At 36.5% G+C, this 72,089-nt stretch overlaps 2 protein-coding genes across 2 annotated transcripts; one reads left to right on the top strand and one right to left on the bottom strand.

Annotated features, from left to right (window-relative positions):
* Positions 1–30,293: 30,293 nt before the first annotated feature.
* On the top strand, positions 30,294–31,091 carry LOC111918063 (glutathione S-transferase T3-like). Its single transcript, XM_023913728.2, has one exon. It carries the CDS (start codon positions 30,294–30,296, stop codon positions 31,089–31,091), a length of 798 nt encoding a protein of 265 aa, XP_023769496.2.
* A 404-nt stretch (positions 31,092–31,495) lies between these two features.
* LOC111918026 (UDP-glycosyltransferase 88B1) lies at positions 31,496–33,144 on the bottom strand. Its single transcript, XM_023913681.3, has one exon. It carries the CDS (start codon positions 33,104–33,106, stop codon positions 31,691–31,693), a length of 1,416 nt encoding a protein of 471 aa, XP_023769449.1. The 5' UTR covers positions 33,107–33,144; the 3' UTR covers positions 31,496–31,690.
* Between the last annotated feature and the right edge of the window lie 38,945 nt (positions 33,145–72,089).

The following is a 72,089-nucleotide window of genomic DNA, read 5'->3' as shown; positions in this document are numbered from 1 at the left end:
CAGGCTCAAATCCACCACTCTGAGATTATCTAATCTTTTTCACATGTGACTTGACATATTGACTTAATATCTAAATCACATCACTCATGAGTTCCACAAAGCACAAAGCAAGCAACATCCGTGCAGAGGAGCCGACTGGCACTAAAATGTAATAAAATCAGACAAATCCTCATACGAAATCCTCGATCTTCAACTCCCCGTACCACGGGTTCACCTTCGCCCTGCTCCCACTCTCCCCATAGTGGCTAACCATTCCTCGCGTTGACCCGCTAAACACTGCACCCACTCATGAAACTTCCACCAACCTTGTATCACTCGTGTATGCTAGCCATACATAACACTGGATCCTATAGATAATCGAATACCTGATCCTACCCTAAGCCCTTCATTAAACAAGAACATGAAACAAGTCCAAACCAAACATTCTCAGGCTATAGAATCTTAGTTATGTACAACTATGATGCATACACTAAGTAACTACAATAAAGATGTCAATTTCATATAAAAAAGAATCCTAGGCTATTAGGCATCATATAATCAAGCAATTCTATCATGCAATTCCTGATGATCCCTAGCCTATTACTAGCATGCTGTTATAACATAACATAACATAATTTCAAATAATTGTGTTGTATTTTAGGGTCAACTTACTAGCTCTGGGTGATCGTACACATCACATCTTCCTTGATTATTTTGAAAACCATTTGAAAATTGTTTTAAAAACCTTTTTCCTTAGTTTGAGACTGGATTCACACAAGTGTTCCTCCAATTCACTCAAACCAAGAGTTTGATACCAACTTGTAACATCCATATAAATTAATAAAATTTTAACTTTTCAAGACAACCCTTTTTCTAAAGAAGTGTTTACAAAAACCATTGTTCCTAAAACATTATTTAAAATCTGAATCGCTTTCAACATGGTTTTCAAAACATTCACATTATCAGAGTTTCCCAGAAATCATAAGTCCAAAAACATGAGGATGTGTACGGTCACACCTTCACCTCCCCACAACATAAGTTTGGCTTGCCCTCGGGGCCCACAACTTATGTATGGCTTGCTCCCTGTACCGATCAGTCATCAAACTGAAATATCAATGTTCAGCCTTAATAAGCTTTGTGCTTACGATTTGATATTTACGGTTTCAGGTACTTTTGGTTCAAAAGGGAAGGGCTCGGCGTGATTGCACAGCATCCCCAAGAGTTTTCGGCATTGACAATTAATGATATTACTCTGATGTTTAAATAATATATTCACTTGGATTGGTTTTAGAACAACTTGTTGTATGATTATTGTTTTAAAAACAAAAATTTTACCTTGGATTTTCGGGCACACTCTTGGGTATGATTGAACTCAAACTGAGGAATTAATGAAAGTAAGTTTCTAAAAAGATTTTTTTTTCTAAATAAAATAAGTTTTTGAAAATATTTTTATAAAGAAAAAGGGGTGTGATGCGTGCAAATAGCCAAACTCAAGTAAGTGATTCCACAATACCCATACATGTTGATATAATATATTATATGAATGCTTACATGCTAGGATGAGGCTAGGAACACTTTTAGGAATTGCATGATAGATTGGCCTGATATATGATGCCTTGTAGCCTAGGAGAATTGGATGCTATTTTAGATTTGGAATTTGTATTGGTAGAACTGATTGCTAAGTGTATGCTTTAAAAATTGTATACAATTAGGATCATATAGCCCTAGAATGAATGATTTGGCCTTATTTCTTGTTCCTTGTTTGGTTGTGATCTTAAGATAGAGTCTTTTATTCGACAGTCTATTTGATCCTGTATGATGTATAATTTGCATGCATAAGGCAACCGACAGTGAGATTGGATATTCCTAGCATAGTTAGTAGTAAGTAAGCTTGGGGATGTCCTTTGTTTGTTCTGTGTCATGGAGTGTTACTGCATGAATGTTGCTTGCTTTGTGCTTTGTGGAACTCTTAGTGATGTGAGTTAACTATTAAGTGAATATATCAAGTCACATGTTGCAAAGGTTAAATAATCTCAGAGTGACGGATTTGACTCTATTGCACAACTCTCGTTTGAGTCTAACCATTGTAGGGTCAAGTCTACTACTCAAAGGATTATCTAGGCTTTATGGAATGTGATTATATTCATGAAATAGTTAAGTGAAACTATTAAGAGTTATTCAGCAGCTGATGGCAGAGTGAGGTCGAAAACCTAGGAGATCCTAGGATGTGTTGTAATGGGTTGGCTTGTGTTCTTTAGCGATGGGTATTTGTTTGAGAACGGGAGTAAAAGAATGGATAGGATTAATGTGGATAGGAGTAGTTGCTTAGAGGATCCGAGATGATTCTTGAGGAAAGTATGGATATGTGTGGGAAGTAGTATTAGGCCTATTGAACAGGAAGCACAAGATCCATACTCGACTCGAGGAAAATTGAGGGGATTCTAAGGAACTAGTTAAGGAAGATGACATGGTTTGGCACCATGATTCGTTCTAGTGTATTTCCGCCATTATCGGTTTATCGGGTATGGTTGTTCAGGCTAAGGATGGGTCTAGTGATTGTTTGGGCCTTAGTAGCCACGTTTGTTTGGTTTCAATGGTGTAGACCCGTGAGAAATAGTTGATTCCGAGGTTTGGAGGGCCTTGTTCAAGTAGTGACAGTTGATTCGTGGGACTCAAGAAGCAAGCGATTGTGATGAATGGATCAAGGATTACAGCAAGAGGTTAAGTGATTGGTAGATAGATTGGGATGTTACTATCATCGACAGGGGTTATGTACATCCATCTTTCCACGTTCAGAGGAAAGAGAGAGTAGACATGTGATTTTCAGAGTTGGGATGTAGTCCCGACATGAGTCTAGAAGATTGTGGTTTTTCTTTGTTGATAGGTTTGGAAACACAGGAATGCACAAAAGAGTTTTTGTGGTAGTTCATTTGTTTCTAGATGGAGAATCAGTGTCATGAATAGACATGATTATTGTTTGTGCATCTACATAGGATTCTGATGTTAGAGACGATTACGATTGGGAGGTTTTTGAGGTCTCCATCTGAGATTTAAAATAACTTTGAGTTTACTTGGTCTTTATCTGGAATACCAACTTATGTTGTAGTTCGACCCCTAAGTGGGGGAGAACTGACTATTTTGCTTGAAGGATCGTCGCTATGTTCGAGTTTATGATTTCAGAAGAACGGGTCTCAGGGATTTGCGGTTTGGGTATGATAAACTTTATTTCTGGATTTAGTCAAGACAGAGGTGCATATCATGTTATCATCAGATGTATGTGTTCATGAATGCAGGAGTCGTCTTCACGGCAAGAAAATTTTGGATAAGAAGATTGTTATAGCTAGTGGTTACTCTCGGAATGTCGCTAAATAGATCAAGATGCATTTGGGATGCTCAGGTTGAGCATCGAGTTCTGAGGGATTCCTCAACTCGTTGTATAGAATGTTATCCCTGTTCTAGGGTGGGTAGTTACTGATCGGTAATCAGCTTCAGAGTTTAGTATTTTTTGTTTTACAAGGGTTTTGTTCAGTAGTGCACTGGGTTACTGGGTTAGTTTTCAATACATTCTCAATCGTTGGTTGGTTCAATTTATAACACCCCCTTTTTCAAGTAATTTCAAATACATTCCTTGGGTTTTAATTATGTCATTTTTTGGTTCTTGGATTGGAAAGAAGTGGCCATGGGAAGCCCTAGTGGAAAAATGGTAATTTTGGGAGCATAAGTAGTACGTTGGGCGTACATGTGAGTACGCTAAGCGTACTATCGCACGCCCGAGTACGCTGGGTGTACACATATGTACGATGGGCGTACGTGTGTCCGGGTAAAAACCCTAATTTTTAGAGTTAGTGGAGTATTTAAGCATCTTTATGGACCATTTACTCCCATCTCTCCAGCCTCCAAGTCCTTGAGTCATTTTGGGCAAACCCTAACTCCATAAGTGTGTGTTTTGAGCTAAGAGTGTGTTCCTTGTGGGTTTGAAGAAGAAGGAGTTGCATCAAGGTGATTAAAGATTGAAGCAAGCTAATAGATCTTGGATCATCACTTCATTAAGAAGCTCCAGAAGGTGAAAAGTTTCCACTTTTATGCTTGGTTTGTGTGGATCTCATCTTGGTAGATTTATGGTGCTCTTTTGTCCCAAAAGTCCCATTGTTATGCATGCTTCATTTTGGATGTTTTGGGTTGTCTTTTCAGACCCTAGGTTGGGTTCTAAGACATAAAAATGAGGTACCTTTACCTAGTTTGGCTCCATGTTCCTTGTGGGAGGTCTTAATGGATTAAGACCATGTATTAAGGACTTTTTGGTCGTCTAAAGTCTTAAAGTTTGAGACTTTATGATTTGGGAGTACTTTTGAACCATGGATCTGAAGTTTTGGACTTAAGTGCTTAAGCCATTAAGCACCTAACAAGGTTTTGGGGTCTGCAAGGGTACGCCCCATGTAGGAAGAAGTACGCCCCGCATACTTGGTCAGTGTCCCCGTATGCGGGCAATGTGAGGCTCACGTATGCCCCGTGTACCTTCGGTGTCCGCCCAGCGTACGCCATTTGTTGGGTTTTCGCTTTTGGGCTTTGTTTTGGGCCATCTTTTAGGCTTAAATTCTTGGGGCCCTAATGGACTATCTGAGTAGGTGTGTTTTGGGCTAATCAGATAATTGAACCTTAGGATAAGGCCCAATAAGGAGTTTGGGACCAATTTGGAAAATTGGCCCAATTATGGGCCTTGAGGTAATTTGGGCAATTCGGATAAAGAATTGGGCTTAGGTCTTTGCCTAATTAGGGAAAGGGTAAAATGGACATTTACCCTAAGTATGGATCATTAGTCAAGGATTGTAATCTAATTGTTAATTGGATGTTTGTTTTGTTGTGATAGTTCGAGATTTTCGTGAGCCAACAGTCGGAGATTTTCAGTGTGGTTCGGCATTGTGAGGTGAGTTTTCCTCACTGCACTTTTAGGTCGAAGGTATGAAGGCTGGCCCATTGGTTTGATATCCTGCTATATATGTTGATATGCTGAGTATGAAATAGATAGGCATGATATGTTAGTTTCCGATACGATAGCCTGGTAGATCTGTAGGACTACCTGTGTTTCTGGATGTATGATTATCTATATATGTTGTTGTCTATTATTTGTTGACATGTTGGGTTGGGTTGAGGTTGTACTGCTTTTTGTTGTAGCCAACAAACCCTAGAGCATTCCATATATGAGCCGAGGGTCGGGTGGGGCATGCCAAACTCATACTGAGGGCTTAATAACATTCTAGATACTAGTTGAGGACCGATCAGTATGCTAGATTCGTAGTGAGTTCCCCAAAATGCGACATACCAAAACACACAAGTGTCATGGGCTACCCCCATGGTCTTTCTTCGTAGTGCCTAAGGCCAAATCCCGATCTTAAATATAGGTGCCAGGGGCCAATTCCTGGTCTTTCATACAACTGCCAAGGGCTAGATCTTGGTCTTTCGTGTAATTGCCAGGGGACAGATCCAGTTCTTTCGTGCAAGCATCACAGAGACAACTAGTATTCCACATAACAAGTAGTGAGCCGACATTGGTGTCTTCGACCCATGGATATAGTGAGAAAACTCACCTCACAATCTAAAAGAATAGATGCACTGATCACTGCTCTAAAAGCTATCTCTACCGGTCACCTATACAATTAGCAGGTACCCAAATCTAAAACAATAAATCAAATTACCCAAAATGCCGTTAGGTCAAACTTTGTCAACCCTGGTCAAAGTCAAAGTCAACAGGTAAGATCCAAAAGTCAATATTTATTCCCAGCGGAGTATGCCCTACGTACCAAGAGAGTATGCCTAACATACTCTGATGTTGACCAAAAGCGGGGCCCAACTATAGTGGAACTTTCCCGAAGGAAATCTTTTATCTTCTTGCTTCTCCTTTTGCAGTTTGGTCATCTTCCGATCCGAGCAGATCAGGGCTCTAAGCCAAGTACTTGCGCTGTGTACCAATATATATTATCGTTACAAAAAATGACTTTCCTGTTCAACTTTCTATTGCGTCTATCTAAGGTGACCGCGTACGCGCAACGTACTACCAGGTACGCCCAACGTACACAACCCAGTCCCAAAACTCCACTAAGAGCTTATTCCATTAAGCCCTTACGTCTAAAACTCAGATCCAAGCCCAAAACGATGTCCTAAGTCATAAAGTTTCCAACTTTATGACTTTGCATGGCTATAATGTGCTTAATGTCCAAACCCTAAGTTCTTAACCCAATAAGACATCACGACTCGTGTATGGAAGGGATAGAAGGGCCAATATAACATTTTTATGGTTCATAATAGCTCCATAATGGATAATGTTTCCAATTTTATCCATTAGAATAGCCCCCAACAAACAAGATCTAGTCGTTAACTCTTAAAGGGACCCAAAAGTGCATCTTTTTCAACTTAATCCATTAAGTACAAGTCTCCAAACTTCAGATCTGAATCAAAATGATGTTTAGATGGATAAAGTTTCCAACTTTATCTATAGCATGTTCACAAACTTTCAAGATCTAAACTTTATGCACTTAAATTGACCAAAAGCTCATAACACCCAAAACTAGCTAGATCTAACAATTCCATCATCAAGATTCCAACTTTATACCTATAGAAGAAAGATCAATGTGAATAAAGTCTGGATCTACAAGCTCCAATGCAACAAACACTTCTTAAATGAGTTCCTTCTTCTCCAAGGTGAACCAAGAACACTCCAAAGCACTTAAAAACACCTTGTTTTTTGCTCACAAGGCCCAATCTAGGGTTAGGGTTACAAGAGAGGGTGTGAAGAGGTGGAGGCTGAGAATATAATGGGTTTGGGGGAGTTAAGGAGCTTAAATATGGCTCAAAACATGAAAATAGGGTTTGGGCACTGATCGTGTACGCCCAATATACTCAATTCACGCCGAACGTACTAGGGATGCCCTAGTACGCCCAGCGTACGCGGCTCAACCCAAAACCATCCTAACTTCAAACGGTCATAACTTCTTCGTTTCAACTCCGATTTTGACGATCTTTATATCCACAGAAAGATGTTGAGAAGCTATACAACCCTATTTACTCTCCTTTGCCTTAAAACTTACTGAACTTAAATCCAAAATTCATAAAAGACTCGAACTATCACTTTACGGTTATACCATTGGGCTCCAAAGCACCAACCAAACTCTCAGGTCACCTAATCTACATTACTCACATCCAAATGGGCCTAAATTTCTCGTTCCCCAAGGACCGAGGCCTTATGATAACTGATATTCGGGTCACGACCCCGAATTATGAAATGATTCAAAACAGTGTGTTATAATTTTTTTTGATAGAAATCAAATAATTAGACTTTATATACCACCTTCCTCTATTTCGAAGTGATATATTATTTTGGCAAATACATACAAACTAGGGTTTGGACTATCCGCGCGTTGCTGCGGAAGCTCCGGTATGTTAAAAAACACAGTTTGACACCATATATACAACGAAGACGATTAAATCATATAAAGTGGATCACAAAAATATCATAATAAAACATGGATACAAACAATTGACTTGAAAGTGTATTTTTAAGAAATTAATAAAAAAAAGATTATTAAAAAATTGTATAAGGGGCCAAAATGTAACTTTAAAATATAGTAAGGGACCAAATTATAAAGTATAAAATACTAATAATTTAACTTTAAAATTATAAAGGTTAAAATTGTTAAATAAAAATTAATTAAGGAGAAAGAATATAAATATATATAAATTTTAAAATTATAAGGATAAAAATTGTTATATCAAAATTAGTTTAGGTTACAAAATATAAAAACAAATAAAAGTAAAGGGAAGAAAATAAAAAAAGAATTGAAAGTATGAAATCATTTGCTTACGTGGATGAACAATGAATCCTCTCACATACCAATTTTGGTAATCTACCCTAATAAATAAAAATGATTTTGCCACATGTCCTTCTTTCATTCAACTTGATACATGTTATTTTGTCATAATTTAGAGATATATTTATTTTCCACTTGTCATCTATTTTATTTTCCATTTCTAATATATTATTAATTTAGTTTCCATAAATTAAACCTACCATAATGATATTAATTTCAAATTTTAAATTTTAAATTTAATTTCAACTTCAAATAAATTTACAGTTTAAACCTTTGTGTTTAATATATATATATATATATATATATATATATATATATATATATATATATATATATATATATTTTATAATTAACCTGTTTAGTATACTGGTCTAATAACTAAACAATAATTTTAATTTATTTATTTTTTACATGTTTTTTTCTCATAATTTTTATTTATTTCAAATTTTAAATTCAAATAAACTTCTCATTTAATCATGGGAAATCTCCAGAATAGTCCTAAAATTTTAGTCCAATTTATGAAAAAGTCCCAAACTAATTTTTGTTTATAGAAAAGCACAGAATACCGGCTAAAACTTCGAAAAAACCCTTTTTAGCCGGTTCGTAGATTTAGCCGGTATTCTGTCTTTTTTCGTTAGTTTGTTCAAAATATTAGGACTTTTCTGAAAATTATCCGATAACCAAAATATTGGGACTTTTTTTGAAAATTACTATGGAATTAATGGATATTATTATTAACAAATCATTTATAAACATAAAAATTATTTTTTATTATAAACAAAGGAAATACATTTGTTGCTAATTTCTAGGAATGGAATGGTCGACTATGTACTTCTCAATTGTTTGTTGACCACTTCAAAGTCTCTATGTTCTTCCTATGTATAGTTGTGGATGACATAGTGAGAAGTACTCTATTAGGCAGTGTTGTAAAACTCGCCGAGTTGGCCGATAACTCCTCTGAGTACTCGCTACTCGGCCCCTTACCGAGACGAGTTATAGAATCCCGAGTACTCCCCGATTGGTCCCTTACTGAACTAAGCAATGTTGTAAAACTCGGTCAACTCGGTGATTAATATGTATAATATACTTAATGATTTATTATTTAACACAAAAACATGTGCTTATTACTACATATATATCTTAAATTTTCAGTAATTACTCTCAAAGTGAGACCATTATGTGTTTTTTAGTTTTTGTGTATTCACACTTATCTAATTTTGTTATATATTTCAATCAACTGATGATTTTAACTTATGATTTTGACATATATAATTTTCCTAAAAATATTTATACATGAATTACAAAATCTGAGTACTTCCCGAGTAATCCCGAGTACTCCCGAGTACTCGCTACTCGGTAGTCGGCCGAACAGGTACCGAGTAACGAGTTCTACAACCTTGCTATTAGGCGTGACCAATACAAGAGTTGATAATATTTATTAATACACAATCAATAAGTGTCTACTTGCTATTAGGCGTGATGCTATATGATCATGTGTTATTAGAAAATATCATTACATGAACATATAGATCTTTCATTATGTTCTTAAACCTAACTACCACCTAACCTCCAAACATTACCCGGTAACAACCATGAAATTACACACATCTATAGAGAGTGAAAAGTAAACTTTGAATGACAATTTAAATAGATAATCACCCTTCACTTGGTTCCATATAAATTATCATTGACGGTTCACTTTTCACATTTTATAGATGTGTGTTAGCCAATGGTTGTTAACATGTAAGGTATGAATGTTGGTTGGTAGTTAGGTTAAACAACATAAGAGGAACACCAACATTAGAGGAATGCTAACTAACTTCATCTCACCATCATACCCACAACAATGCACAGGAAGAACATATAGAGTTTAAGTGGTCAGGAAACAATAGAGGAGTACTTAGACGACCAATATTTTGGTTATTATGTAATTTATAAATGATTTGTTAATAATAATATTCATTAATTTTATGGTAATTTTCAAAAAAGACCCAATATTTTCGTTATTATGTAATTTTTGGAAAAGTCCCAAAATTTTGAGCAAACTAACGAAAAAGGACAGAATACCGGCAAAATCTGCGAAACCGGCCGAAAAGGGTTTTTTCAAAGTTTTAACCGGTATTCTGTGCTTTTCTGTAATTAAAATTTATTTTAGGACTTTTTCATAAATTGGACTAAAATTTTAGGACTTTTCTGGAGATTTCCCTTTAATCATTCCTATTTAACATTTTGTTTTAACCAACCCGTATAATTATACGGGTCTTACAACTAGTTAATATATATAATAAGGTTATTTATCATAATATAATAAAATTATGTATTAGTTATTGTGAATATCTTTTTATTATTTCTCCTTTAACTATTTTTATTTATTTTTTTGTTATTTTTTTTACTAACTAATCTAATTTATTGTATAAAATAATAATAAATATTTTATAGGTTTTATTATTTTTATAAATATATAAGTTATAAAGTAATAACAATATCAAATACTGTGTGTGTATAAATCAATGAATTAGACGATAAGAGGTTATATACTATTTTATGTAATGTTTTAAAAATCGGCTTTTTTGTTGAATCTGTCTACTGATCGGTTTCTAATTAAACCGTCAGTCTACATCTAACAGTAGTGTGTGTTGGCCTTCACGTTGTATATACTATGCATAATCTGATCGATCGAGCTATTTAATTTTCTTTGGAAGTGAACATTTTTTAATTGTCTAGCTAAAATCTAATTATCTAAGTCTAATAAACCGGTTCAAATAGTTTTTTATTGCGTGGTATCATCACACAGGTTCAACCCAATTTTTAAAGATACCGTCGAATTCATTCCGATCTAGAACTTAGCATAAAACCAATCATTGTTGAACCGCTTTCCGGTTCGAACCCATTTTAGTAAAAAATATAATCGATCAAAGAGAATTTATAAAAATAAGTTTTTCTTCCATATATATTGGTAACTGTAAATATCTAACTATTAGCCGATAAGATTCACACGTCTTGTCCACAACCACAAAATTGTAACAAAAATGCTGCTAAAATAACATAATTTCATGAAAGAAAGTTTTCATTTGTTTAAGATCTATGCTATAAGTTTTTTTTTTTTTTTTTTTTTTTTTTTTTTTTTTTTTTGTTAATTTTTTTTAACTCATATAACCCCACTTATATCATTATGAGAATATAAATATATTAATAATAAATCTTTTACTAAGTTATATGAATTAGAACTCTCCTGCATCTTATCATACATCAACCTTCTATTACTTAATATCGAAAAGTATATAAAAAAATTCATTTGAATCTTTGTTTATGATTATGCTATACTTTTTTAATTAGGCTCGTATAATATAACTTCGATCATTATGAGAATATACATATGTTAGTAATAAATCTTTTACTAAAATATGTGAATTAGAAGTCTCCTGCATTTTATGACACATAAACCTTTAATTATATAATATCGAAAAGTATATAAAAATATGCATTAAAGTTATAAAAAGCACAGAAACATACGAAGTAATAAAAACCCAAACATAAATCGATGCCAGTGAAGTACCATGCATGAACATAGAGAAAACAAACATAATATATTGGTTCAAGCATCAGGAGATTATGTGTCCAAATGTTCCCTTTTGATCCTCCATACCATGTCTTCATGCTTCTTGTGGTTCCATGTATTACATTACTTTATAGGAGTTATCAATCATACGTATGATCATATAATAATGCATTCTATTATAGGACATTTTTTTATTATGTTAATGATATTGCAATCAATCGCATATGGCCTTTTAAAAACGGTGATCAAAACATGTTCCAACATGTCAAGCATTGTTCACAATTAATGGCATATAATCTTAATATAGAAAAATAAGTGATCAAGAGAACATGTTCCGACATGCCAAGCATCTATTACAAATGTTTAAGCAACCTATTTTTTCATTAGATGAGGTATCAAGTAGATCGACCAAATCTATATGTGTGTCCGTGAATAATCATTTGAGATGAATACTTTATTGGGTGTAAGTGTAAACGTATATATAAAATACATATATTTTTACTTTTACGTTTTTGGATGTTCTACAGTTGACAAACAAGTTTTTAATGTTAGATGCATTGTCAAATGATGTACTAAAAATATTATTTATTTAGGGATAATCACAAAAAATACCATTTTTTAATGTGACACTTAACGTTTTCACCACCATCTCTTTCGAAACTTACTAGTTTCTTCAAACTACATTAAATATAGACTCGGCTATTTAATGTCTTATTTTCGCCAATCGCCACCTTCAATATCACAATTTTGTTTAAACAATCTAAAATTTTAAATTTCGGAATTCCTTATGGTGATTATTTCTCATTCCGAATTACCCAAAAACCTGCCCGCATTTATTGCTATATTTCGGAATATGATATGATCTACTACCTAAGGATATTTCTTAAAATGATTTGGAGGATGAGACTAGAGAAATTGATGAAGAAGAAAGTATTTTGGTATTTGACTTTGATTTGAGAGGAATATATAGTCTAATTGAAGAACAAAGGATTGCTTTTGATGAAATTATTCACTAATTTTTCTTAAGATTAGGTGATGGTGACGAAACTTTAGCAGAAAAATGATCTTGTAACGCTCCCTGCAACAATGGTTGTTGATACTGATAGTACAGTAAATGGTTTGAATGTCTTTATGCGATATGTTGTTGGTGATTTTAGTTTTTCAACATATTTTAGTGCAATTATTATTAATAATGAGATAAGCTGAACTTTATTTACTAACCAAACTTGGAGGTGCAGGATGAACATTTGGTGTGATAAATGTGAACTTGATAATATGGAGGTCCGGAAGCAACGCCCCTGGATGCAAGGTTTTAAGGGACTGCAGCCCTTGGCGAGGTCTTGGGGCAGCGCCCCTAGCGGGTTCCAAGGGGCAGAGCCCCAAAACCTAAATATATTTTTACTTCGGGTACGACTCCAACCATGCAATTTCCAGCCAAAACCCATTGATGACCTCATGATGATGAAGGTATCGGTTGTGTCAAATAACTATTATGTTTTGGCGTCATTTTTGGTTTAACCTATTTTAACCACTTTTGCCTCTAGTATAAGAAATTTTCTCTGGTTTCAGAAAAAGTGTTGGACATTCATATACTCGAAATTATATATAATAATTTCTCTCTCTCTCTCTCTCTCTCTCTCTCTCTCTCAAGAACACATCAAAGCAAGGTATTATGTGTTTTCAATTCGAATTAGGTTTGTATTTCAAAATGGTTTATTCTTAGATTTTCACTTCTGAATTTGTGTACTCCAGGCACAAGGGACGAATTACAAATTTCATATAGTGTTTGATAAACACGATCCTTGAATCTATCCAAGTCTAATTTAATTCTTATTCTGATCCCTTATTTTTCTAACATATGTTTTCCTAAATGTATACACAAATTTAGTAAACTATTCTCCTTATTTGAATAGAGCAATTATAATAACCAAAAATATATTTGTTGATGAAATCATTGATATTCAAACAAGGAAATTTCCACAAGAGCAAGTAGAGTAAAATAGTTTTGATGAAACTCTTGATCAAAATAATCAAGCTCGTTATGAAGATCTGTTGCATTCTTTAACTCCTAATGGTATGTACACTACAAAGACTTGTTTTGAAATACACTTAACCTTTTATTCTTTTGAGAAATGTGAATCCAATTGAGGGATTATGTAACAACAAGAGACTCTTTTGTATGGATTTTAACAAGAACGCCATGTAATACATATAGGGATAAAATTTAGAGATTATGTCGGAAAAGAAAGTGTTTTCCAAAGAATTCCTTTGTAACCAACTGTAGATGACAAATACACAATGTCATTCAAAAGAACTAAACTTCCCAATAGAGTGCACTTTGCAATGACTATTTATAAGGTATAAGGCTAAACATTAGATTATGTAGGTGTGTACCTTAAATAATCTGTTTTCTCCCATGACCAATTGTATGTAGTCTTATACTAGACTAGGAAAATTAAGGATGCCAAAGTTTTTATAAGGAAAAATTCTTCTATTGGAACATAAAAAAAGGAAAAATATTGTGTATCAAGAAGTATTAGAACATGCAAACAACACTCACATGTATAAATTCGTTAACAAAAAGTTTCATTTTTTTTTGTCATTGTTTACAAGTCTTTAAAGAGCAAGTGTTTATAGTAACCTTTGTTAGCGAGTCATTATTGTTATTATTATTGCTATTATATGTTGTTATAGTTGTTCTTATATGAGTCCATAGTTCTCCCTATTGTATTGGCCCATGCTGATGTATTCTATATATAATCATAAAATTAGTGGGAGATCGTTTTTGATGGGAAATATTGTAATTTCATGGTATCAGAGCAAAAGTTCATCTCCCTAGATTCATGCAAACCCTAGCTGACGGCTTCCTTATCGCCGACTGATCTATCGCTCTCCTCGATTCTTTTGCTTTCTTCGTCTACTTCTATCGATCACCATGTCTATTCCAACTTTTTCTGTTAAACCTTCTTCAACCATTAACATTAAACACATAGTTCCACTTTTGCTTGATCTCGACTAGATGAACTATGACATCTTGCGAGAATTATTTGAAATACACTTTATCGGTTGTGGTGTTGATCACCATCTGCATCCTCCTCCTCAAAACATTGTTGAGAAATCTAATAAAGAGAAGGAGAAAACAACAACATAAACAATGACCGCCAAAATTGCATGGACTCGTACAGATTCTATTCTTAGATCTTGGATGTATGGTACTCTATCCACCCCTCTTCTTCATATGATATTCAAGAAGCCAACAATTGCTTATGATGTTTGGATAAGCCTGGAAAAGGTTTTTCGAGATAACAAAGCATCTAAGATCATCCAGTTGGATCGTGAACTTCGTAATATATCCATTGGTAACTTCACTATTAACAAAATATAATAACCGGATCAAATATTTAGCTGATTGTCTCGAAACACATGGATTCCAAAGTCTTTGAATCAAATCTAGTTGCATACATGCTTAATGGACTCTCCTCTAAATTTTGGTATGTTGCTATTAACATTCATCACCGGGACCCATTACCGTCTTTTTGGGATGTTAGGTCCATCCTTGTTTGTGAAGAACAACAAATGTTACGGGATGAACAACGTGATTATTCTCACTCTGATAATGCATCTTTATAGACCTCCGTTGCCATTGAAACCACCAAAACCAACAGCAAAAGTCACTGTGTTAGTTTCCGAAGAGGGCGCGGTGGTCGTCATGATAGAGGTGGTCAGGGTGGCGGACGAAATAGGGGTCAACAAAACTTCAATAGCGGTGGCAACAATTTCCATGGTGGATAGCAGCAGCGACGTGGGGGAGGAGGCAATGCATCATGGGCTTATGGTTGGTTCCAGTTCCAACAGCCGATCCAACCAACAACACACGTGTTGGGGTGCAAACTGCAAAGTCACTCTTGGATGTTATTTGTGTTTACCCTCTTGTATTGTGTAACAAGTTGTCTTTCCTATAAATCGGAAGTGACTGACACTCATTTATGTAAGGAAGAACTTTGATAGCATTAGATTTGGTGATTCTTCATTTTTATTTGATATTCGTGTTTTAGAGAGTTTTTGGATTCTAGAAATCGAATTGTTCATTGATTCTATTTATAATTCTATTTTTTCACTAGAATTTCAAGTGATTTTTGCTTTCTCTCTCTCTAGAAAACCCATTCAAAATCACTTTCTCTCTCTAGAAAAACTCAAGATCTTATCAATTGATCAAAGATGGTGTAGTTGTCTTATGATTCTTGGTTTGTAATCATTCAAGATGTCAAATACAAAGTAAGCGAAAATTAATTCTATGGATTATTGTTGAAAGGTGGCTTGATTTCATGGGATACTATGGTTTCTTATGGAGGTTTGAAGGATGATCATGAAAGATTGATTTTTCAACCACTTTCGAAGATTGGATGCTTGGTTGAAATCTCCTTGATCATGGTATCTTGGAGTGAAAATCAAAAGGAAGGAGAAGAAATATATTTGTTTAATAAGAAATACATTTCTCTAATTGAAAACCCAAGTGATCTTCATGCTCTTAAGTATGTTGAAGTTCAAGACTATGGAGTTAATGTGATGTTATTGACAGTCTTGAAGTTCATGACAAGAAAATTCAACTTGATTCTCATGAAGATGAAAAAGTTTTTTGCTCAATTGGAGTTCAAACTAAGATATTTTGTGTTCTTTTGATTCATTTCAAGGAATGATTCCTTATCGAAAGTAGTTAATCCAAGAAATTCACAAATATCAAACTCCAAAAGATATGATCAGAACTTGTCAAGTTGAAGTTGTGGAAAATGGGTTTGTTCATGAATTTAAATCTTCAAGATGCAAGAAGATGAAAAAGAACAAGAAGAAGATTAAACGTAAAAACAAATGAGTTTATTCACAAAAATCATCAAATGTTGTTGTGAAGCCGAAATCCATGAAGCAAATTTGGGTTCCAAAGTAACAATCATCAAGTGTTGCATTGAATTTGAAGTCAAAACCCAAATTGTTGATGGTTCTTATGAAGATGTTCTTAGATCGTTGAAGAACACGAAGAACGAGTTGTACAACACGCTGATGGGTTTTGAGCATTCTAACACTCCTATGGTGTACATGCAACCCTATAAACATTGGATCTATGTTTTCTCTATTATACATGCAAATATTCAATATTCCAAGGTTTCATCCTAACTAGCACAATATGAAGCAACTATACTACAATAATCTAGTAGAATGACATACCTTTTGATGGACCTTGAAGTCTTGAGCCTTTAAGAGCTTAGCCCCAATAGTGTGGAAGCCTCAAGTGGAATCACAAATCACCAAAACACCTTGGAAAACTTGAGAGAATAGAATGCACACTAGAAATCAGCTCACTCTTGTATCCTCACACACTAGTGTCATTTCATGTGTCAAAGACCTCTTTATATAGTATGGAGGATTAGGGTTACATTCATGTAAACCCTAATATCCATCACCTTTCATTTGTATAGGATCCATGAACTAAAACTGCATGGACTATCCATGCAAGTTTAGCCCAACCTAAATGAACTTCGCCCATCCTATATATAAGAGTCCATATTTAATTAGTTCCCTTTTGATCACTAAATTAATTCTAAATTAATTCTTGATCAATACTAATTAAATAATATGATTCCATATTAATATATTAGAACTTATAATATATTAATATAAATCATAAACATGCTATTCTCAAAAGACTATCCATATAAATTGTTCCGGTGAAGTGCAACCCAATTGGACCATGCTACTCTCGGGTCGAATACATACCGATAATAGTTATGGGGTTAGACATCTAATCCAACACACGCATCGTGGGTGGTACAATGTTCAAATTGGAGATTTTCTCGTCCCAACAAAAGAATCAAGATCTTCAAAATTTGATCCGTTTGTTGCAAATGGAACTCAGATAGTCAAAAAGGTATCCTAAATTCTCAAATGGATTCCAAAATGTTCATGAATTCAGTTCGTGTTTTGTGTTTTTCATTTTTTATCGCTTTGTCTCATTGGATCAAATCCATTTAAAATCCCATTGATTGATCCAATTATTTTTGGTTATATCAAAATCCAAAAAATCAAATTCAAATTCAATTTTTTTTCTGTTCATTCACATTTACTATTCATTCGATCCACACATCTTAGCCGAATCATTTTTTCGATGTTGTTCATCCTACTCATTTGAGCCCAAAATTTAATCCAATCACGTTCGTTATGCTAAACCCAAAAGGGTAAACTGATACTCTTCAGTTCGATAATTCATCCTTGTTCGTTCTTCATTCTCGATCTTTTATTCTTGATAGAGCCAAAGATAAAAGACAAAAGTTTGAATGAATGTGTTGATTTGGTATGATTTCGATTTCTGGAAACCGAAGGTTTGGGAATCGAATTCGATTTAAGATCGATAGTCAACTGAGACAAAAGGAATTGTATGTTGATTTTTCTTTTCAAGTTCTAATGTCGATGTTTTAAAAGCAAAGGCTTGGGTCGACTGTAATTCTTTCGATATCGTTTGGTTTGAAAGTCAAACGAGTTTCTGTAAGTCAAAATCGAAATCATTTTTTGGAATCGAAATCGATTTTAATATTTTAATGGTGATTCGATTTGGAATTATTATGTTGATGTTGATTTCGGAAGGGTTGTGATTTTGATTTGACTAATCGTTTTCAAAGGTTGATACCGAGTCTTGAAATCAAAGGATTGAGTAACAAAAAGAGAATTTGACTGATCGTGTTCGGAAGGGTCGATATCGATTATTTCTGTTCGATTTCGAAGGAGTGATATTGAATACGAAGGTGTACTATCGTTGATGTCGATAGTCAAAATGGAATGGGTTTGACTAAATGTCGATGGATGTAAGGTTGATTTCAAAGGGTGAATGTTTGGAATTCTATTCGATTTACTGACAACTGATTTGATAAAGTTGATTATCGCATATATGGAGGCTAATAACGAAGTGAACAGTTGTAGAATTCAATCTTAAGAAATGAGGTCAATGGCGATTATTTAAAAGCGAAGGTTTGGAGTTGATGTCGTTTTTAAGTAAGGTTCGATTGATGATGGTTGAAGTCTTTGAGAATCGTATCGTTGAATTGAAAAGCGAAGACTTGAGTATTGAAATTGAAGGGTTGCGGAAGGATAAACTTGTTTTTGCTACATCTTCAAAAGACAATTGTTTTAAAACATTAACAAAGAAAGTCATAACTCAAACATTAACATAATATGCAACATCTATCCACTGGACACTCTCAATCCACTACCTAGCAGCATGCTCCTGCGCAGTAGGCTGCAACAACTCGTTGGGGGGACGTTGCATAAAAAAACAATATATAAAGGTTAATCGTAAGTTATTTATGTCATATCAACTTATAAATTATAAGGTGGACTAAACTATATACATTAGTAACATCGAGAATATGTTCACAATCATGTGCATGCAAATGCCTCATCCTAGGGTATGCAACTGCCGCGGGGAGAACACCTGGTATAGGGGAATCAACAACACTACTGTTTGGAAATGTCTCGAAGATCCAAATCTACAAAATTAAGATGAAAAACAACTTACCAAGTTAACAAATTTACAATACTTTTTGTTTAAAAACTCTTATTAAACATAGTGTACATACCTTAAATCCATTGACAAATCCCTAAAGAGTATATGTGTGTCTACTGTCGATTCTTGCCGTATTTGGGTTCAAATGATCCTCAATCCTAACAAACACTGTACGCGGTTTTTTGTAAGTGAAATCCCATATCAATCTGCCCCATGGGTACCTATGTCAAAAAATTACACTTAATAAGTATATGTCTCATTTTGATATAATGTGGGTAAAAACTGTTATGCCGATTAAACTTTTGTAAATTAGAGATGAGTGTCATATGTTCATTAGTAACTGGCTGTTGCGGGTATTTCCCCAAAAATCCTTGCTTTAGCATATACACCAAGGAGACTCTCACCACGTCTTCATTGCTTAATTGACGAAGTGAGTTATTGAACACGTTCGTTAGGTCATCCATAGTCACCGAACGTGAAAGCGACATAAATGGAAACACACGTTCTCTGAATGCTGGAAAACCAGAACTGGGATGGAAATAATCCCCGAACCGCAAGTCGGTGACCAAACATAATGATTTTCTGTTAAAGCAAACCAGATAGTCGCCAACTGGAAATAGAAGCTCTTCTAGGTTAGCTGGATCAAAAGTAGTAACTTCCTTGCACATAAGATAGTGGCATAGTAAAGGGTGACATTTGACACCCATCGACATGTTCACGTAATCTGAAAGGTCTAGTATGCTCAAGAGTCATCTTAAAGTGATATTGCTAATTAACATATGATACTAATGGGTCACACTAATAACAACTTGATACAATTGATTATTTATTAGAAATTGGTTTTAATAAATATTCAAAAAACTCTTATAATTAAATTGGAAATTATTTATTTCTAGGAAATAATAATCTTCATTAGCAAGTAACATTATATATAATTCATATGGTATGAATTAATAAGTCATGCACAACATTTTGGACTAGATAAATTCTTTTGTCTTTTACAAAAAAGTTAAAGTTTATATTTTATAAACATGGTTTATAAAATATAAGCTTTTCTCTTCTTCCTTTTATTATTTTTATAAAATAAGAATCAAATGACAAGAGTATGGATTTCATGTTTGTTTAAACAAAAGTAATAAGAAGCATGAGAGACATGTAAGCTTTAGGGACATGCTTGTCTAAAGTGGAAGGACCTAATGGTTAAAGACTTCACTTTCAGACAATATAAATATGATGCTTCCATTCTTGAATTAGGTGCTTCATTCTTGCTTCCCAAAAATTGTAACCTTCTTAGAGGGGGTTAAGCTCTCTCTTTTCTTCATATCTTCTTGAAGATTACTTGAATTTTCATGCCCTCTTTAAGTTCATATTGGTTATGAACTTAAAGCTTAAAGATTTAAGAGTTTATGGACTAGCATCTACATCAAGTTGAATCATTGTTGGTGTCTCAAAGTGTAACACTCTAAATTTTCAAATAAAATTTTCATTTTTAAAACCACATAAAACACAATCTCACATTTCACAAACCATAAATGTATACGTTGTTCAAAACACAAGTCAACAAAATGTTTGATAATATCCCAAAATCCTCAAAACATAATCTCAAGCTGGTGTGTACAATCAAGCCGACGCCTTCCCGCGACCCTGAGAGGTACCTGAAACACATTTCACACAACACTATAAGCACGAACCTTAGTGAGTTCCCCAAAATACCTTACACAAATAATTAGCCTCTCATGACTATAGCTCGATAAGGACTCTCCGGTCATGTGTCTCAGTGAAGACCCTTCGGTCTCACAACTCGGGTTGGACCCTCCAATTCGGTATCTTAGTGAGCACCCTCCGGTCTCACAACTCGGTTTCGACCCTCCGATCCTAACTCAATAAGGCACAGAATAATATACATCATAAATCACAAAGAAAAAATACATGAGATCACCTAACTCAGTATAAGCACATAAGACCCTCCGGTCACACAGTATTACCACTCAGGTAAGTATAGTGAGAAGACTCACCTCGTACGTAAGCAAGTAGGTCTCGTACTCAACGATCGGTCCAGACTCTGCCTACATATCATAATCATCTCCAATTAACACTTTATAACAACAACTCAAAAGATGTTAAGCTAACCCTTTTTCTAACTCTCGGAAAGGGTGAAAGACCATTTACCCCTCCATGGTCTCCATAATCCATAACTTGACCAAACCCTAAAAGTCAACAGAATCAACACACGAGTCAACAGTCCATGTTGACCCAACTCATCGAGTGCATCTATGCGACTCGTCGAGTTCCTTCGTTTCTTCTGAAAAATCGGGAAAATCCAACTCAACTCGTCAAGTTGTCTTACCAACTCACCGAGTTTGTAATGCGTCCAGACTATCGGGGAAAACCCTAACTAACTCGTCGAGTCCCTTCAGTCCATTCTCTCATTCAGATGTTTTTAAGCAGAACTAAGGCCCCAGACTCTAGATCTAGCCTTCTAAAGCTGAAATACCATTTAAAGCTGCAAGATTTACGTCCATGCATGGCATATAGGGCTAAGTTTGCCAACCCATAGCTCAATAAAGGGTTTAATGCATGAAAGTTGGCCAATAGCTTGATAAAGCTTGAATCTTTAGGCCCAAGGGACCTCATACTGTCCAGATCTGAAGTCTCATCTTCAAGGCATGCTCAAACAACTAAAGGACTCAAATAGAAGATGGAAATGGTCATAAACTCCCTAGTGAAGAGATTTAACAAACAAATGGTCAAGGTGATAGCTTTTTACCTCCAAATGGCAGCTAACACTGAAAGAATACTGGATCCAAGGGCTCTTTCTCGTTCCAAGCCTTTTGTTCCTCAAACTCCTTCCAAGAATGCACTAAAACATACAATCTTAGTCTCTTTCTCTCTCTCTCTCTCTCTCTCTCTCCCTCTCTCTCTCTCTCTCTCACATACACACATATGGTAATAACTCGATTAAGGTTTCTATCAGTGTGTTAAGGTGATGAGGGTGGCGGAGTAAAGGGCTTGAGGTCCTTTAAATAGGGTGCAAACCCTGAAAGTTAGGGTTTTCACACTCAGCTCCTACTCGTCGATTTGGGTCTCCTGAACTTGTCGAGTAGACTCTAAAAATCACGCGACCATCTCAATCTCTACTCGGCGAGTTGGGGCCTCCAACTCGTCGAGTTTCCCTGACAAAACGAATATAATTTAATTAAATATCATACATAGGAATCATGATGTTACACAAAGGTTCCACATTCTTCATCAACTTCCAGACCTCCCAAGAGGACCCAAAGAACTACAAAGGTTGTCATTTCGTCACCTCTTCTTTGGTTGGTGTTTAAATCTTTCTACAACTTACAAGATGATCCTTAGTGGATATAAAATGTTATGTTATGTTCGAAATTTTAAGTCTTTCATTGCCATATTTTTAAAGTTTATGAAACTATTTTCAACTAAAACCCAACATAATCACCAAAACATGATTGTCTAAACATCGTTGCACAAACTGGTCGATTTTGTAAGCGCGCCATGATTTCACGCCCAAGTTTAGGTCTACAGGTTGTAGTAACTACCGCTGCGTATGTTTTATCGTGCTACAATCAAAAGAATTACTCCCTCCGTCCCAATATTATTGTCCACAAACAAAAAACACACAGATTAAGAAAAACATTAATTACCACAAACTTTATATAATAAAATGACAGTTTTGTCCTTACTTTGCATTTAATGTTCTATTAAATGTTTAGTTGGTTAAGTAATGATGAGGGGGTATTTTGGTAAAAATGTTATTTATTTTTAGAAGTTGACTATTATTTTGGGACAAATCAAAAAATGAAAGACGGACTATAATTTTGGGACGGAGGGAGTATTATTTATGGATTTTTATATGTATGCTCCGAAGCGGAATTATGATTTTTTATTGTATTCCGGAATTAGGGTTTTTGATTGTATTCAGAAATTAGGGTTGTTGATTGTATTCAGAAATTAGGGTTGTTGATTGTATTTCAGAATTAGGATTTGTGTATTATGTTCCGGAATCCAGAAATCGAGTACGGTATTCTGGACCATAAAGTCCGGACCCAATTCATTGTATTCCGGGCATGATTTTCGGATTCCAGACACGTTCTGGACTAGCAAAAATTAGGGTTTTTTATTACGAGGTATCATGTAGTATAAATGTATAAGTCTATGTAATCTTATAATTTCCCTAACAAGATTAAAATTCATAGAAAACCCTATAGTACCTATATAATTGCGTAAACTAATTTTTTTTAACGTATAATAAAAAAATAAATGCATTTAATTAGAAACAAATTTGAAACTTACAAATAAAAAACTGCATTTCTTCACTATCGAAAGACATTTTCAGTTGTAGAGGCGTCCGAAATGGGATGTTGAAGTGCAGGCCGAAACAAAGGATGTCGAGTTGTAGTCCGAAACAGGTTAAATGATATTTATAGCAGAACCAGATTACCAAGTCGGAATTATCTACCTGTTTCACAAAATTTATAATCGGATTTGAAACAATCCATTCCGAACCAAGTTGTCATTTTGCCAAAAACAAATATTATTTTTAAAAAAACCAACCAAAAAATGATTAGATTACTTAATTTCCCTGCTTTTAGTTTAAATTCAAGTTATAAACCAAATTGCCACCCTTTTAAATTTATCACACAAATCTATAGGAAAATAATTGATTTTTTTTTTCTTTGCTAAAATGATCTAATATATCCATAAAATGATATAAGTTTTGATAAAATAACAATAATAATCAGCCAAATATTATGGTCGAAAACCGTGGAAGCCAACATGATGAGATTCATGTAGGGTAGAACATGGAGGTGGGAGACACGCACCTAGGCCTCACGTGAATGAATAATTCAGCTAATTCTGAAGGGAACTCGTGGTGGGCCTGTTTCTGGGCTAACTAATTGCATACAATTTACTCCATACGGGCCTACGATTGGTGCTTATTTGACGTTTTTTTTTTAATCGATAATGATTTATTTTTCTTATTTAAAGTTTGATATGATATGGGACAAAATTGCAAAAATGGTCCCGTGATTTCTTATTTTATGTGGTTATGGTTCAAATATTTGAAAAGTTGCAGATCTGGTCCTTTTCAACAAGTTTTATTGTGATTTTGGTCCCTCATCCGTTAAGTTTAACTGGTTGGTTGTTAACTTTTTTAAAATGTCAATTTTACTCTCATGGATCATTTTCGCCGTTTTGTTTTTTACCATACCATAAAGACCATTTTTGCATACATTCTTTTTTATTTTATTGAAGTATTATATACTAATAAATACTATTTTTAATATATAATATTATATATTAATAAATATTGTTTTATTGGACTATTAATTTATTATAGTTGATCTTTTTTTAAAATTTTTTTTGTTAGAGTAATTCTTTTTTATTGAGTCATTATATATCAATACATATAGTTTTTAATATATAATATTTATATCATAATAAATATTATATTATTGGACTATTAATATCTTTTAGTTAATATTTAAAAAGAAATTAAATTATTTTTATTGGATTATTTCTTTTATTTATTATTTTCTTCATATACTAAATATTGTTTTATTGGATTACTAATTTATTTTAGTTAATTCTTTTTATAAAAAAAATTATCAAAGTAATTATTTTTTATTAAATTATTATATATCAATACATATAGTTTTTAATATATAATATTTATATCATAATAAATATTATATTATTGGATTATTATTATCTTTTAGTTAATTTTTGTAATTTTTTTAAACTATTTTTTATTAGATTATTACTTTTAATTTATTATTTTCTTCATATACTAAATATTATTTTATCGGATTATAATAATAGTTGTTGTTAATTTTATTGGTTCCACCACAAAGTCATGGGAAACGCAAAAATTGTCGTCTCTCATCATCAAAATCGTTAGGATCGCTGTCAAACACTTTCATTTCATCTAGTTTATAATGAGAAACCATTGGGAAAATACCACCACCACTTATAAATGTTATCGGGGTTTGTTGCACATTATGTGAGATATGAAGGATTCCAGTGGATTATGAAGAGGTTGTCGCAAGTGGCTACCAACAACGCTGGGTGGAATAGAGTATGCTATCTATTGAACTTCCGATGAAGGTGTTTGGAGGCGATTCTGCTAATTTTTGACGATGATAAGCGGCACTTTTACATATTTCGCCGACTTTGTGGTGAAACTAATAAAATTAAAAATAATTAATAGTACACATCTATACTAATAAATAAAACTTATTTTCTGCCACATGTCATGTCCTCATTGATTTGGACACATGACATTTTAATAGATTTTTAGAATTTATTTATTTCCACATGTAATTTTCTGATTTGTTCACATATCATAACTTATTTCGGTTATAATATTGAGAGAAATAAATGCTTCCTTGAAAAAGAATTGATATATTTATAATGAAATAAATGTCATAATTAATGAGAGCTCTAAAAATGATATTGATATTAAATTTAATGTTTAAATATTTATATTAAATTTGTATTTTTAATAAACCCGTGTAGTACACGGGTCTTACACCTAGTTCAAAATAAAATAATAATCCAATAAGATAATATTTATTATATCAAAAAATAATAAATTAAAAGTAATATTTCAATAAATTAATAATTCAAAAAAACAAATTAGAAAAATTAATAATCCAATAATGTATTGTTTATTATAATGTATATACTATATATTAAAAATAATATTTGTTGATATATAATAATCTAATAAAAAAGAATAGCTCCAACAAAAAGAAATTATAAAAAGAATGAACTAAAAGAAAGTAATAATCCAATAAAACAATGTTTTGTAATATGTAATAATCACATTATTAATATTTATTATGATATAAATATTATATATTAAAAACTATATGTACTGATATATAATAATTCAATAAAAAATAAATACTTCGACAAAAAAATTAAAAAAAATAATTAACTAAAATAAATTAAAAATCCAATAAAACAATATTTAGTATATGAAGAAAATAATAAATTAAAAGTAATAATACAATAAAAAATAATTAAAAATTACAAAAATTAACTAAAAAATTAATAATCCAATAATATAATATTTATTATGATATAAATATTGTATATTAAAAACTATATGTATTGATATATAATAATTTAATAAAAAAGAATTACTCAAACAACCTTTTTTTTTTTAAAAAATCAACTAAAAAAATTAATAATCCAATACAAAAATATTTATTAATATATAATATTATATATTAAAAATAATATCTATTAATATATAATACTTCATTAAAATAAAAAAGAATGTATGCAAAAATGGTCCTTATAGTATACTAAAAGACAAAACTGTGAAAATGATCATTGGAGGTAAAACTGTCATTTTAAGGAATTTAACGGATGAGGTACTAAAACCATAACAAAACTTGTTGAAAAGGACCAAATCTGCAACTTTTCAAACGTTTCGACCGTAACCACATAAAATGAGAAACAACAGGGACCATTTTTGCAGTTTTGTCTGATATGTGATTACACCATTTCCTTGAGCATGAACCATGGATGATAAAAGAAAACCCTATGTTTCTCAATAGGATCCGCATACCTTTCTTAAAAACCGGTGTTGGTTAACATATTAGTCTCCCTCTTCAACTCTATGATAAAATCGCCTTAACTTTACTCGCCGCAAGCATGACAAAACTTTGGAAGTTGATTTGTATAGTACCAGTACTATGTGTGAAAATGGTATCAGTACGTTTGTTCAGGGGCGGAACACAAGCATTATAAATAGGGGGCCGAAATTAAAACTTCAAGACCAAACCATATAGACAAAAAATAGCTCATAATAATGACCTATCAGAATTTAAAACAACAAAACTATTAACAAAATATTGTTCCGTCACATTTATGACATTTTCATCCACAAGGGTTTTCAGGTCCTTGAATAAAATTAACACATTCTTTTTAAATAACTGGTAATAGTTCATTGTTTTTTCATATTAGATATGTATTATACTAGCAATTAATAAATAAAAATATATAATATAAGAAACTATATTTTTATAAAATACGAGTATAATCGTTTTTGACTTTTAGTGTTTACATATGGATTTTCATATGTTATGATTTTTATTAATTCCACATCTACTAATATATAAAATATATAAGTATATTAGTGTTTACATATGGATTTTGCATATTATGATTCTACAAAATATAATAAATTAAAAATAAATGTTATCTTTATCAGTAAATTAAATTTGTCATCCTAGACTGTATTACTGTATCCCAATCTTACACTCCACCGTCAATTTATTCTGAATAAAGAAAAACAAAGTAAAAGTCTAAAGAGTTAAAAGAGAGAAACGTGAGGAGAAAAAAAAATACCAATTCACCATTACAGAGAGGATCGAGAGGTCAAGAGGGTATGGAAGAGGATTCACTATTTTGTCGGCACCAAGAAGAGCACACGACGGAGAAAAGAAAGAGGCGGAGAAGCTACAGTCAGTGGTCCGGCAAGTGGCGACAGACATCGGTGTGGGAGATGCGGTTGGGCGGCGGCGGCGATGTTATTCCGGTGAGATTTTGACGTTTTCTGGCGTCATAATATCTTGTACTTTATTGTTTTCTTAAACTCAAATCTTTGAGTTAAGAATTTTGTATCTCATATAAGATATTTTTCTTTTCTTTTATAGAGTTGAAGAGGTTTATTAGCTTAATTAGTTTCCTAATATCATACTGTTTCTTCTCTCTTGATTTTATCAATGATTTTTTTGATTTAATCAGTGATTTTCGGATGATTTTATGGGTTAATAACCAAAATTTGTAACTTATACTACATATAAAACTGAAAAGTGAGCCCAAAACAAAGGGGGCCAAATTAGCAAATAGCAAAATATAATGATTATTGGATTCATTCATAAAAAGAACCTTCTGTATATTATGAGGCTAAAAACCGGGGAGGCCATGGCCCCCTTGGCCTCTATTAGCGTCCGCCACTGTGTCTGTTTATGCTCAAATTCTTATTGAGATGTCGACCATATCTTTGCAATTTAACTATTTTATTTTATTTCTGATCATTGCGGTTTAATTATTTTATTTTATTTCGTAAACAAATATCATTATTGTTTCTGAAAAGTGCAAAGTGAGACCAGTTTTCAAAAATGGTCTCTATCGTTTTCAATAAATAGCATTGTTTTAGTCTAATTTTCATAAATGTTGCATACGTCCATGTGGTTTCAAAAAATGACTTGTATGGTGCTTTTTTATAACATTAGTACATTACGTCTAATTGTCATTGTCCCCGTTACTTAAAAAAAAAAAAAAAAAGAACTATATGCTCTTGTTAAAATTTCAGAAATGGTCCTTGTGTTTTTCAAAAAACGACAAGTTAATCATTTTTTAACCACTACTATCATCACCGCTTTCAGCCACCGCCAACACCACCACCACCTCTAGCCACTGCCATTACCACCATCATCGCCTTCAACATGCACCAACACCACTTTCAGTAATATCACCTTCGACCAATTACCAATAGCACCACTACCATCATCGCCTTCGGTCAATGTCGCAACCAATATCGCTTTCAACCACCATCATTGCCACCAATATGCACACTAAGATCGCTTTCAACCACCATCATCGCCACTAACATGCACTAGTACCACCTTTAGCAACCACCACCATCACCCCTCGCCTTTAGCCACAACCAGCTCCGCCATCATCACCTTCAACCATCGCCACCACCACCATCGCATTCTACCACTGCCATCACCACCATTTCCGCCTTCAACATGCAACAACACTACCTTCAACAACCATCACCACAGTCATTGCCTTTAGCAACCTCCGCCTCCGCCACATTCAACCATTGCCATGACTAGCATCACCGCCTTCAACATACAGTAGCATCACCTTCAGCAACCTCCCTCATCATCACCACCTTCAACAACTACCACCACCACCACCGCCGCCGCCTTTAACCAGTGCCACCACCATCATCTCCTTCAGTTACTGCCACCATCATCATCACCACCTTCGTTCACCATTCATAAGGGTAGAATATGAAAGAGTAAAGGGATAATGATATGTTGATTTTTATGTAAGAATAGATTTATCATTTCAATTTTCAGGCGTTAACAAATGACAGTTGCAACGTTTTGAAATTAAATGTCCATATTTGAAGCATTTTTGAGAGTTTTCATCGCCTTGCCATTTTCGAAAACCATGGGACCATGTTTTTTTTTAAATTTTTTGTCTTTTATTTTAAACTAAAATCTATAAATTTAAAACCTACGCAAGTAGCTTTTAAGGGTTTTTGCCTTTTTGGATTATGATATTTTTATCTAATTTATACTTTCAAAAGCTAATACTTTTTTTTCGTAAAACTTCCAGCTACCATTAGTAGCTAGTTTTTCAAAACACATCCTCCATTTAACTACATAGTATTGTATGCACTTTATGAAGTCGTATTTCGTTTTCTGAAATTGTTTCTCATTATTGTCTTAGCTAGTTCTAAAATACAATCAAATAAATGAGAATTTTTTTTAACAAAATTAAATTCTATAACAATTGTGGTACTAAAAATTTCTTTTAGAAAACATTGACTGTAAGGCGGGACGGAGCGGGTGTGGGGAAAGGAGGCGGGAGCCTTCCCGCCCGGCGGAACACCGCACCGTCGGCGCGGGTAAGGTGTGTGCGGGAAACGGAGAGGGGAGCCTCTCTCTCTCTCTCTCTCTCTCTCTCTCTCTCTCTCTCTCTCTCTCTCTCTCTCTCTCTCTCTCTCTCTCCTGCTGTGATTGGCCCATTTATTATTTTTTTTTAAAATACCGTTGATTAACGGTAAAAAATGATTTTTTTTTTCTGTGGTTATAACGGCTACTTTGTATTTATTTATTTATCCTTTTACAACTACTATAAATATATACACATAACTTTTAAACATATCAAACTATTCTCTATACTCTCTACTTTATATCAAAAAAAAAAAAAAAAAATCCCGACAAACAAACCCCAAGTTCCGATCGATGGAAAAAAAGCTGGTTCGAGTATAAACATCCCTCCTCGCAACATTTTTGCTATCGATTCATCCCAACAAGGAGTTTACCGCCCCCAACTCGATGCTCCCATTCAATCACCACTACAATTCCAATATCAAAATGTTGGCCAATATTACCCGATGCAAGTTCCAAATGTTCCGTCGCAAATGTTTTCAAACTTTGTTGTGTTTCCAAATCAACAATCGCCAAATCAACCTTAACCCCAAACTCAAACTGAAACTCAAACCCAAACCCAACACCGCCACTAACTTGTCGATGAATCGGATGACACGGAAGAAGAAGACATGGTTCCCGAAACTCAACCGACACCACCACCACCACAAAGACGTAAAGGGGAAAAACAAGTGCGCAAGGGTGTCGCACAACCAGGGAGACAAAAGCCGACACTATGGGTTCCACACGAAGAACTAGTTTTGGTCAAAGCTTGGGTTGATATTTCTGAAGATTCGATTCAGGGAAACGCACAACCGGGAGAACATTTTTGGTTTCGTATTTTAGAACGATTTCGAGAGGAGCTAGGAAAATGTGACGACTACCGTACGAAACATCAACTTAACTCGAAGTTTCGAGAAATAGCAAGGGGGGTTTCAAAAATTAACTGGTTGTACAACAACCTAAAAACCCAACGAAAAAGCGGCCAAGGCGACGAAGAAATACTTCAAGAAACGTTACAGTTTTACCTTGAGGAAGTCGGAAAACCATTCAAGTGGCACGATTGTTGGAAATTATTGGTCCGAAGTCCTAGGTGGATAACATACGAGCGAGATTTTATTTTTGGAGTCCAACAATCAAAACGAACGAAAACGGGCTCTAATGGTTACACAACCTCCTCCGATGCTCGAGTCGGTCAAGATTTAAATCAGGACGACGAACTCGAGCTAGAAGAAATTGAACGCCCAATGGGTAGGGACAAAGCGAAGAGAAAGGGAAAAGGGACTTCTTCGAGTGCATCTGATTTTAGCGTGGACATTGACGAAATGCGGAAGATAACATCGTCGTTTGATCGATATAATCTAAATTTCTCCGAACGTTTGACTTTCGACAAAGAGAAAGAAGAAACAAGGAAAAATGAGCGGGCGTAGAGACAAGAAATGGAAGACATGAAGTTTTTGATGGAAAACGTCGATCATCTATCGGGACCGGCTCTCGAGCTCGTAATGAAGAAGAGGGAAAAAATTCTGAAAAAATATTTTCCGTAGGTCGTTGGTGGTTTGTTTGATTTTTAGTTTATGTTTTTTTTTTTTTTTTTATTTTTTTTTTTTCTACTTTTTTATATTTTAGGTTTAATGTAAGTTTTATTTTAATTAATGAAATGGTTTTGATTTTTAATTAAGTTTATGTTTAATATTAATTTAAAAATTATAATTCATAACAAAAAAAATTAATTTTATTTAAAAAAAAAAAAAGTGAGGATAGGGCTTCCACAACAAATACATTGATTATGCCGTGACTTTAATCGATCGAAATAAATATAAGGATAATGCCGTAAAGAAATATCATAATATATAAATATTCTAAGCTTTAATATTATAACAAAGACAAGTTAACAACCATGAAATTATTAGGTAGTTGCATTGGACTAAAGTCCACGTGATAGCAGAAAACGAACCAAACTAACTACACCTACTTCATAAAATAGTCTTGGTACTATGCGTACGGGCTCCACGACGAGTTATTGTCGCTAGACTCGTACTGATTTCATTGACTCGACGAACTCAGCCACCGCAACTCGGGAAGAACCACCCTCCATCACCGCAGCTTTAGCACTCTCACTGATCGCCGAAACATGTTCCCTCAACTTCTTTCCACTATCTTCCTCCATCAATTCCCTCACTCTCTCTGCCAACTCCTCCGCCGTCACAAACCCATCCTCCCCCATCTTCAACGGCAGCGCCACCTTGATTCCCTCGACCAAATACACCCTATTCATCTTCTGCTCTGCATATAACGGCCATGCCACCAATGGCACTCCGTTATGCATAGCTTCAAGAACTGAGTTCCACCCACAATGACATACAAACCCACCCACTGATTCATGTCTCAGTATTTCACCTTGTGGTGCCCAGTTTTTCACTACCAAACCCTTCTCTTTATTCCGTTCTATAAATCCCGCCGGAAGTAAGTCATCAAGATCCGGCTCTTTCAGTGCAAATTCATGCCCTTTTTCGTTCTCCGGCGGTGGACTCCGGACCACCCACAAGAATCTTTGTCCGCTTTTCTCTAGCCCTTTTGCCATTTCTTTCAACTGATCCTTCTTAAACTTCCCCATACTACCAAAAATCAGAACCACGACGCTTTTACTGGGTTGCAAATTCAGCCACTTCAAGCACTTATCCCCACTATTGTCGTCGGAATTGTCTCGAATCAGTGGCCCAACGTAGTAAGTTGGCGGAGTTGGGCCGTCCGGTATGCACTCGCCGTCGGCAATCGCTTTCATGACTTTTGGCTCAAGTTTCGCGAACGTGTTCACGATAATACCACTGGATTTGGCCATGTTTTCTGATACACTGAGTAAGCTTTTGTAAGAATTACTATTTCTATCGTACATCGTCATCGGCATGTCGAGAGAATAAATGGGTGGTGTTCCCGGTGGTTGGATGTAAGTTCTTAGATCTTTAAAGCTCTCAGAGACGTTCTCATGGAGTGTCCGCATGTACAACATAATGTTGAGGCCAAAAGCGCTTCCGGTGAACAAGTAGTACGTTGGTATGTTGAAGCTTGTGCAGACTTCAAAAGCATCGTTCGACATGAAATCAAGAATTCCGGCTTTAATGGTTGATTTCTCCGAGATGGTTTGGAGGGTGTCTCTGATGATGGGTTTGTAGAGTTTGCTTATTTGGAAAACATGATCGAAGAAATGGGTGGAGGTATCAGGTGGGTGAGGGAGGGTAGGAAGGTTGTGGAAGGTGATGGAAGGGGTGGTGGAGGTGACGTTTTTGATGTAGTTTGCGGTGGATTTTGTTTCGTAATGTGCCGGAGTAAGGAGGATGATGATGGTGAATGTAGGGTCGTGGGTGAGAATGAGTTCGCCGAGCTCCACCATTGAGATAAGGTGGCCGATTCCCAAAGACGGGAGCATCACCACCACACTTTCCATTTTAGAAGAATAGTTAATTTGTGAATCGTTCTTCTAGTTGAATGTCGTTATATAGTGCTTCATTAATTAGGTTTGGAAGAATAATTATTACAGAAATAAATAATCGTATACTACTAGGGATGGCAAAAAGCCTCATACCTGATAGGAACCCGAAACCCGCACCCATTTTGACCGGGGAATCCCCAAGTTGATCGGGGATGGGGACGGGGATGGGGAATCCCCGAATAAAAAAGTGGGGAAGGGGATGGGGATGGGGATACCCCTAATCCCCGACCCTGGACCCGCCCCCGATATATATTAATATATAAAATTAATACAAAATATATATTTATAGTACAATTTACAATACATAGAATTTTATCCAAGTAACCTAACTCATTAGTAATTATTTGGTTGAAATTATACTTTGTTTTTCTTTTTATCTTATTTAAACTCATGTATAATTTTTTTTGTATTTTGTTCATCTATTTTACCTCAAATATCACTCTGATAATTTTTTCTACTTGGTTTCTCCTGTATGTATTTAAATATGGTAGAAAATTTATTTATATTTTTTATGCAATCTATATATATTTTTGTATTTTGAAAAATCTTTAAACTTATACTGGTAAAATTGAAATTTAGATGTTTTCTTTACATAGAATTTTTCATATTAGAAGAGAAAAAAAAATTCCCGATTCCCCGTTGGGGGTGGGGATGGGGGTTTATCTATATTACCCAGTGGGGATGAGGATGGGAATGAGGATTGGAATGAGGATTCGGGGATGAGTATGGGGATTGGGGTCCCCTGTAAAACCCGCCCTCGTTGCCATCTCTATATACTATTTTCATAAATTGATAGATTCATAGGCGCTAATTAACCAATAATTGATCTATGAAAGCATCTTACAAAAAAATAGTTATTTGGGAGGATAAAAATAAAACTTTAAACGAACTTCAGAAAATTTTATTGGTTTATGTGGCTTTTTAAAAAAATGTCAAACTTAATGATAATGTTGACCAACCCTATACAATTGGTGTTTATGGTTTTAATTTTTTAAGTTTGGTCGGTTTATCTACTAATTCTATTAGAAATTGGGGCTATATTATTATGTACTTGAAAAATGACTACAGTTTAACCATCTATATTTCTTTGGGCGTCAATATCTATAGGGAATTAGGGATAACAAGTTAAGCCATAAAAGTACGTATATATATTACATGTGAAAAGGATTAAGTCGTAACCATTGTCCTAGTTCCACCGATAAGTTGGATGAATTGAGCAGACATTTCAACTATGTATGTATGTACGATAGGTTGGATGAATTGAGTAGACATTTCAACTATGTATGTATGTATGTATGATAAGTTGGATGAATTGAATAGACATTTCAACTATGTATGAATGTATATATGTATGTATGTATGTATGTATGTATATACCAAGGTTGTAAAAATCGTTCGGCGGTAGCTCGGCGATCAACTGGGGTCAAACGATTAATCGGGGACCATAAATTACTAATAAAACTATTTTAAAACTTAATATATCCTAAGAAAAAATAGTATTTGAAAATTTAAAATTTTAAAATTTTGAAATATTTTGTATAATATTTGAATATTTAAAATTTTAAAATTTTGAAGTTTTGAAAATTTTGATGTAATATTTGAAATTTTGAAATTTTGAATTTTTTAAAATCTTCCCGCCAAGGACCTCCAAGGATCGTCGATGACCGCCTAGCCTGAGTTTGACCGATATTGACCAATTTCCGCCAAACACCTCTAATTGTAATCAGTTGCAGACCGCCTAGCGCCTAAGCGGCTGCCCATGCCGATATTTACAACATTGGTATATACATCTGCATGTATGTATGTATATATGTATGTATGTATGTATGTATGTATGTATGTATGATAAGTTGGATGAATTGAGTAGACATTTCAACTATGTATGAATGTATTTATGTATGTATGCACGCAAGCATGTATGTATGTATGTATGTATGTATGTATGTATGTATGTATGTATGTTATTTAACTTTGTGGTATACCCATTATTACGTTGTTGATTATTTAAGTGTTACATTATTGTAGGGTTACATGTTTCCCCTATAGAGCCATTTATCGAAGAGGGTCGTGGTACGTTCAATAATGATGACTTTTGAACACATAGATAAAAATAATTAATTACATGTGTGTCATTACCTGTTGCTGTATTGCTATAATACATAATTATATTTAATATTATCTTTTTGTTGAGTGACATTATTACTCCCACCATACATGATGACTTGATGGGGATGTCTGCTATACAGATAAACATTGTACATACGCAGGCATCATTAGAGTTGCCAAACATCATTGAGGTTTCCCGATCAGATTACCAAACGTCACCGTTAGCTCTTAGGCATACACAACGAGCGACACATGTTTATATTTAGTTGAAGTCCTGGTGGATACAGATAAAAAAAGAAAGACGTTGCATGTGTACACCTATTACCTTTAAACAATTGTATAAACGATAACATTCACATTGTATACGAAAACCAAAATGTGTCGCTATATTTTGTTCACCTGTTTCTCAATTATATATCAGTGATGGAGTTTTATAAGGGGATTTGACTTGGATTGGTTGGAACGTGATGTAAGTTTTCTATATATGTTATCATTACACGTTAAACATTTAGTTATGTTATCATTACACGTTTTGTATATATGTTATCATTACACGTTAAATATTTAGTTATGTTACGTATTCAATTGTAACGTTTTCTATATATGTTATCATTACACGTTAAACATTTAGTTATGTTACGTATTCAATTGTATACATGTTTTGATTAACAACACATTATGCCCTGGATTTCCGTGCTTATAAAGAGGAGGCCAAATGATGATTGGTGGACATTTGTAATGTAACACTGTGTTTTTCTTTAGGCATAATTATAAAATATATATTTATGTCGGTCAACAATTGTAATCTTTTATGAATAAATAAAAGAGAAGTATTTGAATATATGTGTTTATATATTATGTACGTGGGAATTGGATAAATATTATGTGTATATAATATTTGTGTAAGACACGTATTTTAAAAGTTAATAAATAGGGTTAAAATAAACATTAAAAATAAAATATTATTTAGGATAAATAGTCCTGATGAAAATTGTAGTAGTCATGATAACGATCTAGGTGATATATGAAAGTAATGGAACGCTTAAATTTGACTTCATATGAATAAGTTATGATTCTTCAAAGTTTCGCGTTTATCTCTATACGACAAAAAGTGTCGTAAAAAGTGAATCGGAGATAGGTTGCTTATTAGTCTAAGTAATCTAAACGAAAGTCGTAGTAATCATAAAAACGAGAACGTACATATAAAGAATATCCAAATGTGACTTCATATGAGGAAGTTCTGATTTTTCGAAGTTTCGATACATCAGTGTGTGGCACGTTATAATCGGTTAATTTTTAGCCAAAACAATGTAAATGAGAGTTGCAGATCTCGTGAATATAAATCCGTCAATATAAAAATAGTCGAGAATTGAGTTCGTATAAAAACGTTATGATTTTTGCATGGTCTTTTGTAGTGTAATCTTCATAGGCTGTTAAATTTAAATTGAAGTAAGAATTAGCCGACCGAGTGTAAATAAAAGTTGTAGTACACTGAAATACCTACGCGTAGATATAAAGAACGTCAAAAACGGAGCCCTTTTAAGAGAGGAGATTTTTTTTGAAAATCGAGAAAATTTACCCCAACATTGCGACGTCGACCCACTAAGAATGTACAGGTGTCATGTTTCTGGAAGACGATCTTGTTGACCAAGCCAGAGTGCGACGCGCCTCACCCGAAATTAGGTCTATAAATAGCAACTAATGCTTCTCCCGTTTCTCACAACAAATCCAAATCCTCTCTAGATTTCTTCAATAAATTTCGAGTTTCCTTAGTTATTAGGGTATCGTAGGAATGCTCTGAGCATTAGAGAGCTCGGAAAATAGAAGTTTTCGGATCAAAGTTTCGCCTGCGAAATTTCCGAGCTTTTTCCAGAAAACTCTGTAAGTTAAGATACACCTATTATACTTTATGTGTAACTTATATTTATATTCATAGTTGTTATAAATAAGATTTATTAGTGATTCCAGTCAACATACTGATTGATCTACTTATAGGGGTAATGTCAAGACCGAATTTGGTGAGGTGTTTAAAGTGAGATTTCCAAACAATATACTATGTATATCAAACGGACCATACCTCCAATATGATCTTATCTGATTATTCCTTATCAGCTATAGGTCAGTATTCATTGAGATTATTGAGAGATATAGACTACCGTTATTATAGTCGTGAGAAATATAATACTAAGACTTAGTGATATTTATATATAGGTCGTTTGAAAGGAAAAGCTAATGTGTTAGGTGAAGTGCTAACATAATCACAAGTTGTCTACTTTTAACAAGTGAGTGGATAGTTACTTTCATCTTAAACATAAATACAAAATATTTAGATAATTAAATGCTATATGTGTTTGTTATTTGTGTGTTGATATCTATGCTAGATGCAATAATATGATAAGATTTTACCTGTATATTTATTTTATCATATTTAAATTTTATTGGGTAATGAAAAGTTGTGGAAAATAAAATAGTGGTAAGAGGCGATGCATTGTACTATTATACTACTAGGGATTAGTCATCTAACAGAGTATAGATGACAACCACAGATCATTATAAACAGTCATGTGGAACACTACCATGATCGTCACCTATAGGTGTTAATGATCTTGTTTTTCAGGGAAAATGAAAGAATGTCCATTCGGGTACTCTACCCTCCTCATGGTTGCCTTATTGACATTTATTATTACGAACCCTCGAAGTAGTATTATCTACCCTTTGCTTATAAAGATCCTTTAGGATAGGTCCCTTGAGATCATCATTCTAAGATTAGGGAGTGAGAAACGAGAATGAGTAATCAGGTTAATTGTTTGGTGTAAAATATATATTTAAAATACTTTAATTATATTATTTTGGGTTGAAAACCTCATATGCTCACTAGGCTCTCAAGCCTGACCCACTCAGGCTCTTTGTATCACAAATAGCGGTATGAAGGTACATGGATAGTGACATTTGAATTTGATGAGAGAATTAAGGAGTTTTTAAGCCATTAAATAAATTGTTGTAAGGCCTATAAAGACTAGTTTATGCTTATGTCTCTTTATCGGTTATGAAATCCCAAGCTTTTAAATATTAATGAAAAACGTTTATTCGGAAATGCTTTGATATTGATATTATCACATTAATAATGTTATGGGATAAATTCTGCACTAATAAAAGAATACTCTGTTTTTTATAAGCATAAAGAAATTTTTTTAACTGGCCGTAAATTTGGGGATGTCGCATGTACCGATAACTTTCAACACCGATCTACAGTATTGTCGCAACATGGTTGATGAATCCATTTACCCAGCTTGGTCTGAGTGTGATACGGAATACTTGTATTGCAATTACACTACGTGAGTAATAGTCACTTATATGACAATGTTATCTGATGATTAGTTAATTCCAACCTTTTGTGCAACTATTCATCCACATTAAAGTTAACGACCACCATAATTACACACAAAGAACCCACTCCAAAATGAAAACACTACGGAAACTCACTTCAGAATGGCTAGTCCAAAATTTCAAACTCAACTCTGGAAAGTGTTATTACGTATAATGTGGTCATTTTACCAAAACAAAAAAATAATGGTTATTTTTGTTAAAAATATTATTTACATCGGACAAAACTTCAAAATTGGTTCTCGTGGTTTGCGAAAACTGTGAATAGGGTCCGAAAGGTTTTCAACTTGCATGGAAAGTTCAAAATCAAGTAGAAAACTTTTTAATTATTTTTTGTCCTAAAAAACATGAAATGACTGATTTACCCTTTTATTTTATTTAATTTTTTTTGTATTTTTTCATATTTATTCTAATACTTTATGAAATAAAAATAAAAATAAAAATAATTAGATCCCCCTCCCCACCCCACCCTTACCGACACCCTCCCCATTTTTTTTTTCTCTATAACGACCCAAAATTTATAAATAAAAATTTCATTTTGAAATCCATCACTTAAACACATCACACGTCTCAAAATCATCCAAAATATAAATTGTTACAAAATATCAAAGTAAGAGAGCTCATAAAATGCGAAAATCACGAGGGGAAGAATGATGTGCCATCACGTCGGACCATTCCCTTTAGAATCGGAGGTACCTACAACCAAAACATACCTGTAATCACAAGGCTTGGTGAGCTTTCCCAAAATACGACATATATCATACACATAATATAACAACACATAACCGTGTCAGGTCCGTATCAACCCCAAGTAACAACAATAGTTGTGTCGGGTCCATATCAACCCCTAGGTCTGTATCAACCCCGAGTCCATAATGACTCCGATCCAAGATTAGCTCCATGCATATATCATATAATCACATCAGTAATAGCCATACAATAGCATACATACTACACACACAATACAGTGGGTCGACCTTGGTGCCTTCCACCCACTAAGCTGGTAAGAAGACTCACCTCTAACTGAAGATAACTGAATCGTACACTCGAGTTGCTACGAATATGGATCCTCACACTAAACATAACCCAATAATGATCCTAATTAATAACTGGGGTTAATCCATAAACGAAGGACTAATTCATCCTTTATCAATCTAAGCGTAAAAGACCATTTTGCCCTTTTCCTTCATGACTCGACTAGACAAGGACCACAATCCCTAATGGCCCAAGGCCTAAAAATGGCCCAAAAGTGCTTCGTGGTAGTACTCCCCACATATTGTCATTTAATGCGGAAGGTTTTACGAGGCAAAGATGCAGTACGTGTAGCGTACTTCTAATTACGTCTGGCGTACACATCAGAGATCAAAACCTTCTATTTAGGTCCTAATTCTTTAATACCTAACATACAAACATCAGATCTAACATCCAATAAACGCATAAAATCAAAAAGTTATAAACTTTATGCCTTTTCATGGGAAAAGGAAGCTAAAAACCAAAACCCTAACTTAAACCATCATTTAAACTTCCATAACTCTTGCATGGATGAAAACCAAGGACTAAGCTTGCATTTTTATGACACTATACACCCTAAAACATCTGAACGGACAACCTAAAAGCTCTGGAGTATTCCATACTCACAAAAATCAAGGTTTTGGGACAAAAATAGAACAAATCTAAGCTTAAACAAGATCTATCAAAGAAAGATTCAAGGTATGATGTTTATACCTTCAGAAGATGCACCAAGATGAGAAGAATCTGGATCCAAAAGCCTGAGAGCAACACCACCACTCCAAGGGTGTTCCTTCACCACCAAGAGCACCAAAATATCACTCTAAAGCTTCAAAATTCTCACACAATGATTAGGGTTTCGAGATGGAGGCTAAGATAGATGGAGGCTAAAGGTAGGGAAGGGTTTAAGGCCAATAAGTTCTTTAAATAAGGTCCAAACCCTAGAAATTAGGGTTTGTCCTCTGCTTACGTATGCACAGAATACACACACGTACGCCCAACGTACCTGAGAGACTTCATGACCATTATTTAAGGTACTACGCCCGATGTACCTATCTCGTACGCCTAACGTAGGGACCAATCTTGCAAAATTTTAAGAAATCAATGCTAAATGAAAATTTATCTGGAGCACTGGTGTTACAAATCTCCCCTACTTAAATCAGACTCCCTCCTCGAAGTCCGCTACCATAAACAAGTCTGGGTAATGCTCCCCAACCGATACGAAACCTTGCCAACTCGGGCGGAAATTCTAAATAGGCCAATAAACCGAGGGACCAGCTTGCCCTACCTCTGAAACCAGATGACACCTTTCCAAGGTGACACCTTCTGAAGCACCAAGTCCCCCACCTGGAACTTGAGGTTCGAACGTTGTTGATCTACGTAACTATTATGCCGGATTTGTGTGACTCCCAGCCTGTTGCACACCTGTTGAATCAACTCGGTGGTCTTAAGCACCACCTCAGTACTCCTCATGACCCAATGTATGGTATCACCCCAAAAAATTGGAATCCTACACCTTCTCCCATACAGCATCTCAAAAGGTGGTTGGCCAATACTGGTGTGATAATTGTTTTGTAAGAGATCTCGGCCAGTGGAAGGTAAGTATCCCAACTCCCTCCAAAATCTAGCACGCACGCCTGGAGCATATCTTCAAGTGTCCGAATAGTTCGCTCACTCTGTCCATTGGTATGGGGGTGATATGTTGTACTGAAATGCAGTTGAGTACTCAAATCCGCATGAAACTTCCTCCAAAACCTAGAGGTGAGGCAAACATCTCAGTCTGAAACCAACAAAACTAGCTTCCCATGTCGAACCACCACCTCCCGGATGTAAATGTCAGCTAGCTTCTCAGCATATATGCTCTCAGCAATCGGTAAGTGTGCACTTTTGGTCAATCTATCAACAATGACCCAGATTGTGTCAACTCCACATGTTATCCTTGGTAGTTTCGTGATAAAATTAATGGTGATTTCCTCCCATTTTCACATGGGAATGGGTAATGATTGCATCTTGCTGTGGGGTCTCTGATGTTCGGCCTTGACTTTCCGACAAGTCATGCACTGCTCCAAAAACCATGCTATACCATGCATCATATAGGGACACCAATAACTCAACTTCAAATCCATATACATATTTGTGGCCCATGGGTGGATTGAAAACTTCGACTTATGATCCTCTTCTAACACTGTATGCCTCACCCTACCAGTAGTTGGAACCTAAACCCTGACACACTGGGTCAACAATCCCTGACCATCTCTGACAAATAAATGAATTTGCCCCGTGTTCCGCTCCGCCTTCCAGTTTTCCTTTTTCAATCCTTCCACACGATCTTTCTTGATCATATCCAATAGAGGCAAAAGAATAACCATCCTCAGACAAAAATCCCCTATAGGAGCACTCACTACCTTATGGATAGGGAATCGGCCACAACATTGGCCTTTCCAAGGTGGTACATGATCTCACAGTCATAATCCTTTACCACATCCAACCATCTTCGCTACCTCATATTCATGTTCGGCTGATCCATCAGATACCTCAAGCTCTTGTAGTTAGTGTATATAGTACACCTGACCCCATATAAATAATGCCTCCATATATTGAGGGAAAAAACCATGACCCTTAATTCCAAATCATGCATAGGGTAATTCACCTAGTGTGGCTTCAACTGTCTCAAAGCGTAAGCAATCACATGTCCTCTCTGCATGAGGATAGCTCCCAAACCCGAGATAGACACATCACACTATACCACAAAACCATCCATGACTTCGGAAAGTGCGAGAATCGGGACATCACATAATCTCCGCCTCAGAGCTCAAAAGCTAACTACTGATTAGGCCCCCACCAAAAAGTAACATTCTTCTTCGTCGAGTGGGTCAATGACACTTCAATCTTAGAGAAATCCTGGATAAATCTCCGGTAATATCCTACGAGACCTAGGAAGATTCGAATCTTAGATGGGGTCACCAGAACCTCACATCACATCACGGCCTAGATCTTGGCCAGATCAACCAATATACCCTTATCGTTGACGATGTTCCCCAAGATTTGCGCCTTGCGCAACCAGTTGTTGCATTTTGAGAATTTTACATACATCCTCTCTATGCTCAGGGCCTCCAAAACTTCCCGCAAATGATCCTTATTTTGCTCCCTGATCTTGGAGTAGAACATAAATCATCAATAAACACGATCACCGACCGTTCCAACATTGTCCTGCATACCCTGTTAATGAGATCCATGAACGTTGTTGGCACAATTGTGAGACCAAATGGCGTCACCACGAACTCGTGATGACCATGACGAGTTCTGAAGGTTGATTCTACACATCCTCGTCTACATCCCTCATATGATAGTAACCTGATTGCAAATCTATCTTAGAAAACCAAGATGTACCCTGAAGCTGGTTAAATAACTCGTCGATCCTCGGGAGTAGGTAACGGTTCTTCACCGTTAGCTTATTCGACTTCTGGTAGTCAATGCACATTCTGTTTGAATCGTCCTTCTTCTTCACGAACATGATCAGATCTCCCCAATGCGAGCTGTTCGGCCGAATAAATCCCTTGTCTAGAAGCTCCTAAAGCTGCATAGACAACTCATGCATCTCTGATGATGTAAAGCAATATGGTGCCTTACCTATTGGGGCCGCACTAGGTACCAGATCAATCTAGAACTCGAACTGAATCTTGGGAGGCACTCCTGGAAAATCCTCATGAAATACATCAAGGAAATCCCGAACAATATGCACCTCACTCAATGTCATTGTGCCCACAACTCGAGTATCCACCACATAATCCAAAAACCCAGAACAACCCTACTGAAGATACATCCTGGCCCTCGCAACTGAATAGAGAGTCGACCCATGTGAAGCTCTCTTTCAAGGAATAACATGTTCTCCTCTAATTAGGGTTCAATCTCTCACTAACTGGTGCTCATAGTCAATCATGGCTCACTGTGTTGCTTGTGCAGCGACCCCGACCCTACTGGCCCCAAGAATGCGAATCAGGAGCCTTGGGCCTCTTAGCCTAGCCTACGACAGTTTGCGCCTACTGCAGCTTGTGCTTCACCCGAAGCTCAAACTCAAGCTTCCGTTTACGGTCCTTCTTAATCTTATCGTTCAGGGTCTTGCACCCTAAAAAGCTCACAAACTCCCTGATGTCATCCCTCAACATGTCATGATATCTCGTCTTCTTCATCTCCTCATCCACAACAAACTACAGAACCAAAAGAGATCTTTCCCGGAACTTCGCGGAGATCTCTGTCACTGTCTCACTAGTCTGGAAAAGGTCCTTAAATTCCCTCGCCAAGTGTTGCGCCTTAATCATCGATGTAAACTCCCTCTGGAATCTAGTAACAAACTCCTCCCAATTTATGACTGACACTACCGCAGTCCCCTCAGCTCGGCCGACCTCATCCCACCAGTCACGTGCTCGTTCACTCAGGAGGCAGGATACAAACCCTAGCTTTGTCCCTTCTAAGAAAAAGCTCGCCTGCTGAGCATTCTCCATGTTAGCGATCCGGCGTTGGCTAGCGATGGGGTCCTTAGCCCCGAAAAAATCTAGAGCTCCACAAGCCTTGAACTCCTGAAATGAGGGAGTTCGCGCTCCTAATTGACCCACAACAATCTTGGCTCGAAAGGCCTAGATCCGTTCATCCATAAGATCCATAATCACCTCCTTGACGGTACCAAACATCACAGGAGTTGCATGCACGATACCGCGGGTGACCTCGACCGCAATGAACTCGCATAACCTCTCATCAATCGATTTTGTGCCTAAGCCAAAACCAGAACCAGAGCCAAAACCTCCACCTCATGTGATCACCACCATACTTACACTGAAAAAATACATATAAACGATCATCATAAAACTCGAGGGAACTCTCACTATACAGGTTTCCTTATAGTCCCTAGGTTCGTCCTTGTCTCGAGTACAGATCCTATGCTTCTAGTAGTACGGGTCCAATACTACATTCCACACTTATCTATACCCTCCTCAAGAACCGTCTTGATCCCTCTAAGTCACCACACTAAATCTATATACCAATCCTATGATATACAACATACAAATCTATTATGACATTACCTAGGCTCTCCTAGGAATTCTCAATTTGACCACCCCTACCATACAAAGAACCTCAATCAACACCGTTGGTTGCATTATGCATGTAATTTATACACAAAATGGGATCACATAGACTGTCAAATGATGATTCTACCCTAAGTCCACAACCAAACAAGGAAAAAGATATGAGGCTAAATTGATCATTCTAGGGCTATATGATCTTAGTCGTATAAAATTTTTAAACATACACTTAGCAATTATAAGAGTTGATATTAATTCCAAATATTAATTGACATCCAATTCCCCTTAGGAAATAAGGCATCACACAAATCAGACAATTCTATCATACGATTCTTGAGGGTATCCGTATCCTTATGCTAGCATATAATTCAGATATCGGATATGCTAATCATAACACATAAGTATGGGTATTTTAGGAATTACTTACTTAAGCTCGGATGATTGCACACATCACACCCCCTTTTACTTGATGAAATCTTTATAGAAATTAAATTCTTTTGAAAATACTATCATTTCCTCATTTTGAGTTCTGACACACCCGAGAATGTGTCTGAATCCCTCAAACAAGGCTTTGATACCAACTTGTAACAACCCAAAATTTATAAGTAAAAAATTTCATTTTTAAATTCATCACTTCAAGCATCGCATGTTTCAAAATCATCCAAAATACAAATTGTCACAAAATATCAGAGTAAAAGAGATCATAAAATGCGGAAATCACGAGGGGGAGAGTGTTGTGCCATCACGTCGGGCCCTTCTCTTTAGAAATGGAGGTACCTGAAACCAAAACATGTATGCAAGCACAAAGCTTACCGAGCTTCCCAAAATACCACATACATAATACACATAATATAACAACACATGGTTGTGTAAGGTCTGTAATAACCCCGAGTTCGTATCAACCCCAAGTAATAGCAATAGCCGTGTCAGATTCGTATCAACCCCGAGTCCATAATGACTCTGATCCCAAATAAGCTCCATGCATATATCATATAATCACACCAGTAATATTTATACAATAGCATACATTATACACATACAAGATAGTGGACCAGCCTTGGTGCCTTCAACCTATTATGGTGGTAAGAAGACTCACCTCTAAATAAGGATAACTGCGTATGTAACATCTTAAAATTTCCTAGTAAAATTTTCATTTGAAATAAGTCAAAACCATTCATTCATTATCCCAAAAAGGCAATGATAATAAAAGTATTCTCAAAACCCTTCATTGTTCTTCCTTCCAAGGCCAAAAAAAACACACCAAATGAGTCAAGAGCTTCAAAGAGGGCTAGGGTTTAGGTTTATGGGTGTTGGAGGTTGATAAGAGGTGAAACCCTAGCTACTACTTCCTTTAAATAGGGTGCAAGAACCGAAATTTAGGGTTTAGACCTCCAGACGGCTGCCACACCGTGGCCAAAAGAATACCACGTCGTGGTGTTTTAAATAAGTATGCGACCAATTTTCCCTCGCCATGTCGTGGTGGTTCCTCCACCACGTCATGGCAACCCCTAAATTCACAAATCTTCAAATAAAATATATCTCAAGAATCCGGGTGTTACAACTCTCCCCTACTTGAATTAGATTTTGTCCTAGAAATCATTCCTCACAACTTACTCTACCACACTAGCCGACCTCGTCTGAACTTCCTGAATCCCATTTACATATGAGAAATTATCAGACACATACGAATGACTCCAACACCGCTAACATAACCCAACTTATCCGAAATCGCATCTTCTGGACAAGAAACAAACCTTAACACGCCGCCCTTAACCATCAGGTATAAATTCTCACTGTCCTGCCCAAAAACTGAAAACCCCGAACCATGTCTGACTTCTAGACAGACAGTACCATTCCAAACCATATCCATAATGACTCCACTCCTCAACCTGAACTGAACAAACTCCTCCGACCCCAGGATTATCTTACTAATAACTTGGAGAAACAGAAACCTTGACTATTCACCAATACTGAAAGCCCTACTTTGAATATAAAATTGACTCCCAAACCAAGTTTCAACCGTTGGTTCTAAACCAACGTCTGCATCCCTAACCCCCCCCCCCCCCCAAGAGACCACTTGGAACCCCAAAACTACCAACAATTAACCCAATAACTTGAAAACCCTCAAATGCAACAACTATCCTTCTCTACCCAACTCATAGCGAAACCAATCAGTCAGGTAACTCTCGAAACCACATATACAAACCAAATCCATCAATGTACTCCTCAAAACTGGGAATCCATCGGTCCAACTTCTGAAACCATACCCTAAGACTGATGACCATCCATCCGTCAAACCTACCCCTAGTCCTTAACTAGGATTATCACTGAACCATACATAAGGAATACTAAAAACATCATCATCGTGAACTTCAACCAATCCTAATTCGGAAATTGCCCAAAAACCTGAAATACACTTGACTTCCTGACAATTCGTCATTAATCCACTTCTCCTACAAGCGTTAAACTGGTCAATCTAATAATCTCAAATTGCATCCACATTCTTCATTAACTCAGGTGTACATCCACCTGTCAAACCATTCAATACTTTCACTATGAACTTCATGACCCGAAGTTTTTAAACCAAAATTCAACGTTGGTAACCAAATTCTGAATAAACAGCCTGCTAAAAAATAGGGTTCATAATGCAGACATTCAGCAAGAGACTCTCGATGCACAACTAACACTCCCAACAAGCTTTTATTGACCACATGATCCAAACCAACTGGTCACCGAGCCTCCTCGCTCCCGACAATGCACTAACACCCAAACATGCCAACAAGACTAACGATCTAAGACCTAAGAGTCTCAATCAAATGACTACCGGTTTCTACCCATATAAATCATACAACCACTGGTCCACAATACTTCATGGCACCTTCTAGCCACTAGAACAATAAACTCACGATACTAAGCTAATCTCGCCGCTCTTCCACCACTGTCCTGAAGACTCACGACCAACACCACAGGAGCCTGAATATTTTCAACAGCTAACTCGCTGCCTTGCAGGAACCCAATCGGAATCCCCTTCAATGCTAACCGAACACACAGACCATACCCCTTTTATCACACATAATTCCCTTCACAATACATGTTGTTACCAATGCAAAATCAGATGAAAACATGGTCGCACACAACTAGAGAATAAGATAGGTGGTTACCCACTTGTTCCAATTCAAAAGCTATAAACCAAATAAGAACCATGCCGATAATCTGAATATAGTGCTCTCATGCCACCACATTCAGTCCACATACACTACCTTGTAACCATAATCGAGGCATTACCACAATGTACACCCCCTCCCAAGGGGAGACACATAACCATCATTGGATCTACGTACTGCTTACTTTCTTCCTCACAACCTTACCCAAAGGGTGAGGTACCAGCAGATCTAACCAAATGACGAACCTCAATCGTTAGCAGAAACATCCGCATGAATGATCGATACAAGATCCCACACCTCGATTGAAACTGAACACATCCCACTAATACGTAACTAGCTCGATAAAACTTCCAAAATTATCTAGATTTGTTGTCAAACCCCGGGTCGAATTAATCCAAATACCAACCCTGACATGCCCCAAAATTGGATTCTACGATGATCTAGAGTTATACCTGAAAAACTAACGACACCGCCCCGACCTCTAAACTCCCAATAACCAAGGATAGTTGTTGAGGCCGAGCCTGTCACACCCCCAAACCAGAACGGCGGAAACGTTCGGGGGCGGAGGACGTCATATTCAATATCATAACAGTTTATAGAAAGGAAAGTACACACCACCATATATAAAGTTTTTTTTAAAAAAATGTTTACATCGTTGTATTCATTACACGTTCAAAAGATAAATGCATAAACATCTTTCAAAAGAAGTAAATAATGCCAGCGCGTTATTCACCAAAAGTTGCTTTCCAAACCTGCTTAACGATTCCCTGAGAATACAAGTTATTTCAAAGAAAAAGTGTCAACAATTAAGTTGGTGAGTTCATAAGTGATTTAGAAACATTGAATGCCATTCCAAAAGCGAGTGTATATCTTCCAAGAAAATCCCATATTTCCTTATAAAAGTGTGAAATGCATGAGAATATTGGTATTGAAAAAAACGTAGATAGTTGAAACAAGAAAATCCCTTATTTTCTTAGTAGTTGTTTGTTTAATGTTCAAGGCTAACATTTTGAAGCAATCCACATACTTTAGAAAAGTTTTAAACATAGATTTATATAATAAACCTATTAGAAGTTTTCAACTTGTTAGATAATGAATAACCGTAGTAACTACTTATTCATTATTCAAAAGTACTATAGTAGTTGTATATCTGATGAGTTTTATAACCATACTGAACATAATATGCCTGTAGCGACGTTCTTCAGGCGTCGTAGCGTTATGACAAACTGTCACCCCAAAAGACGGACTGTAGCTAACAGCCAGGGTGCGGGATCATGACTTCCCGTATAGATCTATACACATTTGACACGTTTTCCGAACGGGAGACTCTGGTTATAGACAGGACTTGTAGCGATACCTTTTATCTAAAAGGCAGTGTTTGAAGATATACACGTCTCATGGATTCTCAACTAAGTCTGTATTAAAGTGATAGTTTTGTATGCAAAGTTTATCCTTTTTCACAATGTTTGACCAATATAAATCACAAGTTTTTAGAATATATGAAAAGGTTTAACAACGAAAGATATTTTGGTATTACTAAATACTTTGTATAAATCTATTGCATGCAAAGTATAGCAAGAGTTTTCGCATAATAGAACTAAATCACAAGTGATTCATTTGATAGAAACGAGTAAATGAGATTTTTACGAAATACACGATAATAACGGTATGTTTACTTGTATTCCTCCCCTTAAAAGAGTATAAAAGCATTTAAAATGTATTTAAAGAGTGTTCGAAGGGGATATGAACTCACCTGATAGTTTGAAGATAGCGAGATGGAAAACCGGACAGAGTTTCGTCTAGGGAAATGGATTTTCCTCGGGATTCTCGGGAATCTCAGGAGTAAAATCGACCCTCGGGACTTGAGCAAAAAGACCAGAGCTTTGGGTTTGAACGGGCACGGAAAACGAGGCAAGATTGTGAGAGAGAGGAGAGAAATGAGCATTTTTTTCGGAAGCCCTCGCGTATAGGAAGGCTGAACCGTACGCAGCGCGTATGCGTACGTCATGCATGACCGAAGCCTCGACTGCCTCGGCTTCGGATGGGACGGGTCGGTGGGGAGGCGGGTCGGATGGGACAGCGGGTCGGACGGGTCGGTCGGACGGGCGGGTCGGACGGGTCGGAAGCCTCGGATAGGGCGACGTGGACGTTCCGAGGCCAAGTCTCTCGGGTACGCAGGGCGTACCACGGATGAGGACGCTGACTCCTCTTCGGATAAGGTCCGAATTTTGATTTAAATAAATATATAATTTATTTAATAAACTTCAAAAATTCATATCTTCTTCATACGAACTCCGTTTTCGATGGTCTTTATATCCACGCGTAGGTGAGACTACGCTCTACAACTTTCGTTTAGACTCTGTCGGCAGATTCCGAAATTATTTTTTTATTATTATTTATATTAAACTCATCGTGTTTAAGGAATTTCTTTGAAAATTCATAACTTCTTTATCTGATGTCGGTTTTTGCCAGACTTTTTACCGCTGAAATACCATTGTCGAGACCTTCGATTCTCGTTTAGGTCATTCCGGCCAAAAGTCGCTCGATCTCCGATTCGAGTTTTTAGCTGTCTACTGCTATATTCGGATCTTGGAAAAATCATAACTTCCTTATACGAAGTCAGATTTGGACGTTCTTTTTGTGTACGCTCACAGTTTAATGTTATCTATAACTTTCATTTAGATACCTAAGGCTAAATGCTATCGTATTGAAACTTTGCATTTTCCGTTTAATCGGTGTTGTCGGAAATCTTAGAATGGTCATAACTTCTTCGTCATAACTCGGATTTTAGTGTTCTTTATATATTTGGAAACCTTAAGACGATATCTACTACATAGTGTACTCCAATCAGAGCTTTTGAATAATTCATTTATCGATGATATTCCTATTACATTCCAAAGAGGTTACAAGACTCGATTTATAATGCTCGGAAATAACGGGTTGTTACATCATCCCCCCGTTAGAGGGAATTTTGTCCCGAAATTAAATACAAGATAAAAGTTTTAGGGGCTGAGGAAGAGATGCGGATACTTCTGTAGCATTTGGTCTTCCCGTTCCCATGTGAATTCGGGTCCTCTCTTAGCATTCCATCGAACTTTTACTATTGGAATGCGACTCTGCTTAGTCCGTTTAACTTCCCTATCCATGATCTCGACGGGTTCTTCCACAAAGTTAAGATTTTCGTTTAACTCGATTTCATCGATTGGAATTACAAGTGTTTCGTCGGACAAACACTTTTTCAGGTTCGATACGTGGAATACTGGATGCACTTTGTTAAGCTCGATTGGAAGTTGGAGTTTGTAGGCCACTGGACCAACTCTCGAAATGATTTCGAAGGGTCCAATGTACCTGGGATTTAGCTTTCCACGCTTCCCAAAGCGTATCACGCCCTTCCAGGGTGAGACCTTTAGTAGTACACGGTCGCCAATCTGGAATTCCAAGGGTTTACGTCTCCTGTCGGCATAGCTCTTTTGCCTATCCCTTGAGGACTTCAATCGTTCTCGTATTTGCACGATCTTTTTGGTAGTTTCTCTGATGATCTCCGGACCAGTGAGGGTGCTATTAGGGACTAGACCTTTTGCCAATTGTGTGTCGCCCACTTCCGTCCAGCACAGGGGTGATCTGCACTTACGGCCGTAAAGGGCTTCGAATGGAGCGGTCTTGATACTAGTATGGTAACTATTGTTATAAGAGAACTCGACCAAAGGCAAGTGAATATCCCATGCCTTACCAAAGTCGATTACACATGCTCGCAACATGTCTTCCAAGGTTTGGATCGTCCTCTCACTCTGTCCGTCAGTTTGAGGGTGGTATGCTGTACTCATGTCCAACCTTGTTCCCATGGATTTTTGCAATGATTGCCAAAATCTGGAAGTGAACCTGCTGTCTCTATCTGAGATGATGGACATCGGTAATCCATGAAGTCGTACGATCTCCCGGATGTAGGTTCTTGATAGTTTTTCCATCCTATCGGTTTCCTTGATCGGTAAGAAATGGGCTGACTTGGTTAATTTGTCGACGATTACCCAAATAGTATCTTGGCCACTCTGAGTTTTGGGCAGTTTGGTTATGAAGTCCATGGAAATCTGCTCCCATTTCCACTCAGGTATTTCAGGTTGTTGGAGTAGACCTGAGGGTTTCTGGTGTTCTATTTTTATTTTGGCGCAAGTTAAACACTTGCTCACATAAGTAGCGATCTCCACTTTAATGTTTGGCCACCAGTAGAGTTGCTTGAGATCTAGATACATCTTGTCTGACCCTGGGTGTACGGAGTATGGGGTCCTGTGTGCCTCGCTCATAACTACCTCTCTGGATCCACCAAACTTGGGTGTCCAGATCCGGTTCATGAGGTAGCGTGCTCCGTCACTCTTGATTTCTAAGTTCTTGTCCATTCCCCTAAGGGCCTCACCTGCCACGTTTTCGGGTTTCAAGGCCTCTATTTGAGCTTCCTTGACTTGCGTTGACAGGTGCGAATGGATCGACATAGCTAATGACTTCACTCTTCGGCCAGAGTACTCCTTTCGACTAAGGGCATCGGCTACGACGTTTGCCTTTCCCGGATGATAGCGAATCTCACATTCGTAGTCGTTGAGCAATTCGACCCAACGTCGTTGTCTCATGTTTAATTCTTTCTGGTCGAAGATGTGTTGGAGGCTCTTGTGGTCTGTAAAGACAGTGCACTTGGTACCGTAAAGATAGTGCCTCCAGATTTTAAGAGCGAAGACCACTGCTCCAAGTTCTAAGTCATGAGTGGTGTAATTGACCTCATGCGTTTTTAGTTGTCGTGAGGCATATGCAATAACCTTTCCCCTCTGCATTAGCACACAACCCAACCCTTGCTTCGAAGCGTCGCAATACACCACAAAATCTTCGGTCCCTTCCGGAAGAGAAAGGATAGGTGCACCGCAAAGGGCTTGTTTCAAGGTTTGAAATGCAACATCTTGCTTTTCTCCCCAGTTGTAGGTCACACCTTTCTGGGTTAAAGCGGTAAGAGGCTTTGCGATGATGGAGAAATTTTGGATGAACCTTCGATAGTAAGCAGCAAGACCTAGAAATTGGCGAATTTCTATTGGTGTAGTTGGTGCAGACCAGTTTTCGATAGCCTTGATTTTCGAGGGGTCCACGTGGATTCCTTCCTTGCTGACCTTGTGACCGAGGAAGTCCACCTTTCTAATCCAAAACTCACATTTTGAGAATTTTGCATAAAGTCTCTCAGTCCGTAACGTCTTTAAGACTTGTCTCATGTGCTGACTATGTTCTTCTTTATTCTTTGAATAAATGAGTATGTCGTCTATGAATACTATCACAAATTTATCCAAGAATGGACGACATACCCGATTCATTAGATCCATGAATACGGCCGGGGCGTTGGTTAGTCCGAAAGGCATCACTACGAACTCGTAATGTCCGTATCTCGTCCGGAAGGCCGTCTTGGGAACATCACTCTCTAGGACTCGCAGCTGGTGATATCCCGACCTCAGATCGATCTTGGAAAAGTAGTTGGCTCCTTGGAGTTGATCGAATAAGTCATCGATTCGGGGTAGGGGGTATCGGTTCTTGATGGTAAGTTTGTTGAGTTCTCGGTAGTCGATGCACATCCTGAATGATCCATCTTTCTTTTTCACAAACAACACGGGTGCTCCCCAAGGTGAGAAGCTCGGCCTGATGAATCCTTTTCCAAGTAGTTCATTCAGTTGGCTGGATAGCTCCTGCATCTCTGCCGGGGCTAATCGATAGGGTGCTTTGGCTACTGGGGTAGCTCCGGGAATCAGATCGATTCTGAATTCGACTTGTCTTACGGGTGGTATCCCTGGAAGGTCCTCGGGAAACACGTCGGGAAAATCGCATACGTCGGGCACATCCTTGATGTCCCGGACTTCGCGTTTCACGTCTACAACATGCGCTAAAAATGTGTGACACTCCTTGCGTAGGTACTTCTGAGCTTGGATACTTGAGATGATACTAAGAGTGGTACTAGGTTTGTCGCCCAAGACAAGGAAGGTTTCGCCGGTTGGCAGATTAAGGCGAACGGCCTTATCGTAACATAGAATGTCCGCACGATGTGAACTCAGCCAATCCATGCCAATGATGACATCGAAACTCTTAATCGAGACTGGCATGAGGTTGATTTGAAAGAGATTATCGTTTAGAGTTAGGGTGCAGTTTAAATATATCTCCTTAGTGCCTTCGGTTTTCCCGTTGGCCATTTCTACTACGAACGGTTCACTTAATGATTGTGGTATTGGTTTTAGCATGCTTTTAAAGTCGTCACTCACAAAACTCCTTTCCGCTCCACTATCAAACAAAATGCATGCATACGAGTTATCGAGAAGAAACGTACCCGTAACAACAGTGGGGTCCGTAATGGCTTCATCTTGTCCCATTGCGAAAACTCGGCCTCTTCTGCCGGTATTCCTGTTGTTTGTCTTCGGGCAGTCCTTGCGGTAGTGCCCTGTGTCTCCGCACTCAAAGCAGGCGCGGCTTATTCCGGTATTAGCAGTGGGGGTGGATTGTTGGGTTTGCTCCTTGCAATAGCGAGCTGTATGGCCCTTCTTATTGCACCTGGTGCATTGAAGGTCACGGCAGAGACCGTGGTGGTGGAAGTTGCACTGGTTACATTTCGGTAGTTTTCCATTGTATGAGCTTGTGGGGGCAGAATTGGTAGGTACAGTAATAGCGTGGGTCGCTATCACTTGTTGTTTCTTGGGGTTCTCCTGGAGAGTTTTTCCCCTCCTCTTGTTCCAAGGCTTACTCTGGCCCTGAGCCTCCCTAGGTGGATTTGCGGCTGCTGTGATGGTACTCTGTTTCGCTCCGTGGTCGATGAGTCGTTGCGCCAGGCGTTTAGCGCTGTTGTAGGTGATAGGGTTGGAAGCTAGGACATGCCCTTGAATCTGGGATGAGAACCCCCAAATATACCTTTCCACCTTCTTTGATTCTGGGTTGACCATGGTAGGGCACAAAGCAGCGAGATCGTTGAACCTAGCTATGTAGGCGACTAGATCAGACCCAGCCATTTTCAAATTCCAGAGCTCCTGCTCAAGCTTTTGCACTTCACCCCTCGCGCAGTATTCTTCCAGTAGTAGTACCTTCAGTTCTTCCCAACTCATGGCGTTAGCGACAGTGAGCGTCACTGAGTTCACATGGCTTTTCCACCAAGTGAGGGCTCGGTCTATGAAGGTGCAAGCAGCGAACTTAACCTTGCTTGTTTCTTGGCATGAGCTGATCTCGAAGACCGTTTCGGTCTTTTCAAACCATTGCATTAGTGCAATGACTCCTCCACTGCCATTAAAGGTCTTTGGTTTTGGGTTGGAGAACTCCTTGTAAGTACACTCCCTTACATGGCCCTGGCCGGTGCCACGATTGGGATGATTCGTGCTGCTTCCTGTACCTCCATTTGCATTGGAATTTATTTGAGAGAGAGCTGTTGCTACTGCTGCTGTGATAGCAGCCTGGACCATTGCCGGATCATAAGTTAGTGGTGGAGGTGGTGGTGGGGTTGCGTTGGTACGTGCTGATCTACGAGGAGGCATTGCGCTGCCAAAAGAAAAATGAGATATTATAAGTTTCGGTGGTTGCGAGTTGAATGATATTGAGTTAACTACCTTAAATAGATTAAGAATTTGGTTTGACCAACATTGGGTTTTGAGCTTGATTCATTAATAACGTTTGAATGGATGCACTTATGAATTGAACGGACTACACATAATTAAAACAAGAAAGAGATATGCCCTATATATATTAAACATATAGTTGTGTTACATCCGAGTTTAGACAAAACTTTTTGATCTTTCTAAAGGTCTCCGATTACAGAAAGTTTTAAAGAAAAGAATATTCTTATCCGAAGTCCTAATTTATAACAAAATTTGAAATCCTGGCAGGCACTATTTGCGACGTAGGTTGCGCTTGGAGCTTGACTCCGCATCTGATTGCTTCGATTCCATTAGGCGCCGATCAAAAGCGGCTTGTTGCTCCCTTAATTCGGCTAGGGCTGCAATCATCTGTGCCTGAAATGCCTCAGACTAGAGTTGAGCATTATCTTGTATCTTGTCCAGCCTACGGATGTCAGAAGTGTGAACCTGCACTTCCACGTTGACATCCCGGAGTCGGCTTGCTTGAACTCCGGACTGATAGGACTGATTGGCTAACTTACCCACCATTACCGGGAGTGCTCGATCAGCCGAACTTCCACCGCGGACATCATAGAAGTCCCGACACATGCCGTAGGGAGGGCGTATGCCTTGTTGTTGGCTCCAATGATGGAGGTGACTTCCCCAGACGGGAGTGGGTCCTTGGAAGTTCCTCACATGGACAGGAGGTTGAATGGGTGGTGGATCGATCACTTCCGGCTCTGAGTCAGTACCGGAGTCATCACCCAATTCTATGGGTTCCTGATCCTCTTCGGGATCATCTTCGATCCATCCTCCGTTGCCTTGGTTGGGAAAGTAGGGGTCATTGGGGTGGTGAAATCCAGCCATTTGACTGTACGAGAAATAGGGTTATAAGAATTGAATAAAGTCGAAACATGCAAAACATGTAAGTTAAATTAGTTTTAGATAGCAAATACTCCTATAGTATTTAAATTCTTGTGTTTGATTCTAGTAACGGTTTGGTAAGTTTTAAAATTTGTTGTCCACTGCAGACACCCCTCGGCACACGTTAGTCGGCTCTCGGACAAATATAGTTGATCAGGCTATATCCTTCCCAGTTCCGATTATGTGTCCCAAGGCGTACCTGTACTGCACAACTTATTTATAATACTTCTAAAATGATACGATGTGAAACTGTTATTAGTACGAAATGAATGCATGCTTACTTTACAAAAACTAAATAAATTTAATTTCAAAAGTATGACTCTTCTCAGAGTGTTTTTTGCCCAGATGAGTTTATAGTTGTATACCAAAAATGGTTTTGATATACTTAATTCACTATAAACGGTGCTCTGATACCAATTTGTCACACCCCCAAACCAGAACGGCGGAAACGTTCGGGGGCGGAGGACGTCATATTCAATATCATAACAGTTTATAGAAAGGAAAGTACACACCACCATATATAAAGTTTTTTAAAAAAAATGTTTACATCGTTGTATTTATTACACGTTCAAAAGATAAATGCATAAACATCTTTCAAAAGAAGTAAATAATGCCAGCACGTTATTCACCAAAAGTTGCTTTCCAAACCTGCTTAACGATTCCCTGAGAATACAAGTTATTTCAAAGAAAAAGTGTCAACAATTAAGTTGGTGAGTTCATAAGTGATTTAGAAACATTGAATGCCATTCCAAAAGCGAGTGTATATCTTCCAAGAAAATCCCATATTTCCTTATAAAAGTGTGAAATGCATGAGAATATTGGTATTGAAAAAAAACATAGATAGTTGAAACAAGAAAATCCCTTATTTTCTTAGTAGTTGTTTGTTTAATGTTCAAGGCTAACATTTTGAAGCAATCCACATGCTTTAGAAAAGTTTTAAACATAGATTTATATAATAAACCTATTAGAAGTTTTCAGCTTGTTAGATAATGAATAACCGTAGTAAGTACTTATTCATTATTCAAAAGTACTATAGTAGTTGTATATCCGATGAGTTTTATAACCATACTGAACATAATATGCCTGTAGCGACGTTCTTCAGGCGTCGTAGCGTTATGACAAACTGTCACCCCAAAAGACGGACTGTAGCTAACAGCCAGGGTGCGGGATCATGACTTTCCGTATAGATCTATACACATTTGACACGTTCTCCGAACGGGAGACTCTGGTTATAGACATGACTTGTAGCGATACCTTTTATCTAAAAGGCAGTGTTTGAAGATATACACGTCTCATGGATTCTCAACTAAGTCTGTATTAAAGTGATAGTTTTGTATGCAAAGTTTATCCTTTTTCACAATGTTTGACCAATATAAATCACAAGTTTTTAGAATATATGAAACGGTTTAACAACGAAAGATATTTTGGTATTACTAAATACTTTGTATAAATCTATTGCATGCAAAGTATAGCAAGAGTTTTCGCATAATAGAACTAAATCACAAGTGATTCATTTGATAGAAATGAGTAAATGAGATTTTTACGAAATACACGATAATAACGGTATGTTTACTTGTATTCCTCCCCTTAAAAGAGTATAAAAGCATTTAAAATGTATTTAAAGAGTGTTCGAAGGGGATATGAACTCACCTGATAGTTTGAAGATAGCGAGATGGAAAACCGGACAGAGTTTCGTCTCGGGAAACGGATTTTCCTCGGGATTCTCGGGAATCTCAGGAGTAAAATCGACCCTCGGGACTTGAGCAAAAAGACCAGAGCTTCGGGTTTGAACGGGCACGGAAAACGAGGCAAGATTGTGAGAGAGAGGAGAGAAATGAGCATTTTTCTCGGAAGCCCTCGCGTTCTATTTATAGGAAGGCTGAACCGTACGCAGCGCGTACGCGTACGTCATGCATGACCGAAGCCTCGACTGCCTCAGCTTCGGATGGGACGGGTCGGTGGGGAGGCGGGTCGGATGGGACAACGGGTCGGATGGGACAGCGGGTCGGACGAGTCGGTCGGACGGGCGGGTCGGACGGGTCGGAAGCCTCGGATAGGGCGACGTGGACGTTCCGAGGCCAAGTCTCTCAGGTACGCAGGGCGTACAGGGGTACGCAGCGCGTACCTCGGATGAGGACGCTGACTCCTCTTCGGATAAGGTCCGAATTTTGATTTAAATAAATATATAATTTATTTAATAAACTTCAAAAATTCATATCTTCTTCATACGAACTCCGTTTTCGATGGTCTTTATATCCACGCGTAGGTGAGACTACGCTCTACAACTTTCGTTTAGACTCCGTCGGCAGATTCCGAAATTATTTTTTTATTATTATTTATATTAAACTCATCGTGTTTAAGGAATTTCTTTGAAAATTCATAACTTCTTTATCTGATGTCGGTTTTTGCCAGACTTTTTACCGCTGAAATACCATTGTCGAGACCTTCGATTCTCGTTTAGGTCATTCCGGCCAAAAGTCGCTCGATCTCCGATTCGAGTTTTTAGCTGTCTACTGCTATATTCGGATCTTGGAAAAATCATAACTTCCTCATACGAAGTCAGATTTGGACGTTCTTTTTGTGTACGCTCACGGTTTAATGTTATCTATAACTTTCATTTAGATACCTAAGGCTAAATGCTATCGTATTGAAACTTTGCGTTTTCCGTTTAATCGGTGTTGTCGGAAATCTTAGAATGGTCATAACTTCTTCGTCATAACTCGGATTTTAGTGTTCTTTATATATTTGGAAACCTTAAGACGATATCTACTACATAGTGTACTCCAATCAGAGCTTTTGAATAATTCATTTATCGATGATATTCCTATTACATTCCAAAGAGGTTACAAGACTCGATTTATAATGCCCGGAAATAACGGGTTGTTACAGAGCCCGCTACGAAAATACTTCTATAACCAACAATTGAGGGTACCAATACCCAAAAACCAAATATAAAACATACATCATTTGACGATAGGTTGACGCATCCATTGAAATGCAACTGATACAAATAGAAACCTTCGAAGAACCCCAACCGTTAACGATGAAAGAAATGAGCAAATGCCTATTTATCTATTCATTGGGATTCCGGAAGGAACCACTGGCTACAACGAGCTCCTTTTCCAACAACTTCCTACTGTGAAGATAAATCATGCATTCATGAGCACATACATTTGATGGCAACTTGCTTTGCATCCCCGACTTGACCAAATCCTGAGCCAAAGTCTCGCATACCCAAACTGTAGATCCATATGACCTATCCTTCTAAAACCATATACTATAACCTATCGATGATCCTCCAATCAAAATACCCAATTATCCCCCACTTAGGGTTCGAACTACTACCAACTGAAATTGCAACAAACCAAAACTCAATCTGACTCAACGAGATACATACCATCCCTGACTCTCAAAATGTATAACACAATGCAATATGATCTTCCAGATGAAGACCAAGCAAACTCAAAGATATTATGAATCTTAGATGGAGACCTCAGAAACCTCCCAATCATAACCGTCTCTAACATGAAGAATCCCTTGCAGGTGCACAAGCAATTATTATGACGGTTTATTATAGCTCTGATTCTTTATCTGGAGCAAATGGACTACCACACACGTCGCTTATAAATCCCTAGCAAACAATTCATCACGAGCATTACTCATAAATATAAGAAGCATCATTCTCTTAGTCAGGATACATCAGAGACAACAAAAGTAGTCGTTCCAAATTCACCTCCTTCATCAACTGAAACAATCAACTAGGACCTGACCTAAATAAATTCAAAGAAAGCATACCCTTGATCTAATCTCAAGGCAACCATTCCACAAGAATCCTCTTGTGCATTCCCACACTGCAACACTAGCTGCCAAAAGAAGAACCTAAACTATTTAGCCCCATGATGGGTCTACTTATGGGTTTTGGTATAATACAACATCCTATGGTGCACATACAACCCTAAATGCTTTGGATCTATGTTTTCTCTAATTATACATGTAATATTGTTTCCAAATCATTAAGCCTACAACCATCATACAATATGATATAAACAACATAAAATTGAGTTATGGAGTTACCTCTTGGTTGTGGCTTATAGAACTTGTTGTGTTTGGCCTTAAGAACTTAGTGCCCCAAGTGTTTCACCTCAAATGGAATCACAACACACCTTTGGACAAAGGATGGCTTTTGATAGAATATTCCTACACTCAAATCGGCTCATGAACTCTTAGAACATCTAGTGCCCGATTTTGGATGCTAAGGGGCTTCTTATATAGTATGGCAAGATTAGGGTTACACCATGTAAAACCTAATGTGTATAATCTTCCATATTCCTTAGGCTCCATGGGTTTAAACCCCTATGGATCATCCATGGGTTGTAACATTGGTTTAGCCCAACCTAAAGAATCATGGATCATTGGTCCACACCATAAGAATGAATGTTTTACCAAATCAATCCCCTTACATTTAATTAGTCTCTTTTGATCACTAAATTAATTCCAAATTAATTCTTGATCAATACTAATTAAATAATATGATTTCATATAAATATATTAGAACTTATAATATATTAATAAATCATAAATAACCTCTTCTCAAAAGCCCATCCTATCAAATTGTCCTAGTGATATGTAACCCAAATGGACCATGCTACTCTCGGGTCAAGTACATACCAATTATAGTTATGGGATTAGACACCTAATCCAACAGTCTCCTACTTGGATAAGTCTAATAACTATTATTGCAAGTACGACTCCAAAATCCTGACTAGCAATCATAGCTCTTAAAAGCCGTTGTCGAACTCTGACCTAGTCAATAACGCGTACATTTGATAAAGGATCATATATTCCTCCATTATAGATATCATATGGACTGAGACATGGATTATAATCATTCTCTCTGTCCATCTGTTGTTTCCCGATTTCTGATTTATGACAATCGACTAATTAAACAAATCAAATCAATCCAGGTTTGGCCAAGCACTTAGGGGTATCATCACTAAATCATCTAGGGGCCCACATATATCGTTGTTATCCACATGGGGTAAAAGGAACGGATAAACTTCGAACCAAATGCTTGCTTGTACTTACTCATCAAATTACACACAACAATATGTTTTATAACACCAAGTTACTGGTGCGTTTACATATGTTAATGTGCAACCGACTCGCAACTACAACTCACATGTCTCACGATCACTTGTGATAAAAACTATGAAGTGATTCACATGAGCGTGGGTTGAATCCAATACTCGAATCTTTTTCAAGGAGTACTCATGAACAATGCAACTATGTCTAAAACACCTAGACAAACTACATACCCATTCACGACAATCTTGCCTCAATACCTACGTCGAAAGTATGATCGACTGTGGATGATTTGAATAACCTAGTTATTTGGGAAGTCAAAACATGCAAAGTGAAACACAAGAATAATACTAATCCTATATGGCCCTAGAACTTTTGGGTACCATATTGATTACTCATTATTCATTGTATAATGTTTCGATTTATCAACTTAACACTTGAATTAAAACTATAGCTATGCCATGCTCTAAGCATGCACACTATGTTTGTCTATGGTCCTGACTTTTTGAAATATATCAACTGAAAACATTTCAATGTTGCTCATTTTGCAATTCCATATATTTATTGCAAGTGTAAGAATTCCAAATGCTTGACACTGCTAAACTATCATGCAATGCAGCCTTTGTAATGTCATGGTACCAAAAGTCATAGAGACTTGACCTATTACAAAACTTTCCACTAGAGATTGATAACCAAACAATTCCATGGAATCGAAGTCTCAAATTCAAAGTACATTTCTTTGAACATCCTTCTTGCATAAAAGTTTCTAACTTTTTCATATATTCTTAATCTCCAACTCCCAATATAGAAACATTCCATATCTTGCCATACAACAACTCATTATTAATAGAATCATGTCTATTCATAATTGTGTCAATATGTTCCATCCATTATTATACTTCCAACTGTCCTTAAGCGACCAATCCTTAGCGAACCTTAGATTTTCCTTAACAGTTGTTAACCACTTTATCCATATTCGGTTCTAGTCCTTTTTCCCTCTTAATGCCCTAGGCATTTGAAAAATTAGAACATGAGAATATTACTGCAATCTATCCTATACGCGAAGCATATGGGATGCGATTCATAATGTCTAACATAAAGACATGATACTTGATCAGCCTTTTGCTATAATATTTCTATTTTCCATGTTCTCACAATTCAAATTATGAAGAGGGATGTCGTAATCATAATCGAATTTTGAGGACGCAATCAACATTTCCATATAAAATTTCCTTATGTCGAATCTTTTCAACATAACATTCATATATGTCCTTGACTAAATCTGATTAAAACTCAATCTAAGCTTTTAGAATTGAAATGAAGTATAATTTGCTCTCCCTTAACTATAATAGAACAACTTTTCAAACCCTTCAACTTTGCAATTTGAAACCTTTTGTTTTTCAATAATTAACATTGCTAACTTGCAACACTTTCCATAATAATTATGCTCCCACCAGCATCATAATTATTATCTTACTTACATAACACTTTTGCTCCCGCTAGCTTTGACATGTATTCAGAAATTAGCTGGACTTCTAGAAATCAATACTTATTGACTTTCGTACAAAAGTTCAGATTTATGATACGAGATGCTTCGATAAGACTTTATCTAGGCTTCTCAAAATCATACATCTTTCCTTAAATAGCTCACATGTGTGTCTAAACAATTTAAGAACTTACAACAACAAGTCTCAAATTTTTAGATGTTTGCCATCTCTCACAATTCGAATTATGAAGAAGGATTCCATAATCATAATCAAATTTGAGAATGTAAATATCACAATTGCTAACTATTAAAATCTACTTAGTGAAAACGTTTCCTCACAATCATTTTCATGAGTTGGAGAGAAACCTTATGACACTTAGATTTTATGGTGTATGTGTTCCTATCCATGTGAATTTGTCATAACCATAATCAAAAGACAAGGTTAGTGACAAATCCAAAACCATATGGACTGAACTTGTTCAATCTTAATTTCTGGCCACCTGGCAGCACATGGTCCTACCATTGCTTCCAAGTTGTTATGCAAACAATTGGTAACTCATAGAACTCACATGCATGGTCAACTTTAACTGGAATGGGCACATAAACAAGAGTATGTCAACACGAAAGGTGACCCCCGAACCAAGGATGGTGAAAACATCCGGGGGTGGAGGACTTCATGTATAGTATCACAACAATGAGTATAATAGTGCTCAAAGTAAATACAACTATCAGAAATATAATTGAAAAAGTTACACCATAGTATAGGTTTACATGTTTCAAAATCAATTACACTATGATGACAAAATGAACCGTTTGACGATTTAACGTCCCATCCTCAAAAGCTGTTGATTTCCTGTATCACTTATTTCCTCAGAATACAAGTAATTTTGAAAAAGTTTCAACAATTAAGTTGGTGAGTTCATAAGCTTTTGGATGTAGAATTTGAAAACCCTGGTTACTACCAGTATGTATAGTAGTTTCTGTTTGAAAATCCTGGTTACCACCAGCATGTATAGTAGTTTTATTATTTGAAATAAAACCGAGTTTTGTATCCCGAGTTCGGAAAGTATTGTTTGTAAATGTAATGTACACCTAAGAAAAATCCAATATTCTTCTTATAAAATGTTATGTAGTCTTAAATCCCAAGACCGAGTATATGTGTGTGTTTCGTACTCGTAACGTGTATGCAGTTTTAAATAGATAAAATCCCTTTCTAAAGTAGAAATTCCCGTAAACTAAAAGTTTCATTATCTCCCTATGTGAGCCGCTATAACTATACTATAACAGAGATGCATGATGCGACGTTCTTTAGGCGTCGGAAATGAAATGACACTTGTCACCCCCGATCGGCCGATCAGACTGTCTTAGCAGCATGGGTGTGGGTTGTCAACCCCAATATAGATCTATACACAATTATCACGCTCTCCCTACAAGATACTCTGGTTATAACTATTTTAGGAATTTTAAACAGTACTATAGGAGTACAATGAAGACGTGTCTCACAGTTTACGATAACGAGTTTACGTGTAGTATGCGTGTAAAACCTTTTCTATGGTGAAAATTGAAATCCCCTTGTGTGTAGTATGTTTGAAAAGTGAAATCCATAAACTATACCTATTATAATTTGTCATGTGGTAATTGAAAACCCGTTTGTATTGAGAGTAAAACCTTTTCTGTGTAAGTAATATGTTTAGCAAAGCATAACTATAATTCTTATGTTTCATCTTGTATGTTTGTAATAATAAAGGACTCTTACAATTCAGTGAGTAACTTCTGTTATTTAAATGTAACTTAACAGAAAACACATCTAAAATATGAAGTCATCAAGAATAAACACTATGCTCAACATGTTACAAAGTGTTATGAAACTTGTAAGCTGTTAACTAGTTTTTAACTTCTCTGCACTGTTTTAGAAAAATCATAGAAAAATCCTACAAAGTCGAAAACTAAATCTGTAAACTCTGAGAGTTTAGAAAATGTGTCTAGTTTATTCATAATTTTTATTATGATTTTTAGAAGTCTCTAACTTGTGTGAAAATGCTCATATTCACAGATTGGTCCGAATTCGTTTCTAAAAAGATAGGCAGTTTTGTAAAAATCACCATAAAGGTGTGCAAGTAGTCATTAGAAAGGTATAAACCTGAACTACTTGCATATTAAACAGTTTTGAAAGATATATTGTTTAAGGTGGTAAAACTAGTCCGTGAATAGGACTCAAACTTTTATGTGAAAAGCTGAAGTATGAGTTTGAGTTGTGTTAAGATGATTTAACTTGTATTCCCCCCTAAAACTAGAAGAAAACATGAAAATGTAGGTATATGAACTCAACTTGAGTGATTCCCTGAGATGAATGTGGAAGAAGGGAGGTTTCCAAGTCAAGAACACTTAGGAGGTGCTTGAAGATTTAAAGATCCTAGGCACAAATATGACGATGTTTGTGTAAAAGATTCATGATTTGAGTGTAGGAGTATAGAGTATTTAAATGTAGGATGAAGATACTTACCAAAATTAGAGGAGAATGCTCAAGAACAATCTTGAATTTCGAGTTTAGAGAGAGAGTGAGACAGAGATAGAGAAATAGGTTTGCTTTTTGGTGAAAGAGTGAGTAAGGTGGGAGGAGAGATAAGGATTTCCAGCCATTGATCAAGATCATTTGCTGGAGAAAGAGGGTGAGAGGACAAATAGTTGACAAGGTAGGGATGAATAGTAACCGAGGGTGGTCATAGAGTGGGTGTGGAGGATAGCTTGTGTCATAACTTTATGGCAAAGTCAACACTCCACCTCAATATCTTACCCGATAGATATTATTCTTAGACAAATATTTCCCTCAAAATGTGTTTAAATTATGAATATATAGGGTCTTATATGTCAAAATATGAGTTTGGGTGAAAATCCCACGTTAAAATCATGAAAAACGGGCTTAAAACGAGATCGGGGTCGAAAACCAGGAAGAAATGGTGAAAATCCGAAGTCAGGCCGATGGTTTGGTCCTGAGAGGGTGAGACCCGAACCTAGCCTTTGGTTCGAGGTGGAGACGCGAACCAGGCCTTCGGGCCTGAAACTGAATGGAGCGAATCCAAGGCGATCAGAAGCAAAGGGTAGTTCGGTTTGAAGGGTACCTTTGGTTATGCATGTTTCAGATCCGAATTGGACTTTCGGGTTCGGTTCTTGTAGAAGGTTCGGTTCTAGGTTTCGGTTCTTAGGGTTTCGGTCCTAAATGGCTGTTTTTCGCATAAACTTCCCGTTTTGAGCGGTTTTTGGCTAAGTTAAGAGTGGAAAATCCCCGATTGATTGTGAAAAGTTGAAAGAGGTTGTGAGAGATTTGGGAGAGATTTGAGAGAGATTTGAGATAGATTTGAGCGAGATTTGAGAAGAATTTGAGAGAGATTTGAGAAAGCTTTGGGAGAGAGACATAGAGTGAGAGAGATTTAGAGAGGCTTTATTTGTGACCTTTGTGAGTGTTTATCTTCGAAATGCAAGGTTTGTAAACCTTGTTTTGCCTTATTATGAGCGTTATACGCGCCTGAAGGGTATGTATTAATGTTTTATCGAGTAGTTCAATCACTTGCCCTGATTAGGGTTTAAAGTTTCTAAACACGTGAAGACTCTAAGTGATACTTTGCATTAGGATGGTGTGTTGTACAATAGTAAACATAATGTAAACCCTAATATACAAGGGTTAATTGAGTTGGCCGGTTTGACTTTTTGACTTTCTTTGAGTTTGACTTGACAAGAAAGTGACGGTTGTCACAAAGGTTACAAACCTCAAATTGTGTGCTAGTGTTTAACAATAGGTTTAGTCTTGATTAGTTCTTGAAACTTTCAAGATCTTTAAGACTCCCACTGATCTCTTGACATATAAGACTCTCTTGTCAAGAACCATTCCTTGACAAACAAATATTCAAGAGTTAGTGCGGATTCTAATCAAGATAAACACTTCACACAATTGGTCTTACTTGGTCTTTGTCCTTACCAAGACATCACAACTTACCAATTTCAAATGTACAAGAGTAAGAAACATTTTACTCTACATTTGATGAGTTTTATAAACCTTTCTTAAGATTATGTCACTCAAGTTACAATCTTGGAGTATGACTTTAAGACTTGTTCTTGGAACGAAGTATGACTCATCTTCTTGATTTAACCATTTCAACAATTCACGATTCCTCTTCTTATCCATAAAAATGCACTAAGATATCCTTAGAGGATCAATTGTGATATGGTTTTCCATAATCATTAAGATGATCATAAAACACGATACTAAAGTACTCTCCTATCTTTTTAGATTGGAGAAACTTTTATCTTTATGCCTAATTTGATTTTTCTCAATCGTTCTGTCATATATTGAAACTTTTCCAATGTTTCAAAATTATACTTAAACTTGTAAGCATAACCATATTTACCTACTTTCAGTAAATCATGAAGAATAGTTTTATCGATCTTTGTGATGGACCTCGACTAGTAAACAACCAAATGTACCCAATCTCTTAGTCCTTCACTTGACTCACATATTCATGTGAACAAGGAATTAGTATTAATTTCCCAAAGGCAAAGGTTCTCATTCATCACACACTACAAGTTGCATGATTCAAGTTTCTATCCAACTGAAACTTGGGTGATGAGAATCTTTCATTAATTGGCAAATTCTCGACACTACCACAAACGAAAGAATCAAATTCATATTGCTAACATAGAAACATAGAAACATCAATTTTCACAAGTGTCATTGCAAGGAGATATAATAAAATAAACAAAATCTTATTTATTTATAAAATGCGAGAAAAAATTTCCTGACAATGCAATTTTAAATGAAAACTATGTTATTACAAATTTCTAAGCAATCTATCATAACTCTTAAGCAGTAGCTCAAAAATCCGATCATCGAACCATGCGATTGAAATCCGTCTTCACGACCAGATTCATCATACTCTTCCTTTAAGCTTCCTTCCTTTTGCATGATCCTACAAAACATCAAAATGCAACCTTGTCACATCATGTATTAAGAATCAACAACTAGGAACTTAATAGAGTCAGGCAGTAGACTTACCTGAAGCAAAGTCAAACTTTTTGATTCTACCTTCTCTTAGATGTTTCAGGTAGTCAGGGCAGCTTCGCTTCAAATGGTAGTAGAAACAAATGGCTTCTTTTGCATTGGGACATGAGACAATCACAAACTTAGACTTTCTATTTACCATTTGGTCAATCGAGTTGACTATGGTCGATCCCTTTCCATTGGGAAGAGAAATCTTTTGTGCACTTCCAATGTTACCATTGTCAATGTCGATGGAAGTTTGAGAAGTAGATTTTCCAATCAATTTTTTTTCAGTACGCCAAATCATTTTTGATTCAGCAACAACAATCAAATAGGTAAGATCAATAAGGGTCATGTCATTGTCTGTCACAAAGTAGTCCTAAATGAACTCACTATATGACTTGGGAAGTTATTGAGAAATCCAGCCAACAACCAACTTCCTCGAGACAATGACACCTAATACTCTCAGCCTGTCAATATGTGACTTCATCTCCAAGACGTGAGTGCACAAAGACCTTTCATCTTGATGTTTCATTGCAAGTAGGGCTTGAGTGACCTTGAACTTTTCATGTCTTCGAACTTATGGGTCAAGGAGAATAATTGGAGGAGGTGGAGGAAGTGAAGTATGATTTGCATTTCCACTAATGCACGATAAAGGGATTAATATTTCACGTTGATCGCCATGTGGGATATCATCTTCAAGAGGAAAGCTTGTTCCAAAAGATTTGAGAAGACCATAGTTTTCTGAACTAGACATCTACAATAGAAGAAATTCAAGTTAGTTGATTTAAGTCCTTAATATAACACCAAACGAAATATTAAGGCTAGGACCCAACACAATATTTTACAATTCGGAAGAGGGATGTCATAATCCGATTACAAAATATTTGAAGGTAGGTAAATGACGATTTACCAATTTCCACCATGAAAAACGAAATTGATTATTAAGTGTTAAATGGATTGAAATTCCTAGATCCTTTGAGATTCATTGAATTTTTCAATGGCATGTTTAAATCTCAATTGTGCCCTTCAAGTTTGTGACTGGGATGTCAAGGATCACAAATAAGGTGTGAATAACCATGCAAATTATCTTGGTTACTTAATGTTACAACCACCTAATAAATTTGCCGGTTAACCACACACACTCCATTGATATATGATTAACATCAAGCTACCCTTTGTCACACACTGTCAGTCCCAGATTAGTGTGTCGGTTAGCCACACACGCTCCACTAACGACTTAACAAGGTGCAAAGTGAAATTTCATTGAATAGCACCATATTCACATTTTTCCTAAGGTAAGTAAGATTGGGAATTTAATAAAAGTTTAGTTACTTTATAATTATCATTACACTTATAATCAGATTTAGTGTCCTATCCTACCCGTTCGGCTAATGACCCTCCACCAGTCAAGGAAGCGGTGGTTAAGAGTGGACACCCATTAAACTGTCATTTTAAAGGCAGTAACCGTATACCCCCCCCCCCCTTATAGACCGTCTTCGTGAATGATGCCTGCTAATGGTAAGACTTACTTGTCTTATCCATATATATAATTATTAAACTTATAATAATATAAAGTATAAAGGTAGAATTTTAACTTTTAAAACTCTAGGGTTTGGAACTAAAGTATTCAAAAGTGAGACTTTACAAATTCCAAAACTTGAGGGCATGTTTTTGAAACTTGTCAAAACTTTTCATTTTTCTAACTTATGAGTTTAATGAGGTTTTTATGGAAAAAATTTTCAACTTCCGTAACTTGAGGAAAAGTTATGGAATACCTTAAAACCATTTAAGATGAATTTTAAAATGAGACTCTTGAAATTCCATACTTGAGGACAAGTTATGGAGTTCATAAAAAACATTCATGGAAAAATTTTCATTTTCCACACAATAATCAAATAATTTTTCTATGATCTAGATTAAACTCATAAGTCAAGATAATTCACATTAACTATTTACAAGAAATTAGTCTATCATATAAGATAATACAAATCTTGAAACTATTACAATTATCTTTTAATTGGACAAGCATGATCATTACCTTATGAAAAAACACATTTCATGGTTCAAAAAAGTCGAAAATCTGCCCACTGGAGCACCAACTCGACGAGTACATGAACTAGACTCGTCGAGTTGGCCATTTTATGAAGGAACTTGGCGAGTCACCTAGTGGACTCAACGATTTTATTGGGCAGAAGGCAGAAAATTCGATTTTTTCACTTTGAAAACCAATAAAACATCAAGTATAATAGAAAACAATCCTAGGCTCTGATACCACTGATGGGTTTTGGTATACTACAACATCCTATGGTGCACATACAACCCTAAATGCTCTGGATCTATGTTTCCACTAATTATACATGCAATATTTTTTCCAAAGCTTTAAGCCTACAACCATCATACAAAATGATATAAACAACATAAAATTGAGTTATGGAGTTACCTCTTGGTTGTGGCTTGTAGAACTTGTTGTGTTTGGCCTTAAGAACTTAGTGCCCCAAGTGTTGCACCTCAAATGGAATCACAATACACCTTTGGATAAAGGATGACTTTTGAGTGAATATTATTACACTTAAATCGGCTCACGAACTCTTAGAACATCTAGTGCCCGATTTTGGATGCTAAGGGGCTTCTTATATAGTGTGGCAAGATTAGGGTTACACCATGTAAACCCTAATGTGTATAGCCTTCCATATTCATTAGGCTCCATGGGTTAACATTGGTTTAGCCCAACCCAAAGAATCATGGATCATTGGCCCACACTATAAGAATGAATGATTTACTAAATCAATCCCCTTATATTTAATTAGTCTCTTTTGATCACTAAATTAATTCTTGATCAATACTAATTAAATAATATGATTTCATATTAATATATTAGAACTTATAATATATTAATAAAGCATAAATTAGCTATTCTCAATAGACTATCCTATCAAACTGTCCTGGTGATATGCAACCCAAATGGACCATGCAACTCCCGGGTCAAGTACATACAAATTATAGTTATGGGCTTAGCCACCTAATCCAACATCTACATCCCAAATCTAAAAATCCCATGTCTTCTCTCTCTCTTTCCTCCGAACATAAAAGGCTGGATGAACATAATCCCCGTCAAATATAGTGAAATCCCAATCCATATTCCAATCACTTAGCCTCCGGCTGCAATCCTCAAGTCGATCATCACAATCGATTCCTTCTTGAGTCTCAAGACTCATCTGGCACTACCCCTTAACAATACCTCTCATGACCTTAAAATCAACTAAATAATCTAGTTCTGCATCATTTAAAACCAAACTAACTTGGTCACCAAGGCCCAAGCAATTCACAATGCCCTTCTTTATCTTGAAAACCATAACTGATAAACTGAATAAGACGAAAACACAATGCAATAAATCATGGTTCCGAGCAATACAATCTACCCTCAGTCAACTCCTTAGAATCCCTAAAAATTTTCCTTGATTTGAGTACAGATCCTGTACTTTCACTAGTACGGGCCCAATACTACCTTCCACAACTATCTGTACTTTCCGCATGAATCGTTCCGGATCCTTTAAGTAACTACTTATGTCCACTATTTTCCAATGTAATCACATATACTTAATCTCAAACGAATATACACCGCTAAAGATCACACCAATTTCCTCGAAGGCGCTTCCAAGACTCTCTTAGGATTCCCACCTCACCTTTCCATCAGCTGCTGAAGAACCCCTATTAATATCAACTAGCTACTTCATGTATACAATTACATGCAACAAAATGTAAATAACCTTTCGAATAAAAGACCCTACCCTACAACGGTTAGACTCAAACAAGAGCTGCAAAATAGGTCCAAATCATTTATTCTAGAATTATTTAACCTTTGCAGTTTGTAACTTAACATATTCACATCAATATGTGTCCCACAATGCACAAAACAAGCAACATTCGGGTGGCAACATTCTGTAGACCACAAAAAATAAAAAGGCATCCTCCCATTAACTTATTTCGGCGTTGCTAGGAACTTCTACCAACATTGCTAATCTGCCTAGATTCACCTTCTAGAATCTCTCTTTCGAAAATGCTCA

The sequence above is a fragment of the Lactuca sativa genome, chromosome 9 (assembly GCF_002870075.4).
Source record: "Lactuca sativa cultivar Salinas chromosome 9, Lsat_Salinas_v11, whole genome shotgun sequence".
Taxonomy (NCBI): domain Eukaryota; kingdom Viridiplantae; phylum Streptophyta; class Magnoliopsida; order Asterales; family Asteraceae; genus Lactuca; species Lactuca sativa.
The sequence above is the reverse complement of the archived record's forward strand: the minus strand, read 5'-3'. Positions and strand labels throughout refer to the sequence as shown.

Excerpts from the sequence above, each read along its gene's own strand:
- LOC111918063 (XM_023913728.2), top strand. The coding sequence starts at position 30,294 with ATGGTTCCCGAAACTCAACCGACACCACCACCACCACAAAGACGTAAA.
- LOC111918026 (XM_023913681.3), bottom strand. The coding sequence starts at position 33,106 with ATGGAAAGTGTGGTGGTGATGCTCCCGTCTTTGGGAATCGGCCACCTT.